This window comes from Sminthopsis crassicaudata, chromosome 3 (assembly GCF_048593235.1).
Source record: "Sminthopsis crassicaudata isolate SCR6 chromosome 3, ASM4859323v1, whole genome shotgun sequence".
NCBI lineage: Eukaryota > Metazoa > Chordata > Mammalia > Dasyuromorphia > Dasyuridae > Sminthopsis > Sminthopsis crassicaudata.
Genome location: NC_133619.1, coordinates 2,908,782 through 2,977,126, shown reverse-complemented (window position 1 = coordinate 2,977,126; position 68,345 = coordinate 2,908,782). Strand labels below are relative to the sequence as shown.

Below are 68,345 nucleotides of genomic sequence, written 5' to 3'. Positions count from 1 at the left end.
ATCAGCGATAACATGAGAGAGAGTTTCAGAGAAAGGGGACAGCCAGTGGAAATGTCTGGAGTAGCGAGGAATGAGTGGGGAATAGTAAGGAAGCCAGATGCTCCACAGTACATTTGTACTTTCAAAGGGCAGAAGATTTAAATTGGGTCCTGAGCCATCGGATGTAGCGAGCTGTCGTCTCCAGAAGCTGCTGGATCGCTCTCTGGGAAGAGATCTGCTGTGTCTTCTACTCAAATCTCTCGGACAGATTCTTCTTCCTGTAACGAACCGTTGTCTCCAGGCAGTTGCTGTTAACTCTTGTCCAGAGAAGTGACTTCCCTTCCTGCAGAGAGCCCCGTCACGCCTGATGTAATGCAGAGACTTCTCCTCTTCCTGCAGTGCTATCCTCCCCCAGTCCAATCTGCTCTCCAGGCCCAATGTTGCCTCTTTTATCCTCCCAGAGAATGGGCGTGGGATAATGCAAGGGCTTCTGGGAAGAACCACTCCAGCCAATGAGCTTGCTCCTTCTAGGATTCCTAAGGTGTAAACTCCCTTTACAGGTCTGAGCCAGAGAACTGTCAAGTCAACCTGAGTTCTCACCTTGTAATTGTCCAGACAACCTGAATTCTCACCTTGTCACTGTCCAGACAACCTGAGTTCTCACCTGGTAATCCTAACAATCGGAGAGTCGGAAGGGAGCACGTCACTCAGCAGAAGAAGGGATCCAGGAGAAAGGGGGATCACCAGTATCCGGCTGCAGAAAGGTCAAGAAAGCTAAAGACAAAGCAAAGTCATTGGATCTGGCCGTTAATGATGAACAACGAGATCCCAAGACGACTGTAAAGAGTCAAGAAGAGTGAGAAGAGAACACGCAGAGCCACTAGAAGGCCAGAGAGCCGTGGGGCAGTAGCTAGCAGGGAAGTCTTTTGAGGATGATGGAGAAGGGGGCATTTTCACAGGCAATGGGGAAGCAGCCAGGAAGCAGACACTGATGATTGGTAAGAGAGCGGCCGGTCTGCTAGAGAAGACAGCATGAAACGGGATCCCTCGTACCCACGCAGGCATTTGCTTTGGCAAGGAGAAAGGAGGCAGAAGTGAAGGAGATTGGGCAGAAAGCACCAGGTGATGGGAAATGAGGAACGGGGAGAAGAGGGAGCTTCCCGGTCTCACTTGCTTTCAGGGAGACGGGAGACAAGGCTCTCAGGCAAGGAAAAACCAAGGGAAGTTCGAGAAGACATGAAAAGTCACATGACGAATGTGACTGGGAGTCAGTGATGGGAAGTTTGAGAAAAGGTGAAAAGCTCTGGAAGAGCCCCTGGGATACAGGTGATAGGGAGGCCATGAGAGAGATGAAAAGATCTGCAGGAGAAGCCATGAAGAATGGGGTAGGGAATCAGTGAGGGAGCTGTGAAAGGCTGGCTTTGCTACAGTCAGGGAGGGCCCAGCCAATACTACGTAATATCAGTTAGCAGCAGATGCGTCCACATTGGTTCATGAGGATTCTCTCACCTCCTTCCACAAAACACAGTTAGGAGTGGGGCAGCAGAAAAGGGTTTGGAGCGCCCAGTTAGAGAGAGAGCTGAGCTGACAACAGATTCTGATAAAGGAATTTCAAAATTCATGACCATGGCAATGGCACGTCTGTGGGTGTTGGGCTCTCAAATGTCCGTGTAGCTGAAGTGGAATGGGAAAGTGGAAAAGAAAATGAAAAAATAAGTAAATGGAAGAACTTGGAGGTAAGAGTGTGGGGAGGAGCATCAATGTGAATGTTGAAGCCCTCTGGCACCCAGCCCTATATGGGGTCTGGTAACTCACCGGGGGGGTCATGAAATGATGATTTATTATCAGTGTACGTTTGATTCGTGTACCTATTTTATACACTTATATGCCCAGGGTCGCTTTAAAATGTCTCAGCAAAAAGGCGTTGCAAGAGAAAAGGTTTAAGAAGCCCTGTGTCTGGTATGAGGGTGGGATTTGTCCGAGCTAGGCCACGAGTCAGGCTCTGAATTCAGTGAGGAGGGAAGGAGAATGTCCTGGGAGTGGGTAGCTAACAGCTACCAGAGTCTGGGCTGGTTCATCAAGATGAATTAAATGAACCTTTTGAGTTAAATAAGTCTACTTAGGGATAGGGTAGAAAATGAATCCTCAAGTACAAATGGGAAGAAAGGAACATTGGCAATGCAGAATTGTAAAGAGCAGGGGAGGGGGGGCCATCTAGGAGGAACCAGTCTCAGTGAATCCAAAAAGATGGAAGGAGTGAGAAAAGTAAGGGTTTAACATGACCCTGCCGCCCACGTCCCGCCTGGTGGTAATGTTGGGATCTGAGAAATCTGGAGGCCTACTTCACCAGGCCAATGCAGAAGGCACAATCTCAAGGCCCAGTGAAGTAGGTCCTTTAAAAAGGAAACCTCCACAAAAAGAGAAACATCCTGCTCTCCTGACTCTCTCATGGCTCAGGATCCAATTTAAATCTCCTGTCCTTCAAAAGCACAAACACACTGGGGAACACAAATTTTAGGAGGGCTTGAAACCATACCAGAATGTAGGTTTCTCTCCACTCCACCCCCCATTCAGCCCCAATTCCTCCCAATGGGACAGGAATCCAAAATTCTGGGTTTGCACAAATCAGAAGAGTTTTTCTGTCCAATCATGGGCTAGGATGAGACATTTTGGGCGGGGACCTGAGGCAAATTGCCAGATCCCCCACCTAAAACTTCTCCCTGGGAACTTCAGCTCTTAGTTTGCCTCCAGGTCTATAATAAAGAGCCAAAAGTTATTAGATTTTATGTAGGCACCCAGGCTAATAAAACAGCAAATATAAAACAAAACAACCCTCTCAAAAGTCCAGAACGGAAGCTCTCATCCTAAACCCAAGACTGGGCAGAAAAACTCTTCTTCCTGAAACTCTGGGCCTGACCTCCGGCTTTCACCTTCTGCAGAACCAAGTGTTTGCTCTAAGCCCTGCTGTCCTTGGAAGGGTCTTTCTTCCTCCTCCAGTAAACAGAGCAGGAAGCATTTGCATTGAGATCCCCACACATCACTTATCTAGAAAAAAAGGGGCCAGTTAAAGAAAGGTATCACACCCATTCCAATCATTTTTCCATCAGTTGTTTTAGTTTGCATTTCTTTAATCAGTAGTGATTTAGAGCATTTTTTTTTTCAGGTGACTATAAATAGCTTTCATTTCTCCTTTTGAAATGTTCATATTCTTTGACCATTTTTCCATTGGGGACTCTCCTTTTTAATCAAGTTTGGCTTGATTCCCTCTACATTTCAAAAATTGGGCCCTTTTCATAGAAACTTGTAGTAGATCTCTTCCTCCCTCCAGTTTCCTATTTTCTTTCCAACTACTTACTTATGGCTACATAAGTTTTACATTGAGCCTCTTGTTTTCTTCTTTGGTCACAAACTCCTCCCTAACCTATTGATAGGACATTTTTCCATTTTCCTATAATTGACTTATGATATCACCCTTTAAAACGAAATCACTTGTCCATTTGGACCTTAGGGTATAAGATATCGATCTATGCCTAGTTTCTGCCTGACTACTCCCCAGTTTTCCAGTCAATTTCCAGTCAGTTTTTTCCCCCAAAGTTTGGATCTTTGGGTTTATCAAATACTAGATTACTATGATCATTCACTACTGTGTTTTATCTACTAAATCTATGCTGCTGATTCGCTCACTTTTGGCCAGTATCAGGTTGTTTGAAGATTACCACTTTGTCAAATACTTTGAAAGCTGGAATTACTCATTTGCCTGCTTGTTGTTTTTTTTTTCATTGATTCCCTTCATGTTCTTGATGTTTTGTTCTCCCAATTAATGTTATAATTATTACATTTTTTTCTAGCTCAATAAAAACATTCTTTGGTAGTTTGATATGGCACTGAACAGTAAAATTAACTTAGACAGAATTGTCATTTTTATTATGTGTCCTCAGCCTACCTAGCCATGAGCAATTAATGTTTATTTCTCCAGTTGTTCCTATCAGATATATTTGTGTGAAAAGGTTTTTTGTTGTTTTGTTTTACGATTGTTTTTATATCATCTCTAGGTTTGTCTTGAAAGATATACTCCAAAATATTTTTATTGTCTGCAGTTAAAAGGTTTTCTTATCCTATGCTCCTTTTTCTGTAGTTATGTTCATACTGTTGACTTAGTGTGGATCACTGAGTCTATTCCATTTGAGCATCTGTGGAAGGAGCAGGAGGGTTTAAATTAGAAGAGAAGGTTCAACAAGCTGCCTTGTTGAGATGAGAGAAAGGCTCTCATGGGGAAAAGAAACTGGCAGTGAGCTGCCCCTCCTTCAGTCTCCCAGCAGAGGCTGGGCCAGTGCTTCTGCGGTAGCAGGGATCTGGTCTTAACGTTGTTTGAACAGGAGGCGCTGAAGGTCTTGTCTGAGATTCTATGATGGCAGTTTGAAGGATCACCAAGTAGTGGGGTGGAAGATGAGAGAGAGAGAGAGACAGAGACAGAGAGAGAAAGAAGGAGGAGGAAGAGGAGGAGGAGGAGGAGAGGGATGGAAAGGGAAGGAGGAGGGAAGGAAAGAGGGAGAGAAAATCTTTCTGCTTCTGGAATAAAAGAGTAGAGGAAGAAACATTGGTCCAGCAGGTTGAGGAAGGAAAAAAAAAAAAAAAAAAGATTTGGAAGTCATTGAGAAAAGTGGCTTCGAAAGTTAATGAAAGGAAAATAAAAATTTTGCCAGATAGAAAGAGGAGCCCAGTTGAACGAAGTCTAGGAGGACAGCCAGGTGGTCATGGAGCTCACCGCACTGTTTCTCCCTTATTCAGATTGACAAATTTAACTAAAAAATAAAGTAACTTAAGGGTCTGAATAGATTTTGAAAACAGTTTGATATCTCTAGTGATTACTGAATGGGAACAGAAAAAAAAAATATATTTCCCAGGCATATAATTTATGAATTTGGCCGTGTGCTAGGGCATAAAAGTCTCAAACAAATAATCATCCATTTTAAATGCATCTTTTACTGACCACAAGGCAATAAAAATTCTAATCAATAAAGGGCATTTGAAAAAAGGCTTCAAATTTAACTGATGACAGCAATTTAATTCTAAAGAATGAATGAGTCAATCACTCATTCAATCATCATGAGCATTTATCCACAGTCCCAGGTACTGGGTCTTAGGAGGTGGTGGTTCAAAAGCAAAACACTCCCTGCCCTCAGAGAATATATATTCTTTCTTGTAATGTTCTGTTGTCTCTAAATTGCGGTTGTTCTCTGGGAGATCTCTTGGGGAGCTTCTGGGGAGGCAGCCTTAGTTTTAGTTCCAGTACCAGTAATCCCCAAAAGGCAGCCAGGAGTTAAAGTCCTTTACTGTCTCTTTCCAAATCTTATCTCCAGATCCTTTATTTTGTCCTTCAAAGTCTTGAATCTTTTCCTGGGGCCCAGTTAGCTTTAGTCTCTAGTTCCCCCAGCCAGCAGGAAGGTAGTTGTGGGAATGACTCAGACTCCGCCTCTGAGAATGGGATTGTGGGCTTCTGTATCTTTGGCCCAGAGAGTTTCTTGCTTATATGGTGCACACTGAGTATACGCCAATCATTTCATCACTAGGAAACCATTATTTGTTGTGACAATGCTAAATCAGACTTAATCATTGTCTCCTCAGTTCCACTCAGTACCTTGTTCCAAGTTCTGGCCCATAACATCTTGTAGGATCAAATCAATTGTCTCTATTCATTCCAGTGACTTAGCACCTTGTAAAAATCCTAACACTTTCTGAAGAAACATGTTCATCTGTGTAGAAAACAAACAGTAGTTGGCCATTTATTAAGAGATTGAGAAAGACTTCGTGATTTTTAAGCCTTACTTTTTAAATAATTCATGTTCACGATGGCTCTTGAGCTGAGCTGGAGGGAACCTAGGAATTCTAAAAGACAGAGCTGAGAAAGTATATTCCAGGATTTGGAAAAATTAAAAAAAAGAAGATAGCAGGACAGGCTAGAAAGGCAAAGGTAAAGGAGTAAGGCCATTCCTTGTTCCAAGTCTCAAACTACGCCAGTGAAGCACTGAAGCATATTTTTAAAAGGAGAGTAAAGTCCTATTTGTGGATAGAAAAAAAATCTCATGTAATTACATGTAATTACTACATTTAAGATATTATCTGGTTACTACCAACTATAAGCTATCACCTGAATTTTCAGATGACAAAATAAGGTTAAAAAGCAAATTCCAGAAGCATTCGACAGATTTTTTTAAGACAAAAGAGAACAATAAGACAATACTCAAAAACTGAGCAGTTCTTAGGCCTTTTCTGAAGTTCTTCCAAAATATCTTCTGCTGGAAAGTTGTTAGATTGCAGATATTTGTGAATTCTGTCCCTTCAAAAGCCGCTCAGAGGCCTGATGGTGTTGACCCTGGAACAGCTCAGATGACGACCTTTCCCTTTGCTGCCATTTTGGCTCCCCCTGTTTAAGTAATCTCTACCTGGATTAATGAGTGCATCCTAGGCAATCCCTGCAGGCCACTCCCCTTCTTTTCTTCCTTGTCGAAACTTTGTCTTCAAAATTTCCTCCCCCGGGAGGAAGGAATTTGTGACCAAAGAACTAGAGATCATTATTGATCACAGAAGAGATAATTTTTATTATATTAAGTTAAAAAGGTTTTATACGAACAAAACTAATCCAGACAAGATTAGAAGGGAAGGAATAAACTGGGAAAACGTTTTTACATTCAAAGGTTCTGATAAAAGGCCTCATTTCCAAGTTATATAGAAAATTGACTCACATTTATAAGAAATCAAGCCATTCTCCAATTGATAACTGGTCAAAGGATGTGAACGGGCAATTCTCAGAGGAAGAAATTGAAACTATTTCCACTCATATGAAAAGGTGCTCCAAGTCATTATTAATCAGAGAAATGCAAATTAAGACAACTCTGAGATCCCACTACACACCTGTCAGATTGGCTAAGACGACAGGAACAAATAATGATGAATGTTGGAGGGGATGTGGGAAAACTGGGACACTGATGCATTGTTGGTGGAGTTGTGAAAGAATCCAACCATTCTGGAGAGCAATTTGGAACTATGCGCAAAAAGTGATCAAACTGTGCATACCCTTTGACCCAGCATTGCTGTTATTGGGCTTATATCCCAAAGAAATACTGAGGAGGGGAAAGGGACCTGTATGTGCCAAAATGTTTGTAGCAGCTCTTTTCGTAGTGGCCAGAAACTGGAAGATGAATGGATGTCCATCCATTGGAGAATGGTTGGGTAAATTGTGGTATATGAAGGTTGTGGAATATTATTGCTCTGTAAGAAATGACCAGCAGGAGGAATACAGAGAGATGGGAGAGACTGACAGGAACTGAGTGAACCGAGCAGGACCAGGAGATCATTATACCAGATAACGTAACTTTACGTGAAGATAAATTCTGACAGACGGGGCTCTTCTCACCAATGAGATGATGGAGAGGGCCTGGGGGCGGGGTGTGGAGCGCAGCTCCGCCTTCTCACTCGCTCTGCGGTGGTTTATTTGCACTTCGTTTTCTTTCTTGTTTTTTTTCTTTCTTGATCTGATTTTTCTTGTGCATAGACATGTATACACATATTGGAGTTAACAAATATTTTACCCTATTTAACATGTATCCGTCTCCCTGCTATCTACAGGAGGGGGTGGAGGGAAGGAGGGAAAAAGTTGGCACAGCCGCAAGGGTCAGTGTCGAAAAATTACCCTGCGTATGATCTGTCCATGAACAGCTTTAATAAAAAAAAATTTAAAAAGCGACTTCAAAGCGGGTGAGCAGCCCTGTTGACAAGGGTTCAGCAAGCCCTTACACTAGAGGTATGATTAAATAAGTACAACTTATTATTAAAAAAACGGTTCTTCCCCCCCCCCCCCCCCCCCGTCCTAAGGATGAATGAACAAACTTGTTCAACTTAGGAACAGCTTCATCCTCCCCTCCAACTAATTTGTGCATTTGTTTTACTGCCCAAGAAAATCGGGTCAAAAGGAAGAGAGAAAAATAAAATGCGAACAAACAGCCGAAAGAGTGAGAATGCCGGGCTGGGGACGCTCGGCCCCACGGCCCCCGGGAGCAGCCGCTCCCTTCCTCACCGAACACCTGGAACTGGTCTGACTCACCTCCTTGCGGAGGGGGCCACAGCCGTCAGGATTCACCACTGTAGTCTTGGCGTTGCCACGGACAACGATCTCCCGGTCCCGCCCCCTCCCTCAGCACCGTCCCTCTCCAGGCCTCCCCGAGCATCCTGCTGGTACAGAACAAGAACATTCCAGAACATTCCGTACCACAGTCTATTCGGCCCTTCTCCGCTGAGGGGCGGCCGCTCAGTCTCCAGTTTCTGCCACAAACATTCTTGCACATGTGGGTCTCTTTTCCTCCTTTAAGATCTCCCTGGGATACAGGCCCAGGAGACCCTGCTGGGTCGAGGGCATGGTTCCAGATTGTTCTCAGGTGCGGTTGGATCAGTTCACAACTCTACCAACAATGCATCCTGTCCCGGTTTTCCCGCCTTCCTCCATTATCTTTCCTGATCTCAGCCGTCACACAGCGCGCGGCGCTCAGCTCCTTTTTAAGAAATGATCATTTGTCGGGGCTCGGACCCGACCAATGTCCAGCTCTAAGCATGCTCGGCGCGGGGCGTTTTCTGAGCCCGTCTCACTGACGGCGGCGGCGTCCAGAGCGGAAGGTCAATGATCTCGGTCCCATCCGCCCGCAGAGCCCCGGCGGACACGTGCCCCGCACCACAGCTCGGGGGCGCCCCCGAGGGGCCGGCCGGAGAACGCGCGGCCTGGGAGACCGCGAGGGGCTCTCCCGCCTCCCGAGGCCCAGGAAAGCGGCCCTCTCGCGGCCGGCGCTTCCTCAGCGCTGTGGTGGGCCAGAGTCCGGATGGAGTCAGATACACGCATGCGTGAAGGAGAGTGTGTTTCCGTTGTTTATATTTGCCGCCGCCCGTGCTCGGTGGTGCTGCCGTCCCCATGGGGAGGAAGGAAAGGGAGGGGGGGATTGGAGCTGAAACTACAGATTAAAAAACTAAAAATCGTTTGTGTGCGAGCGCGCACCGCCGTGGAGTGTATTGTGCACTTACGCATATGTGCAAGTATATGTATTTGCGGCTTGTAGATGAAAACACATCGTACATAAAAAGTGTGGACATGTTTCCAAAAGGACACAGGGTATCCTTCCGCCCCTAGAGGGCCTGCGCTAGCGCTCAGATTCAGAAGTGTGCGCATGTCCTTCCGTGGCCGAGCCCCACCCCTGCGCCCAGCGGCCGAGTGCGCACGCGCGTCTGGCGGCGGCTGCTCGGTGGCTTGCTCTCCTGAGGGCGCATGCGCTCAGCGGCCCGCCCGGAACGTTTGTATCTCTGGCCCCGGCGCCCGCGGGGACGCTTTTTTCCGCGCCGGACGCGCTACGGAAGCCGGCCGGGCCCCCGGAAGCGGAGGCCGCAAGCCGAGCCGCGGCCGCCGCCGGATGCCCTTGCCGTCACTGCGCGCTCCTCCCTTGGCCTGGGCCGGCCGCCGCTGAAGCCCGCGGAGGAGGAAGAGCGGGAGGAGCCGGAGGCCGCGGAGGAGGAGAGCAGGCCCGAGACCGCTACCGGAGGCGGCATGTGGCGGGCGCGCCGAGCCACCGAGGCCTGGTGAGAGCCGGGGGAGGGGAGGCGGCGCCCGGAGCCCGGGACCCAGTGACCCCCCCAGCGCCCGGGCCGCGCGCGCCTGACCCGGCAGCGGCCCCCGCCTCCGGCCGCCCGGAAACCCGCGGGCGTCAGGGGGCAGGGAGGCAGCTGGCGGCCGGCTCCTCTTCCTCCCTCTTCCCTTGTTTCCCTCCTCCCGCTTCTCCTTCCCGGTCTCCCTCCTCCTCCCTCCTCTTCTCCTATTCCCTCCCCCTCCCCCTCCCCTTTCTCCTCCCCTAACCCCACCTCCTTTCTCTCCCCTGTCTTCCCCTCCCTCCCTCAGCCCCCCCCCCCCACTGTGCTGTGCCAGGCCCAGCCCCCGGGGGGGGGGCGGGGAGGGGGGAGGGAGCCGCCCCTTGCCCTCCTCCCGGTCCGCGCCGCTTAGTCAGGAGTTCCTCAGTCCCGGGTCTGCTTCTGGGGGAGCCCGGGGCGGCGCAGCCCGAGGACCCGCTTCTGAGCCCTCGGGTGCCTCGAGCGCTGCGGGCCCAGGGGCTTCCCTCCTTCCGTTCCCCCTAGTGCAGCCCGGCATGCAGCTGGTGCTTAATGAGTGCCCTCTGCCACTGGGCCCCGGCCTGCGGTGCAGACGCTCTGGGGGAGGGGCCGATCTCCCGGGAAGTGGCTGAAGTTCCGGCCCCAGGTGGGCGCAAAGCTGCGGGACAGTGCCCCGCTCCGGGGGCTCCTCCAGGGGCGGCTCCCCTGTCCGGGAGTCTCCTTGGGGGCCCCGGGCCGGTTTCCCCTTTCCCCCATTTTGGTTGGTTTGGCGGCTCCTGCGCAGAGGAGTCAGCGTCTCTCCGGAGGCCTCTGGTCTTCCGCTTTGTGGGGGGAGGGGGCGGCTGTGCTGGCCGGTGGTGGTGCTCCCACTCTCGGGAGCCTGGAGCACTCCCTGCACAGCTCGGGGACCAGGCCGTGAGCCCAGAGCAGTCAGCCCCGCCCCCGAGCACTGAGCACAGTCAGTCCCGCACCAGGAGCACAGAGCACAGTCAGCCCCACACTGAGGAGCACAGTCAGGCCCACACTGGGAGCACGGAACAGTCAGCCCCACACTGGGAGCACTGAGGACAGTCAGGCCCACATTGGGAGCACAGTCAGGCCCACATTGGGAGCACAGTCAGGCCCCACACTGGGAGCACAGAGCACAGTCAGCCCCGCACCGGGAGCACAGAGCACAGTCAGGCCCACACTGGGAGCACGGAACAGTCAGCCCCACACTGGGAGCACTGAGGACAGTCAGGCCCACATTGGGAGCACAGTCAGGCCTGCACAGCATCTCCGCTGGAAGGAACGTTCTCCGTGGGCGGGGGAGAGGCGTAGATTCTGCTCCCGCTGTGGGGAGGCAGTGAGATAACCAGGGAGCTGGGGGGGGGGCCGGGTTCGGGTGCTCCCCTCCCTCTGCAGACTCAGCAGAGCCTGAGGCTCCCACTGTGGGCGCTGCTCGGGCGAGATGGTGAGGAGGCCGGGCGGGGAGGTCCCCCAGAGGGATGGGGGCGGGGCAGGGACAGGGGAACTGGCCCAAGCGCCCCGTCTCACATTAAGGTTAGAAGCATGGAGGTCGCCCCCGGGAGGAAGTTTGTGGGGAGGCCGAGCGGGGGGAGGACGGCTCTGCGGCCCGGGTCAGGCCTCTTGCCGTCGCTGGCCACCTCCCGCCGTGGGTCTCGGCGGGGCCCCGTGTAACCCCTTTCTCCCCTTGCTTTCAGCGAGGCCTGTCGGAGCCTGGTCGTGCGAGGCGCGCTGTCCCTGCCGAGGCCGCGCCCCGCGTCCCGAAGCCTCCAGCACGCGCGCCCCCCCGCGGCGCGGCCCCCGTTCCAGGGCTCCTGCCAGCCGTTCTCCTCCCTGAGCCGCCCCCCGCCGCGCAGATGGAAGCTGTCTCCGGCCAGGCCCGGCTTCCAGCCGCGGAGGCACTTCTGGCCGGCCCGCCTGGCGGCCCGGCTCCTGCGGCTGCGCTACCTGCTCCTGGGGTCGGCCGTGGGCGGCGGCTACACGGCCAAGAAGGTGAGGGGGGCGCCGCCCCGCCCTCAGCCCCGAGCTTGCTTTCTCCTCCGTCCCGGGGAAGGGAGCCACAGCCGAGGGGCCGACGGGGACCGAACTCGGATCTCTGGGGATGGAGGCCCCGCCCCGGGAGGACTCGGGAGGCCTGGTTCGCTCCCCGGTCTCACCGAGGGGCCTGTTGTCTTCCAGACCTTCGACCAGTGGAAGGACATGATGCCCGACCTCAGCGACTACAAGTGGATCGTGCCGGACTTCGTGTGGCAGCTGGACGAGTACATCGACCTGGGTGGGTGCCCCGCCCCGCCCCCACTCAGAGCCGGGCCGGCTGAGGGGCCGAGGCTTGGGCTTCACCTGGCTCGGGAGCCATGTAGATGGGGGGCCGGGAGTGGCCGCTCCTTCCTGTGACCGACGACACCGGGAGGATGCTCTTGGGGCGCCCGCTCTGTGTGAATGCTTCCGGTGTCGGCCTGCACGTGCCCCTCCCCCCCAGGCCCGGGTGCAGGGACACGAGCCGTGGCTCCCGAGGGCCCAGCAAGCCCCGCTCCCAGAATCCTCTCTGTCTCCCACACACACTGGGAAGGCCCGTGGGGTCGCAGGGATTCCGCAGCGGGCGGCGACGTTTAAATCTCGGGTGCGATTCCTCCGGCGAGTCTGGTTCTGATTCCGAGCAGTCCCCGCCGCCGCTGCTCCAGAAAAGCATCCGTTCCTGCCTGCCTTTTCCGTTACCTCCTCTCATTCTCTACTCTCTCCCTCCTCCGGTCGTACCACGTTTTATGAAGCGTCCCTTGGAAAGTCTCTAACATTAAGAGCATAGATAAACTTCTGGGTTATTGTCGTGTTTGTCACTCCGGCACAGCCCCGGGTGAACAGCGCGGCGCTCAAGCCCTGGTTGTTCTTGATTTCTTCAAGGAGACCTGGGTAATTGAACCTCCCCACGTGACCCCAGCTTCTTCATGCTTCCATAGTGATTTGGAGCATTGTCACCGCTTAGCTTTTCTGTCACACAGACTCGCTGCTGGGTCTTGTGGATTGCATTTCTAGCAATGGTAGAATTGACCACAAAAAAGAAACTACAAAAGTGTGGATACTGGGGGGGAGACCGGGTTCCCAGTCAGCAAATGGAAAGAAATATTAAGTGGAAAATTCCCCATCAGCTCCACAAATCCCCGGCAGACTAGGACAGCCAAAAACTTGTTTTCTAAAACACGAGGAGGAAGCGCACGACTTTACAGAGAAGTTGTGTCTGCTGGGGCACCTGCTCGTGCCCGGCTCCCGGGTCCGGCTCCTGCCTTTGCTGGGGGGGGGGGGGAAGTGGGGGGGAACTCCCGGGTCCGGCTCCTGCCTTTGCTGGGGGGTGGGGGGAGCTCCCGGGTCCGGCTCCTGCCTTTGCTGGGGGGGGGGAGCTCCCGGGTCCGGCTCCTGCCTTTGCTGGGGGGGGGGAGCTCCCGGGTCCGGCTCCTGCCTTTGCTGGGGCGGGGGGGGGGGGGGAGGGCAGCCGTGGCCCCGGTCGGAGCGAGCGCTTTCTCCGGGCCGGCCCTGACAGGCTTCCTCTTTCCACTTCTCCAGAGAAGCTCAGCAAGGCCCTTCCGGACTCGGAGGCCTTGGCGAAGCTGGTTCCAGACCTGGACAAGCTGGCGGGAAGCTTCAGCCTGCTCAAGGACTTCTTCTCCACAGGTGAGGCCTTCACGTCCCCAGGGTCACACCGGAGAGCAGCGGGAATGGACTCCGGGCCAGTCACTGCTCCAAAGGGGGCCTTCTCCCCAGGTTAACGCCCCCTGAGCTTTGAGAAGAATCAGAGCTAGGCAGGCGGGGTTAGAATGTGCTCTCGAGGTTTTTCCTTTGTCTTTAGTTGGTGATTTAAAATGTAGGGATTAGAACTGTCCCACTACAGTAACAGAGACTGAGACAGCGCTGAGCAGACGCACTTTATCAAAGGGTCCGACCCCCTCTAGTGAAGGGAACCTCCACTCTTCCTCACGATCCTCCTCCTTCCCGAGCCCTGTGCATCCCAGAGCAGACGCACCAAGTGCAGTCATGTGATACACAAGTTAAAGTAAGCACGGTCACATGAGGGACACGGGAATATCCACACAACCCCCTCTCCCCCCCTCAGGTTGGGCAGGGCTCACAGTCAGGGGCCTGCGTGGTCCCAAGCTGGTCACCTGCACCTTTAGAACAAGGGGTCGGTCCGGAGGAACAGAGCTATTTTGGGGGATTTTCTTGTGATCTCTGCCCCGCTGGGCTTGGGCACCACGACAAAGCGAGCAAGGTGGAGGGAGGGCCGGTGGTTAACTCGTTACAGTTACTGAGAACCTGCAGCTCCCGGCTCTGGCTCCTATGTACAGAACGTGGGTGTGATCCGATCAAATTGATTAATACTGATTGGAATAAACGAGGGCTCTCACATTTTCCCTCTTCGATCCCGTGAAAGACCCCAGCCTTTCTGTGGATCATTACAATCTAAATGCTCGGAGGGCGGTCCTCCGTGGGTAAGGTACTGAGAGGTACAAGGGGGACGTTAGAGAAAAGGGGCATGGACACAGCTTACGACAACCTGATGGTGTTTCCTTGGATCCAGTGTTAGCTCAGTGTATCCTAAATACACAGTGAATGTCGGGGTGACTCTAACCCACGAGAGAGGAGAGAGGGGCCCCTGGTCAAACGGGCCCGTGGGGTACGGAAATTGGGGTCCTAGGGCGTTTGTCTAGCCCAGCAACGCAGGCATCGTCTGTCCTGTGTGCGAGTTCTGGAACTCTTGGGAGCTTGTGGAAAAGACAAAGAGCTGCTCTGCTACGTGTTGCAAGGCCTCGAATGCAGTCCTCGGGGCCTCTGGAGATCTCAGGAACTCTGGAAGACCTGGGGCTTCAGAGGAGCCTCCAGCGGGTTTGCTTTTCCAGTTCAGATCACTTGCAGAGGCCTCTTCTCTGTTAAAAATCTCTGACAAAATAGATCTTACCTTAATTTTAGGAAGGAGCAAAATTTTCGACGAATTTTAAACTAAATTTAGACTGGCTCAGACCTCATACCCGTATCTTGTAACAGCCTAGATACCTCCAGTTTGAACCTTTGAAATAAACCTTCCATGGTTATAGCAATTGTTTCATAGAAACAAAATAGGGACATTTTACATTAGGAGAAAAATAACTTCATGTCAGTTCCAGGCTAGAACCAGAAGCAGTTGGTGGTTGTTTTTTTTGTTTTTTTTTTTTTTTGTTTGTTTGTTTCTTTTTTCGAGATTTTTACAATAACATTTAATAAGCCATTATGCTTGATGTGTCCTTTAAAGTGTGGGAAATTTAAGGACTTTTGGTTATTTTTACAGCTCTCATAATTCATTTACTATTTTACATCTGATGGGGACTGTGAGCTCTCTCTCTCTTGGAGCACTTTGGGATTCATCTTCAGTGAGAGTCCCATATCAGGACTTGCGCCGTGTCCTCAGGTTGCTTGTTTAAAAGCAGCAAACAACTGGTTAAATGAACTGCACTCCTAACCACACTTAACTCTTTGCCGAAGAGCTTCTAAAACTTGCCTTCTACTGATAAATTTTCCTTCCTGCAACAAACTTATCCCAACTTTAAGTACAGCTTTTAGGCACACCTTTATTCTACATTAAAATTAAAATCAGTTTCTCATATGGATCCCCCAGAACTTCAGGCTTCAGAGATTTGGTAGCTGGCACTTCTCTAGACTTAGCAAAGGTGCTTTCTTTTTAAGTTCTGAGTTGCAGAACTATTTGAGCTCACACATTTTAATCTAATCTCTCCTATAATCTTTCCAAGGTTTTCTTATTTTAATGCTTCTGTGAATTTGTATTTCACTAAATCCCTATGACTGATGAAACAGTTCTTCAAATGCAGACTTTAGCTTTAAAACATTCCCTAATCATTTAAAAGGTCCCATTAAACAATAACTGATCTGTGATTTTTTTGTTATTGTTGTTTTCGTTAAATCTGTAGTACCCCATAAACTCATCAAAGTACTTTGTAAAGCTATCCCAACTATAATCTAGAAATGGAAGAAAATTTGATTATTCTGTGTTTGGTTTCCCACAAAATTTGGTTTCTACTCTCTTTGGGGATATCTTAGTTTTCATTTAATTTCTGTATCTGTCTTCTCATTGATTTCCAACAAAAACGGAGAAAAAAATTGGATATTTGTTGTCTTTTAAGCCTTTTTTGCAAGTTAGTTATTTTTATAGCCTGTTTCTTTTGGTTGATTATGCCAAAAGAAAAGGCTTAAGTGAAGACCTGTTAGCAATGATTTAGCACAGAGATGGATAAATCAGACAGATTTTTCCTGTTCTCTTAAAAGATTTTCCTGATTATATAAGGTCCATTTCTGTCTGAAGTAAAGAACATAGAACTCATAAACTTTGAGTCATCATTTACAAAACAGACACACACCCCACAGAATCGGGCCTGAACTTCTCCTGAGTTTTTCTCTGGGAGATTTTGATCAAGATCTTACCAGTCTCATTTCTTTTAAGGGTACTTTGTATTTAGGCCCTAATATTTGTTCCTCGTAGAAGAGCTGGTTAAAGTTGCATTTCTCTAGACTGTTTTTTTTTTCCCCAAAAAAAAAATAAAATCACAGAAAGAAAACCTGAGAATGATAAAGAATTTGGCAGTATCTGTCGTTTGCTCTGAGCCAATTTGGGGAGATTGTTCGGTAAAATTCTGTAATTTTCCAAGTGATCAAAAATGCCGTGCGTTGACCAGAGCAATTTCTTAAATCCCTTGTACGAGTAAACTTTGCACAACTTACTAGCCCTTTGTTTAGTCATCCCCCCGAAGTGGAGTCCGACTCTCATGGCCTGGTTTTCCAGAAGCCTTCTACAGTAAAGTGGGCACTTGGCGGGGAGCTCTGAATTGTGGGAAGGAGCTGCTGTCCATTCACAGGGGAAAGCATTCAGCCTTTGGGAGATGGCCCAAGGCCAGAAGATGGGGGGGTCAGTGGCGTTGCTTTAACCCCTAGACATCATGTCACCGAGTGCCCAGCTCCCGATGCGCCCCTGGCCGTCCATCTGCACAATGGCATAGGCGTGGGCATCCTGTGCCTCAGTCTATTCTTTGATGATGGTCTCCCCGTCTGCTGTGACCTTCAGGGGTGGAGAAAATCTGGGATGTTTGGGTGAGCTCTGGAGTGCGCCCGGGCCAAGGCGCGATAGAGGCTGGGCTGTCAGACGTGGGAAGGAGACAGCCGGGCTCCAGCGTCTGGAGGGGAGCCCAGGCCTCTTGGTGTGGTGCTCTGGGCAGATCCTGTGGGCCTGGGAGCTCCGGGCCGCTGTCCCTACATCTGAGGGCTCACGGGAGAGGGCCCAGCCTTGCAGCCTCTTGGACTGCAGCCTTTGCTCCTTGGGAGCCCGGCCCGACTTGTCGACGCCTCGTTCCCCCCTTTGATTAGAAGTGTCTCTGAAGAAGGGGACGCGATACCATCCTCTTGGTGTTGCTGTGACGAGGGAAACAGCTTGTTATCTTCTTCTTGGGCACGGAAGCTTTGTGTCACCGAGTGGTGGCGAGTGGCTGAGGCCTAGGTGGGTTGGCTCTCCTCGAATGGCTCTGGACCCTTCGGGGGGAGCCCCCATTTGCTGCCCTTCGGGGGTCAGGCAGGCAGAGCCGGCAGCTCGGCTCCCTGTGTCCATGTTCATTTCACGTTATTTTTCGTTTCCCCTTTTGCTGACTTTTCACAGGTGACAAATGGGTTAGTGAAGTCGTAGGAGCTTCTGACCTCCTTCTGTTGTTAGGTGTGTACAAAGCGCTGTGCTGACCTTCGTGCCTCTCCGTGTTTCTGACCACTAATTACAAATCAGACTGGGAACCTGCTCTGATAATCCTTCCCGGTTGCGGAACCCAGAATTGTCTCCGGCAAACTTGGTGACGCGAAGTCGTTCCCTCAATCGTGTGCCTCCGTAGTAAACTATTTCCCCAATCGTTTGCTTGGCCCAGGCCTCCTCCACAGCTCTCTGGATCAGTGTGAAAAGTAATTGGGGGCGTCTCACCTGCTTTGTATGGCTGGCATTTTAAATTTGGCCTTTGCCCTCTGCCATTTTTTATGGCTGATATCTCTGCCCATATTACGAGCGGGAGCCTGACTCAAGGTTACTCGTTTATTCTCTGTTTTCTCAAAGTGCTGAGGTCACTTTGCATCTCTGAGTAATTGGCTGGGCGTTTTTCCTGAGAAAGCGGGATAATCTCGGGCAGGCCATCGGCTGCTTTTAGCCCGGATGATAAGTTGCTCTCAGACTAACTCCCAGACGAGGTCTGGGTTTGGGAGTGGGTCGTGGAGGGGTCACAGTGTACGTGTTTGTCTTCCAGGGACCTCGGGAGAGACAGCGTTCCGAGCCACCGACGCGTCCGAGAGCGACAGGCAGTTTAAAAAGGTAAGAAGGAAAGGAAAGCCTGCCCGTGCGGCTGCTTGGGAGCGCTGGGGGGGCACAGGAAGGACCCCCAGGCTGCCCTCTGAGCCATCCTCCTGGAGGATTAGCGCCAGGATCCTGTCTCAGAGGTGTCCTTTGTGTTTTGGAAATTCTTGATGGGGAAATGCCTCCGCTTGTTTCGGTTGGCATCCATTAAACTGAGAAGCCCAGAGCCCTCGGGGAGAGGCCCAGCGCCCTCGGGGAGAGGCCCAGCGCCTGCCTGCCCTGCCTCTTGTGAGCTCATAGGTAGATCCTAAAGCTACGGACATTTTCTTTTGGGGGCAAAATGCTCACGTTGAAGATTTCTATGAAAGACATTTTTTGGAAATAGGTTTTGAATGGATAGATTTTTATTTTATTTTATTTTAATTTTTTAATTTATTTCCCCCCTGAGGCTGGGGTTAAGTGACTCGCCCAGGGTCACCCAGCCAGGAAGTGTTCAGTGTCTGAGACCAGGTTTGAACTCGGGTCCTCCTGAATTCAGAGCCGGTGCTCTCTCCACGGCGCCCCCTAGCGGCCCCTAGCTTTTTATTTTAAAATTAGATACTTGTTTTTTTCTTTTTGCAGAAATATTTCAGTGCAGCACTTTTGACAGGTTCCTGGTATTAATCACGGGGGAGGGAGAGCGGGATCCCCGTGTGATGGCGAAGCCCGCGGTTTGGGAAAGCGGGAGCTCGGCGGAGAGGTTCTCGTTCCTCCTCGTCTTTCACTCCCTTTCAGTCTGGTTTCAGACAGCACTGAGGGGCACGCGTGGAGGAGGGAAATGGCGATCGGACCGGTGGCGCTGTAAGGCTCTGGGAAGGGCGTCCCGGGGAGCCGAGGCCCGAGATTTCAGGGGTCGTGCTGGGCCGTGCAGGCAGCGGCTGCCCGCCATCTTTGATTTGCATCCCTTTCCCTGGGAACCTCAAGGACATCTTGCCCAGAATCCTTGTACCTCCGTTCCCTCAGGTCTAGAATTAGGTAGATGAGTTGCCATCCTGTTTGGGGGCTGAAGTTGGTGGCAAACGCTTGGCATGGCTTGGGTAGAGGTCTGTTCATTCTCTCTGGGCTCAGCGAGACGCTCTGGGAGGAGGGAGCATAGAAGAGGGATGGCAGCCCAGCTCAGAGGCAAGGAGGGGGTGGGGGGATGTTTGTTGCTTCATTGACATGTGGTATTTTGCCCTCTTGCTTATTTCAAATTAATTTCTTATTAAAATGACATTTTGTTGGCATAAAATCTTTATTTAATTATTACATGTCCACAAAATGCTTCAAGAATTTTCCCATCTTTTTATGACAAAGTTAGTCTTAGACCTGCTTCGTTGCAGGTTACCCCGTGTGACGGTGACTCATGTTTGGGCACAAAGTCTCTGTTGACCAGAGCTTTCCAGGCCCCGCCAGGCGTCCTCATTATTGAGGTAGTTCTGTGTGTGGCACAGAGAGCCCTGGGCAGCCCCCCGGAGGGTTGTGTATGGGCGTCTGTGATTGTAAGAGTGAGGTGTGAGGGGCTCTCACCGGTCTGAAACAGCCCGCCAAACGGGACTGGGCAGGGCGGCCAGCCGGGGAGTGAGCTCTGGCGGCCGTCGGGCTTCGCCCACGTGTCTGACCCGGGCCCGGTGTCCTCTCGCACCCATGGGGCCTCGGCCGGAAGCAGAGAGTCTGCAAGAAGGAATGGCCGGGAAGGAAGGCAAGCCCCAGGGAGGACGGCCAGCGTCTGCTAAAAGAGTCCTCGAACCCTCCCGCATCAGAGGCTCCTCGAGGGCTCGTCAGAGCGCAGATGTCAGCAGAACTATGAGCGAGCCTGCTGGGATCCCGACCAGAAGCCCTGGGCAGAGTGCACAGTCGTTGGAGGAGGCCCTGGAGCCCTGCCAGGGGCCGCTGTCTCTGGCATTCAGTGCCCGTGTTCTGTGGGTGCAGGACCTCCATCACAGAGCCAAAGAGGCTGAGGTTTGTAGGGCCGGGGCCCTTCCTCGGATCATTCTGCAGGGTCAGGGCTCAGCGCTGTCTTGGGTGCAAAGGAAACACCTGAGGAAGAGGAGCGAAGCTTCCTTCCCACCCAGAGGGGCAGCCACGGTGCCCCGAGCCACAGCCAGCGAGCTGCTGCCCGTCTGCCCACTCTCCCCCATGCTCCCGGATGGGCTCTGGGGGAGTGCGGCCGGCAGCATCCAGCTCGGGCAGGAGAGGCCAAGCACTGGTATTGCTAGGCCCGAGGGCCCGTCTGGTTTTGTGTGATCGTGTGCCCCACCCGCCGGGCGTGGAGTCTGAGAGGAAGATGGAGATGGGAAGGAGAATGTCCTCCCCGGGGCAAATCTCGTGGTCCAGTGGATTGGAGCAGTTCCTGCCTGACAGAAGTGACCCTTCATCTCCCTTATTCAGCTGATCGTTTATTGGTCAAAAGAGACAATTTGTATTAAGTCCGGGCCAGCCCACGGGGGCCCTGCAGAAAGTGCTTCTTCCCTCCTGCTGGGTAGGCCCCCGGAGACCCCACGGGCCACTGGACACCAGAACGCCGCTTCCCTTGATGCTGTTCCTCCTGCTGTGTACTCTGCTGAGTGAAAATGGGACCCCAAAGTCGCGATTCTAAGCCAGATCCCGGCCCCATCCGTGCAGGAGAGGAATTTGGCTCGGGATGTGCCCCCCAGGTGTGGTCTCGCCTCTGCTTGGAGACTTCGGGCTTCTCGCAAGGAGCCTGTCCTCCTCTGGCCGCTTTCTTGCTCAAGCTTTTCCTAGCCCTCCTCCCGGCTGGGCCGAGCTCCTCTGTTCCCCATGGACGCGGCCTTTGGCACCCCGTAGTCTAGGGCTCTCATTCCCCAAGCTTCTCTGGACTAAGCATCCCACAGACACCTTAAGTCACGGAGGCAGCAGCCTCTTCGCTCTCGGCTGCCTTCTGGACCCTGAACATTGTCCGCTGAGCCCAGAGTGGGAAGGCCAGAAGAGGGACCGGTGTGGGGAAGGCCCCCAATGCGAGGGCCAAAAATCAGTCCCAGGGGAGAAGCTGGTGGAGCAGCCGCAGAGTGGCGTGGACAGGAAGCAGCCACCAACCTCGTGGAGGTCTGCGTTGGCTAGCCTGCTTGTCTACGATTGTGACCTCCGTGAGATTTGTCAGAGCTTTGTCCTGTGAGAAGAGGATGGCCGGAAAGAAGGGCTTTGGGCCCATCTGCGAGCAGCCTTCTGACCGGCTGATGCCCCGGGAAGTCCATTGTGACCCCAGACGTGTAAAGGGGATCCTTGCATTGTCAACGCTCCGCCTGCTTTCAGAGTCCTCCTCCGGTTGTCTGGCAGCTGAGGCCGTAGCAGAGCCCCTGGGCGAGGGGTCGGGGGCACGGGATTCATTTTAGCCAGGCCCGAACATCACTCAGCGCCCCTGTCCCGGCAGAGGGCTGCCCGAGGAAGCCTTCGCAGAGCCGCGAGCTTGTCCCACTGGGGATGTGGCCCAGGGATGTTAATGTGCTCAGTTGTAGCAGGAGGGCAGGAGGGCTCCGGCAAGTTTGGCCGGCCCAGGAGCTCCCTGGGGCATTGGAAAGGCTGCTTTGTCTGCGGCACCGAGCCTGGAGGAGAGGGGCAGAGGACTGAGGCCGGGCCCTGCTGTCCGGGACCCTGGTCACTCTTGTGGGGGCCTCACTGACCAGCTGCAGCACACCCAGAAGGCAGCGGGCAGCTGGGATGGAGCAGGGCCTCCTGGTCATGGTCCATGAGTACCGGTCGCAGGGATTGGGAGAGGAGAGCCCGGGGCACGGGAGCAATGTCCTTGGGGCTCAGGGGAGATGGATTCGGTTCCCTCTGTTTGGCACAGGTAGCAAAGATGGCTGAAGTCAGGAGAGAGGCAAAGGGAGGACCTAAGGACAATTTTGTCACGCTGCAGACGGTCCCCAAGTTGAGTGGGAGCCGCGCAAGGGCGTGGGCCCCCTCCGCTTTGTGAGAGAAGCTGCTCCCTCTGCGGGGGCCTTGGGGGAGAGTCCAGCAGATAGTCCTTAAATGCAGTTCCAGAGATTCAGGGGACTTTTCAGTTTGGCGTTTCAGTCTCTGAGGCTGTGGCCTGTTTTGTTGTCTGGAGGAAGGAGAAAGTGGTCAGAAGGCCTGGCCCTCTTCAGTGACAGCCTCTGGGGACAGCAGTCCTGGAAGTCTTGTCAGAGTGGTTAGGGAGGGGGGTTTCTTGGGTACTGTTTATCCTCAATGCCTTGCCTTGAATTATTTATTTATTTGCTTTGGGGGAAAAAAAATTATTCCTGGAATTAATCAGTACTTTGTGGGAAATCACATTTCTTCACCCTTTGTAATCATCTTTTTAATCAAAATCTTGCTTGGGTTTGATTTGGGGGCTTTGGGGATCACCAGAAGCCGCTGGCAAATCATTTTGTAATTTAGAGTAGAATTTGATCTACTAAAGTGGAGAAATTTCCTTAAAGGTAAAAATAACGCATGTGCTGAACAAAAACAGAATTAGATGAATCGCACCGCTGCACGAGCCAGTTTTAATTAATTAATTGATCGGTTATCTTAGTGTGGGGTGAAATGGGCAAAGGGAAAGCTTACAGGGTGATTCCTGAAGTGCCTTGATGTAAAATAAAAGTAATTATTAATAGCATGATTATGATAAGTATGTAGATGTACTTGTTTTAAAGAATACTTAGACGAAAACAAAATAGTGTAGGCCTTTTGTTTTGTACCTAATTCTTATTTTCTTTCCAACTTTTTAGGAAGTAGGACTATTTATTTCAGCTTTCTCCATTGCCAGCCTTGGAAGGAAAAGAGAAGCTCTAGGAGGAGGACGAGAGTTCTCTGGGGCCTTGTTCTTTCACTGCTTCACACCCTTGGGTTGGGGAGCTTCCTTAGAAGCCCAGAAGCACGTAATGCAGCCCATGGCAGGAGATTAGAAAGGTGCTTTCCCAGGCGTAGACAGATGCTTGTGCGTTGTCGGAAGCACCGATGGCGTGTCACGGCCCCCGACAAAGTCGGTGAGGCCCCAAATTGAACAGTCTGTTATGTTTGGGGGCAGACAGTGGTATGAAGGAGCCAGCACTCAGGGCAGGTAAGGAGAGAGGGAGAGAGGGCCAGTGAATCAGCAGTAGCCTTTGTCCTGGAGGCCCTGTCCTCCACCACTGAGTTTCCAAGGTATGTTGTTAAACTCACAATGATTAGTTGATAATAGTGAAATACGTGGTTTTGAAATCGGAAATAAGTGGCTCCTAAAAATAGTTATCTACAAATGGAGCCTGACAGTCATTTCCACAAATTATAATTTGGAGGTTAAAAAGTCCTTCAGGTGGCTGCTGCTTCCTATATTTAAAATACTTAGTTAAAAAAGCAAAACTGGTTCCTCTTAGAGAATAATCGAGCTTTGTTTTCATTTTTGTAGGAGGTTTTGTTTTTATTTTTATTTTAGTTGCCTATAAGTTAAGGTAAGTCATGGTGAAGCTTTTGAGCAAGCGTCAGGAGGTATTTAGTGGGTTTTATCATTGCTTTGAAATGCTTGTTACACATTTTCTTTTCAGAGTTTTTAAAGCTCCTTATAATTGTATGGGGCTACTATAGAAGACCAAGTGTATGTGAAGGCTTTACATTATTCAGAAGGCAAAGACATTTCTTCAAATTCTCAGTCGAATTTAAACGATTCTCATAATTGTCGACATGCACGCTGACGGGCGTTTAAATGAACACCGAGTACATTGTGCTCCTCGTTCTGGGGAAACAATCCCCTTAGTCATCAAGATTCTGCTAGATTTGAATTCTAAGTGGTGACGTGGGCCCAGGCTGATTTCCACTTAGTGTCCATTTTGATTTTCTCCCCATTTCCTCCAAAGCGTGGTCCTTGGACTTGTTGACTCATTAAGAAAAGAGCATTTCACAAGCAGGACCGGCATCTGTTCTTTTTTTGTTTAATGTTTAGCCAAATTTAACTTCAAATGCATATTTATTAATGTCTAAATAAATATGCACTTGAAGTTAAATGTGGTGGTCCTTCTCCCCCCACATGTGCTTTGGAAACTGACTAGGGCTTTCATAGAGTCTCAGAAAGCTAGTCAAATGTCCAGTGAGACCAGTCACTTTGTATAGCAAGAACAAAGAAGCTTGTCCAATTTTAAAATACTAAATTCAGAATAATTGTTTTATGTATAGACGTTTTGGCTCGATTTCCCTCTTTTGGATCTGGATTTCTGAAGGGAATTCCTAGCGTGGAAGTTCCCTCCACCGATACCGCTCATTAATCTCCTCTCACCTTTGCTGTTAGCGTTAATTTGCTGAGTGAGCGGAGAGGTCAAGCCCTGGCCCCCTCATCTGGTGTGGCAGAAGCGAGGCCTGAACCCAGGATTCTACCACACAGAACTTCCCTTCCTCCTTTCTTTTGTCCCTGCCTCCTTCCCGCCCTTTCTCATTCTTCCTCCTTTGTTCCCTTGTTCTTCCCCCCCCTCATCCCTCTTCTTTCCCTCCCCTCTCCCTTCTCTTTTTCCCTTCCTATCCTTTGTCCTCTCTTCCCTTCCTCATCCCTCTCTCTTCCCCTTTTCTTTCCCCTTTCTTCCCCGTTCCCCTCCCCCTTCTCTGTCTTCCCTCATTACTCATATATCTCTGCCAAGCTGGCTGTCTTTTAACTGATTATTAGCAGAATCTCAAACAGAAATTTGACCTAAACACTTTTGTGCAGAAAAAAATGGTTGAAATGGGAAAACCCGTTCTGCAGATTTATAGAAAGCCCACGATTGTCAGAAGCACATAAACCTGACCCTTCCTCCCCCTCCCCCCGGTGTCATTCTTCTGGCGATGAGATGGGTGCTGACCGGTGGCCGGGCCGGGGCCTCACGCCGAGTTGTCGGAGACGCCTTGCCTGGTCCTCCTCCTGTAGACCGGGAGCCTGAGGGCGCGCCCTCCCGGGAGGTTCCCCCATGTGGGGATGATAGAGAAGGTCCCGATGGGAATGTTCGGGATGAGTCAAACATCGCCTCGTTCCCATTTTGTTTACACCTAACCCCTTTCATCCATTCATTTTCTCCATTGTCGCAGGGGAGAGATGGAGCTGCACCCCCGCCTCCCCTGGGCAGGGCCCCGGTCGGTGTCTGGTTTGCTCCATTCCTTCCTCTCTCATCTGTCTGTGTTGTGCCCTTTGGTTTAACGTTGTTCTCCTCCCCGATTTTCCCCTTCTCATTGTAAACGTGTGGCAGGGTCTGCTTGGTGAGCTCATTATCTTACAGCAGCAAATCCAAGAGCATGAAGAGGAAGCCCGCAGAGCAGCTGGCCAGTTTAACACAGGCTATTCCCAGCAGAAGCGCAAGGTGATGGTCTCAGGGGCTCCGTGCTGTGTTCCTACTAATCGGGCAGTCCCCCCCCGGGCCCACGTTAGCAGAAGGGGGTACCCCGTGGTGGAAGGTGGCGGAGACCGGGGCTGGCCGTACCGGGCCAGGCGGCTCCTTTGGGTTTGCACGTAGGGCCCGGCGGGCGCCCCAGCGTGACGCGGCCCTGCTGCGGGTCCCTCCCCCGGACTCTGGGGCAGATTCCTCTTCTGGAAGATGGACTTTGGGATTTCACTTGGGCCACGTGGCAGAATTATCAGTGTCTGAGCAGGCTGTTTTTCCTGTCACAAATAAAAGGCCCAGGGGAACCCAGGGCCTCACAGAAGTGGGGTTTCCTTCAGAGTTCCCGCATCCAGCAAAACGAGTCTCCCCTCGCTTCTAGCTTTGGGAGATGAAACCGTGGCTGTCGGCTGTCCCGGGTGCTTGGAAGTGTCCTCTTGTTGGATTTCCTCCAAGTCCCCGACTTTTCTCAGTTCAAAGGCTGTGGAATCAGTTCTAGAAATGCAGGCTCAGTTGGGGTGGATGCAAAATGGAGAAATGTGGCCAAAAGACAGGCCGGCGCCACGTCCTTTTAGTTCTCTGCTCACGAACAGGCTCTAGCTTTTTCTGTAGGTCCAGAGAAAGGGCCCCTTTTAAGTAGGTGGCTGCCAGGTGTCGCAGGTGCCCCTGGGCCATGGACACATGGATCACAGACTCAAAGGGGCAGCTGCTGGGAGCCAGCAAGGAAGGAAAGCCCAGGGGTTAGTGCATTTGTACAGGACGGGGGGCCCGACTAGCTCTCTACCTCCAAATGGTTTTTGCTGCTGCTGTTACTGGTTTTTTGTTTTGTTTTGACTTTTTCTTATGGTGTGGCCAGTCTTGCCTCTGAATGGAGAGAGGATGTTTCCTCCTATAAGAAGGTAAAACTACCCCAGCGTTGAGGGGGTGTGCAGTGATACCATTAGATTTTGGTGATTCTTAGGGATACTGGGAGTAAAAAGCCTTTTTTCCCATCTCATACAGCGGCAGCCTCGTGGCCGAGTCTCTAAGTGTGAGGCGGCTCCTAACCTCGTCTCACTGTCTAGAACTCTAAGATGAGACTTAATCCTGGCCTGGACATCGGGGGCCCGTCCTGGGCATCCTGCACAGGAGGCAGGAACGGGTAGCTCTTAGTGAAAGGAGTGGGCCGGGCTGGGGGCCCTTTGGGCTCGGTGCTGAATGCAGCCCCAACCAGAGAGGGCACAGGGGTGAGGAGCCCCCTGATTCTGGGGGTGAAGAGACTCCTTTTGCTTTGAGGGGATGGTCAGGCTGTGACAGGAGGAAGTACCGGGCACAGGGACCTTCGGGGAGGGCCCAGGGAAGCTCCCTCTCAGCATTAGCCACGATCTCCACAGCCTCGGGAGCCCTCGGGCATCCAGGCCAGCCCAGGGTTGGTTTGTCACCTGGAAGGGTATTTTTGGCCTTGGGATGGCAGGTTTGCCACCTCCCTGCCATGTGCCAGCCCAGACCTGCCATTTTACCCAAGAGGAAGCCCCTCCCCTTTTGGCGGATGGCCTTTGGCTTTATGAAGCCCTTGCTCACCTGGGAAGGACCCTTAGTTTACAAAGTGAGCCGTGGAGTGACTTTAGGCAACAGGACCACCTCCTGTGGGTGCCTCGTTTCCCCCCAGAGGGCAGCTGAGGTGGCCCAGAGTTAGGGAGTCACGTTCTGGAGGCCCTTACAGGGCTCTGCCTGTAACACAAGCCCCGTGGGTGCCCCTGGACTGCAGCCTTCTGTGGGCATTTGTCCTTTCAGAGAGCTCAGGCCCCCGGCCGGGGTTCCACTGCCAGGAAGAGGAAGGGGTCCTAGACTGGCCACTGTATACCATGTTGCCTCTGGGAGGAGGGCTAGAGAGTGCCTGTGACCCCCTGGAGAGGCCTAGAGTTGTAAGAGAGCTCGGACCTCACCAGGGGCCCTCCACTGGTGAGGGACAGGCAGGAAGTCCGCTCAGCGTAGCAGGCTCACCCCCAGGACAGCCGTTAGCAGGGCTCGTTAAATCAGGTCCTCACGAGCACATTGAGACAGCGGCAGGGTAGTTCGTGGCCCCCCCAGGCTGTCTGTGATCTTCGCCAGACTTCTTTGCTCCCTGTCTGTTTCTAACCCTTTCCTATATCCCGCCCATCCTGTGTCTACAGATGTCACCCCACTAACATGCCTTTGGAAATGGGGAGAAACCTCGGGAACCTTTGTAACCTCCTGGTTAGGGAGAGGAGAGACCCGGAGGGCACCGGGCCCCAGGGCAGAGGACCCAGAGGGACTTGGGGGTGGGTTCCTTAGGACAGGTAAGGAGGCACCCCGGGCCGGGGCCAGGCAGGCCAGGCAAGGGGCATCCTGGGCAGGGTTCCATGGCGTCCACACTGCAGACGGGACATCGTCTTGTCACTTTGGAGGCTCTCAGGCTGTCTGACGCTGGTCATCCTTGTTCCAGAGAGCTTTGAGGACACGGGGAGGTGTGGAGGACCGGGGCTCTCCCTCTGTTTTGGCATTGCATGCCCCTTGATCTCCGCAAGGGGCACCCTGCCAGGATGTACACTTCATATTTCAGTCCCTCCCCACTGGGTCATCTGGCTAATGCTTGGAAGACCTGACCTCCTTCTGCTCTGGGGCGTCCCCAAGGCCTCAGCCGGGGAAGTCTCATGGCTATTGATGTGATTTTAGGTGACCGACAAGGAGAAGGTGGAGCAGCTTCAAGAAGAACTCCTGCGAACTCAGGTGAGCTGTGCCCCCCGGCCCCGGGGTCATCCCGTGGTCCCGCTGACCAGCAGGGACACTGGGGGTAGGCTGGACAGAACCTGGGGGAGGGGAAGCTGGGTACCTGTTCTGCCCCCCCACACTGCAAGGCAATTGAGCTCCAGAAGCCCACTGGAAGCCAGTCTAAAGAAGATGGGGGAAGGAATTAAGCCATAGGGCCTGGTTGGGAAGGGCCTCGTGTGTGCACATCAGCAGCAGAGCCTAGAAAACGAGCCTGAAGCTTGAATTCCCAGCGCCGCGGGCTCTGGGGAAAGCCCGAGGTGCTCATAGCCTTCCCCTTTGGCAGTGTTGCTTGACTGGAGAATGGAGTTGTTTTTGCACAGCTGCTCCGCCCAGGAAAAAGCCTCCAGCCCGACCAGAATCCCGCTTCTTTCCATTCGCATCTTTTTGAATAGCTCCCTACTAGCACGAGTGGTCCGAGGCCCGGGACCCGAGCCTTGCCAACATTTACTGCGTGAGCAGGTGGGAGAGGCCGAGGACCCTCCCACAGACCACGAGAGGCGGGCCGACATTGCTTCCTTGCTGACTCTGGGGCAGTCCCTGTGCCAAGCTGCAGGAGGGGTCAGTGCAGCTGCATGGTCTCCGCAGAATGGTGCAATTCCGTCTTCCTGGGCCGGAGGCCCTTTTTATTTGATTATTTTATTGTTTTTGTAAAGGGCTGAAACTCTGAGCTGATGCACTGGAATCAGACAACCAAGCACTTAAGGCTAATTACTGATTGGCCAATACTCTATTAGCATTTGCTTAGAAAATGGCCCTTCCCACTGTTCTGTGCTGGCTCCAACCTTTGGTGTACACAGAGAATCGTGGGGATTAGGGGGTGAAGTAAGACAAGCCAGGGTCACTTTGGCTGTGGCCAAGGAGGAGAAAGGAGGTTGTGGAGAACTCGTGGAGTTTTTGTCCATCTCCTTTACTTCTCCCCCTAAAGACCAAGGACTTTTGCTGATCCTGAGGAGCTAACTCGGACTTCACATGCTTTGTCATTTGTTATATTTTATTATGGCTTATTCCATCGGATTTTTTTTCTCAAAGCATTTCTCAACTTGGAGTACCAGGTGATGTGCTGGGCTTTTCTGGGTTTGCCGTGACCTTTGCAACCTTAACGTCTAGGAGAACTCTTCCCCAAAGCATATTCATTATTTACTTCAAAACAGCCCCCTGAAGAAGGAAGACTTCATCCGGGGGCAGGTTGGTCACACTCACTCAATACTGCCGTTCGTCGTCTTTATCGATGTCTCTTATTTTCTCGCAGCTGAAATATCAGAGAATCCTGGAGCGTTTAGAGAAAGAGAACAAAGAACTGAGAAAATTAGTGTTGCAAAGAGATGACAAAGGGATCCATCACAGAAACCTGAAGGTACCGTCAGCCCCTGGTTCTTGGGCTCCTCGGCCTCCACACGGGCCGGCGGGCGGGGCGCTCTGCTCGGTGGGTTTGCCTTGGGCACCCAAGGAAAGCATTTGTTATGTCATTATAGTTCATCCTTCAGAGCGTTGAACGGGAAAACTGGGGAGCTCTGGCTGGGTTGGGGTCAGCAGTGTGTGGGACCCCCCGTGCTTTGCTGGGCGGCTCTTTGCCATTTTGTTCACAAACTCCTTGGTGTTTTATGGGATGGAAGCCGGATGTGGTTAGTAATCGTCACTGACCATAGCGTTTGTTTTTAAAGAAATCTCTCATAGACATGTATTCTGAAGTCCTGGACGTTCTTTCGGACTACGATGCCAGTTACAACACCCAAGATCACCTGCCCCGGGTGAGTAAAGGCAGAGGCGGTTGGCACCTTAGCTAAAACGCACAGAGCTCTTTGTTCGATGGCTAGATTTGATCGACTTATTGGCGATTCCTGCTCGAGATCTTCCAAAAAAGTAAATGCACCGTAAAACCCCCCCCGCCCAACGGGCCTGTTAGGGAAAGGATTCCTCAGCTCCAGCGTCTGTCCCTCTTCAGTGGAAGAAGAATGTCCGTCTTGACACAGCGCCGACAAGGCCTGGTTTTGCCCAGTTTGGTGAATGGATCGTGCGGCTGCCGCAGAATCAGCTCTTTCAGTCTTTGGTCTGTGGGCCCCTCGTTATCGGGAGGACATTTAGGTGGTAGCTTGAGCTACTGAGCTGTGGGCCAGAGCTGGCAAGAAAGGGCTCTGTGAGCCAGGTGCAAACACTGAGGACCCACGGGCTTTTTCTGTAGCGTCTGTCCCGCCTGGAGCTGCTTCTGGCCTGGTTTGAGACAGCGTATGATTGTAAGGCCCGGAGGATGGGCAGGGGGTGTGCTGTAGAGGCCGACCCCTGGATAGCAGCAAAAAGGGACGGTGGGTCTAGTGGCCAAGGAGACAGAAAAGCTAGAAACACCCCCCCCCCCAGATTTTTCTGCCTGGCAGTGCTGGGCCCCGTCCCTCTGGGGCTGAGAGGCGCTCGCCTCGTTCCCTGAGGAGCTGGATGCTAAATGATGCTCGCTGATCTGAGTGGGCAGGTGTTCCAGGTGCATTGTAGGGGGATTTATTTCCAAAAATGGGACATGGAAAGAGTTTCTGAAGCTTCAGGTCTCGGAAAATCCATTTGCGTCTGAGCCGCTATCCCAGGGGATGAGGGCCGTCCTCCGGCCATTCACATCATCAGCCCTTGGTGGTACGGCTACGTGCACAGGCAGATGTCGGTCGGGTTGAACAGACAGACTCCTTGTTTTGAGGGGTCTGGAGCAGCCTCGACCTGGTGACTTGGGATTGGGCAGAGTCTGAAAGACTCCCAGATCTGGATGAGAAGACGTTTTTCGGCATCCCTTGTCCTGCACTGTGCTTAAGGGCCAAGTCAAAACCTCATCGAGTAAAACGTAGCTTGATCATTGTGCCTCCTGTTCAGAACAAATTACATGCAGAGCAGGAAGTTCTCCCAAGTGATTGACAGAGACTGACTCGCCCTGTTTTAAGCTAACCTTTCTCGAAAGCTGCTGGCTTCCCAACCCCTCGGCCATCCCCTGGCCACCTGCCTTCTGGCTCTGAAGGTCCACACTCGGGGCGGGCTGGCCCTCCCTGGGACTCCTGGGAGCACTTCCCACGGAGCCGACCCCTGCTCTGTCCCCCCTCGGCGGAGAGTTCAGGGAAAGTCAGCGACAGTCGTGGCTCCTATTCCTGGGGGCAGAAACCCCCCCTAGCGCACGTCAGGGCTCCAAAGTGACCTGTTCCTCCGCCATACCTCAGAGTTTGAGAGCAAACTTTGGGATCTCAGGTCCAGTTAGGGAGAAGAGAGTCATGGGGGGTTTGATCCTGTGCCAGGTTGTCGTGGTGGGGGATCAGAGCGCCGGGAAGACCAGCGTCCTGGAGATGATCGCCCAAGCGCGGATATTCCCTCGTGGCTCCGGCGAGATGATGACCCGCTCCCCCGTGAAGGTAGGGCCCGCTCTTGGGCAGTCACATCTGATTCGAGCCTGGGCGCCGTACAGAGGAACCGTGGAGGTTCCAGCCACGCCGGGCCCGTCCCCTCCTCCTGGCTCGGCCCCTCTGGCAGGTCCCCGTGGCCTCCGAGAGAAGCTTCAGTGGCCTTTCTGTGTCTCCCCCCCGCCTCGTACCTCTTCCATGTGGCTGCCCTGGGACGCTTTGAGGTCTCGCTGCTCCCCTCCCACCTCTGCCTCCTGGGGGCCCTTCCCCCTCTGGGTCACCCCAGGTGTGTCTTGTCCACGGCCACCTCCTTGGTCCAGGAGCTGAGTCATCGTGGCTGGGGCTTCATAAATGACCGAGGGCCTCATTGGCCTAAATGACCATTGCACGAAGCTGACTGTGGTCAGTCCCTTAGCTACTGAATGGCCCAGTGTGGTGACACCCCTCCCCCAAATCGTACCAGGGGCCCCATGCACATCCTCTTCCCCAAGTAAATGCGCGCCTGTCCTTGTGAAGTGGGAGTAAAGCCTGGGGAGGAGCTCCGTGGGGCTGCTGGGACAGAGGGGCGTGGACTTGACCCTGGTGACCTTTCAGGTGACGCTCAGTGAAGGTCCTCACCACGTGGCCCTGTTTAAGGACAGCTCTCGGGAATTTGACCTGACCAAAGAGGAAGATGTAAGTGGGAAATCGAGACGCCGTCCTCAGCTTGTAGCAGGTCGCTCAGTACAGCCCGTGAGCCGGGCTTTTGGGTGGGACGGGGGTGCCCGAGACCACGGGGAGGGCCACGGGACCACGGGGGGACCGTCTCACTCTGGTTGGGTTCTCGGCCCGACAGCTCGCAGCCCTAAGACGAGAGATCGAGCTCCGCATGAGGAAAAACGTGAAGGAAGGCTACACCGTGAGCCCCGAGGTAAGGGGGTGCGGGGATGCCGGGCGTGGCCGCTCCTGGTCGGCAGCGGCTCAGGAAAGTGACTGATTCTGGTGTCCTTGTGCAGACCATCTCTCTGAACGTCAAAGGGCCCGGCCTGCAGAGGATGGTCCTGGTGGACCTGCCTGGGGTCATTAACGTGAGTAGGCTCTGGCTCGGGGAAGGAGGTTCTGGTCCTGGTTTGGAAAAGGCGGCTCACCTGCAGCTTTCTTGCAGACGGTGACGTCGGGCATGGCTCCGGACACCAAGGAGACCATCTTCAGCATCAGCAAAGCCTACATGCAGAACCCCAACGCCATCATCCTCTGCATTCAGGGTAAAGCCAGGGGCTCCCGGGTCCGCCCCCCCCCCCCGCCCCGGGCCTTGCCCCGGGCCCTGGCTGACCTCGCCTTCGAGGGGACTCGACAAGAGGCTGAGCCCAGCATCCTCACTGCAGCCTTGGGCTCAGACGATGGCTCCGTCCCTAGTGCCAGGAAACGGGGGGAGATTGGCTGGCCTGGCCCGGGGCATGTGGAGCCAGGGGGAGGGGGCTGCCTGGAGCGGGGAGGGGGGTTACGTGGCCTAGGGGTGTATGGAGCGGGGGCCTGACGAGCTTCCCTTGGCCCTTCTTTGTTGCAGACGGGTCGGTGGATGCCGAGCGCAGCATCGTTACGGACCTGGTCAGTCAGATGGACCCTCACGGCAGGAGGACGATATTTGTGCTGACCAAAGTCGACCTGGCCGAGAAGAACGTGGCCAGCCCCAGCAGGGTGAGGACCGGCCGGCGGGGGAAGGGAGAGGGAGGGCCCGGCCGGCGGGGGAAGGGAGAGGGAGGGCCCGGCCGGCGGGGGAAGGGAGAAGGAGGGCCCGGCCAGCGGGGAAAGGGAGCTCGCGGATGTGGGCGCCTGCTGCTGGGCTCCGGGGCACTGAGTTGTGCTGGCACACGTAGGTCGTGGGGACGTGAGGTCCTGACTCTGCTCCCTGCCCAGCCCCCCGGGGCCTCCCCGACCGGTCCTGGAGGACTCCTGGGCACCCAGACCGGCCGCCCTGGCAGCGAAGGGGCCGAGGTCCGGGGGTCTCCCTGGTTCCACGTCCCACCGGCCTCGCCCACAGCCCCGTCAGGTGCCTGGAGACTTATTCCCATTGTGCAGCTGCACGCGGGGGCTGACCTCATTCCAAACCCACACCCTTCCAGTTGCTCCCGGAGCAGAAGGCATTGACTAAGCACCTGCTGTGTTCCTGTAGTTTGCTCACCTTGTCTTTGTGTGTTTGTTTTAATAGATTCAGCAAATCATCGAAGGAAAACTTTTCCCAATGAAGGCCCTGGGCTACTTTGCTGTCGTCACAGGAAAAGGTACGCGGGGGCCCAGACTTGGCGGCTGTTGCTTCTGGCTGGTCCTTAACCATGGGCTCCCCGCCCTCGCTGGCCATTAATGGAGGTCTCCCCGCCCTCACTGGCCATTAATGGAGGTCTCCCCGCCCTCGCTGGCCATTAATGGAGGTCTCTCCGCCCTCGCTGGCCATTAATGGAGGTCTCCCCGCCCTCACTGGCCATTAATGGAGGTCTCCCGCCCTCGCTGGCCATTAATGGAGGTCTCCCGCCCTCGCTGGCCATTAATGGAGGTCTCCCGCCCTTGCTGGCCATTAATGGAGGTCTCACGCCCTCGCTGGCCATTAATGGAGGTCTCCCGCCCTCGCTGGCCATTAATGGAGGTCTCCCGCCCTCGCTGGCCATTAATGGAGGTCTCCCGCCCTCGCTGGCCATTAATGGAGGTCTCCCGCCCTCGCTGGCCATTAATGGAGGTCTCCCGCCCTCGCTGGCCATTAATGGAGGTCTCACTGGCCATTAATGGAGGTCTCCCCGCCCTCGCTGGCCATTAATGGAGGTCTCCCCACCCTCGCTGGCCATTAAAGGAGGTCTCCCCGCCCTCGCTGGCCATTAATGGAGGTCTCCCCGCCCTCACTGGCCATTAATGGAGGTCTCCCGCCCTCGCTGGCCATTAATGGAGGTCTCCCGCCCTCGCTGGCCATTAATGGAGGTCTCCCGCCCTCGCTGGCCATTAATGGAGGTCTCCCGCCCTTGCTGGCCATTAATGGAGGTCTCACTGGCCATTAATGGAGGTCTCCCGCCCTCGCTGGCCATTAATGGAGGTCTCCCGCCCTCGCTGGCCATTAATGGAGGTCTCCCCGCCCTTGCTGGCCATTAATGGAGGTCTCACTGGCCATTAATGGAGGTCTCCCGCCCTCGCTGGCCATTAATGGAAGTCTCCCGCCCTCGCTGGCCATTAATGGAGGTCTCCCGCCCTCGCTGGCCATTAATGGAGGTCTCCCGCCCTCGCTGGCCATTAATGGAGGTCTCCCGCCCTCGCTGGCCATTAATGGAAGTCTCCTGCCCTCGCTGGCCATTAATGGAGGTCTCCCGCCCTCGCTGGCCATTAATGGAGGTCTCCCGCCCTCGCTGGCCATTGACGGAGGTCTCCCGCCCTCGCTGGCCATTAATGGAGGTCTCCCCGCCCTCGCTGGCCATTAATGGAGGTCTCCCGCCCTCGCTGGCCATTAATGGAGGTCTCCCGCCCTCGCTGGCCATTGACGGAGGTCTCCCCGTCCTCGCTGGCCATTAATGGAGGTCTCCCCACCCTCGCTGGCCATTAATGGAGGTCTCCCCACCCTCGCTGGCCATTAATGGAGGTCTCCCCACCCTCGCTGGCCATTAATGGAGGTCTCCCCGCCCTCGCTGGCCATTAATGGAGGTCTCCCCACCCTCGCTGGCCATTAAAGGAGGTCTCCCCGCCCTCGCTGGCCATTAATGGAGGTCTCCCCGCCCTCACTGGCCATTAATGGAGGTCTCCCGCCCTCGCTGGCCATTAATGGAGGTCTCCCGCCCTCGCTGGCCATTAATGGAGGTCTCCCGCCCTCGCTGGCCATTAATGGAGGTCTCCCGCCCTTGCTGGCCATTAATGGAGGTCTCACTGGCCATTAATGGAGGTCTCCCGCCCTCGCTGGCCATTAATGGAGGTCTCCCGCCCTCGCTGGCCATTAATGGAGGTCTCCCCGCCCTTGCTGGCCATTAATGGAGGTCTCACTGGCCATTAATGGAGGTCTCCCGCCCTCGCTGGCCATTAATGGAAGTCTCCCGCCCTCGCTGGCCATTAATGGAGGTCTCCCGCCCTCGCTGGCCATTAATGGAGGTCTCCCGCCCTCGCTGGCCATTAATGGAGGTCTCCCGCCCTCGCTGGCCATTAATGGAAGTCTCCTGCCCTCGCTGGCCATTAATGGAGGTCTCCCGCCCTCGCTGGCCATTAATGGAGGTCTCCCGCCCTCGCTGGCCATTGACGGAGGTCTCCCGCCCTCGCTGGCCATTAATGGAGGTCTCCCCGCCCTCGCTGGCCATTAATGGAGGTCTCCCGCCCTCGCTGGCCATTAATGGAGGTCTCCCGCCCTCGCTGGCCATTGACGGAGGTCTCCCCGCCCTTGTCTCTAGGAAACAGCTCCGAGAGCATCGAAGCCATCCGGGACTACGAAGAGGAATTCTTCCAGAACTCCAAGCTCCTAAAGTAGGTGCCTGCTTGGGCACGGCCCCCTCACTCTGTCTGACGGGCGGGGGAAGACTCGGCGGCCCTCGGGGAGAAAAAGTGGGGTTGGCGCGAGGGGCGAGCGCTGCTGGCACAAGACCCAGGCTGCCCGGGGCGGCGTGAGAGAAGAGGCCTTTGCCCCTCCATTGGTGGGCGCAGCCAAGGGTGCCTGTCAGGGAGAGCCCCAGGAGGACAGGGCTGAGACGGCGGGGCGGGGCTCCCTTCTGGGGGGCCTTGAGCTCCCCAAGCCCACGTGTCCTTTGGATCTAAGGCGGGAGAGGACAGGGCTGAGGATGGACCCCCAAGGGGTTCTTGACTGTCCTCGGGGCTAGGCCCTCTACTAGGGCAGTGCAAGCCCCCCCCCCGGCTAAGGCCTCGCTGAGTCTAGGCTCCGGGGTCCTGGGGCTGCGGGGGGTCTTGATGTGGGGGGGAGGGGGGTCCTGGCACTGTCCACTTGCAGGAGAGGAGGGGGTCAGGGAGGACTGGGAGTCAGGTCCACCTTTTTGAGTCTGGGGCAGGGGCTTGGGTAACTGATCCCAGAGACCTCCGGGGCAGGAGGGGTGAGGTCTCCTGTTGTGGATGTGCCCCCCCCCCATTGGTGATTCCCTGAGCGCCCCTTCTTGTTTTTAAGTATGAAGTCCATTCTCATGTAGTTACTCGGGGTCGGGCCCGGTCCGGTGAGCGCGCGCCCCGTGAGGAGGCCGGCACCGGAGGGCGAGCCCCGGCTCTGTGCTTCTCCCGCAGGACGAGCATGCTCAAGGCGCACCAGGTGACCACGAGGAACCTCAGCCTGGCCGTGTCCGACTGCTTTTGGAAGATGGTGCGCGAGTCCGTGGAGCAGCAGGCCGACTCGTTTAAAGGTCAGCCCCTCGGGGAGCGGGGCCGCGCCTGCCACAGCCACCGTGTGCCAGAGCGGCTGCGCGTCATGGGATTGTGCTGATGGGAAAAGTCATCTAGCCCGGCGTCGAATACAGGGCTCCAGGGCACGCCTGTGCTAGTGTGCTCGCCCGCCTCTGTGGTCCCCCGTCTCTCTCTGTCTCCCCGTCTCTCTCTCTCTCTGTCTCTGCCTCTCTCTCTGTCTCTGTCTCTGTCTCTCTCTCTCTGTCTCTGTCTCTCTCTCTCTGTCTCTGTCTCTGTCTCTCTCTCTCTGTCTCTGTCTCTCTCACTGTCTCTGTCTCTGTCTCGTGTGTGAGAGAGCCTGTAGCAACACGGGCAGAAGGGAGTGAAGAGCACCCGGAGCCGCTGGCGCTGGGAGGGGCCTTTCCGGACCGTCTCTCAGCACATGGAGATGGGTTCTTGGTGCTTCAGCGTGCGTGGAACAGCAGTGGGGGCAGAAAGGGGAGGGCGGCACAGGGGGAGGCTCCTCAGTGCGAGGAGCACGCGCCAGGAGGAGGACGGGGCCAGTGTTCTGAAGGGAAGAAGGGGCAGGTGGGGGCCGAGTAGCGGGAGGAAGTAGAGGGAGACCCTCCTCTTCTCCCCCAAAACCCCCTCCCAGCAGATCGAGAAAAGGCCCCGGGCCGGGGCCTAAGCAGAAAATCCGAGAGAAATCATGGCGGGTCAGGTTTTGGGGCGGGGCTGGCAGACGCGGTCTGAGGCCACCGAGAAAGAGGTCTGGTCGGGAGAGGCCGCGCCCCCCCCCCCCCCCTCACCCCTGAGGGCCCGGCCTCGTTCTGTGTGCCCCAGGGCCCAGTCCGGCCTCCGGCTGCCCGCAGCAGCCTGCGCCCCGCCCCCTGGAGCTTCCCAGGCGGCGGCGGGAGCTGGGTTGGGAGCACTCGCGGGGTGGATCCCAGCCGGGCAGGCCGCTTCAGAACGGGAAGAGTGCGGGTGAGGAGCGCCTCCATCGGGCCGCCCGGAGCTCTCTGAGACCCCGGAATCACCCCCCCTCACTGGGGCGCAGCAATAGGACTGCGGCAGAACTCCCCCCGGGGCACCCAAGGCAGCCAGAAAAGAGGTGGGAATTACTGCCGTACTGCGGCAGGCGCACACGGGGCACACGCCGGGGGAAGGAAATGACTGAAACAACCCGAGGAAAGCCCCAGGAACAGCAGCTGGGGTCCGAGTTCTGCCAGGATTTCAGGAAGAGCTAAAGCGGAGTCGGGGGAAAGTCTTAAATGTTTTTGAAGTTAAAGGAAAACATGGGAAAAGAAACGAGTTCCAGAGGAAGGAAGCAGAGCAGAAGTAGCAGCTCGGCCCGCGGAGCCTCACGTACCCGGCAGACTTTGTACGGGACGTGCCCCCGAGACTGCGGGAAGGCAGACGTCGGGAAGGCACGAGATAGTTTCTGGGAATGGAAAACCGCCGAGGCGTCTGGTGAAAGCGGATCAGCGGGAAGTAATCGAAGGCTCACCGGACCGTCGAACGCCGCCACAAAAAGTAGACTGCGGGCTTTGAGGAATAAAAGGCGGCGGCTGGAGCCATGGGACCCGCGGGCAGAAGCAGAATCTCTTGGTGCTGCCTCAAGGACGTCCCCGGACAAAAGCTCCCAGAAACGTCACAGCCAAATTTCCGAAGTTCCGATCCAAAGGACGTGGCGCCGCAGCGGGCGCTGAGGAGCCGCGCTCCGGGTCTGGCCGCGGGCACCGGGAAGGAGCGCGGAGCTTGGGACGCGCCGTTTCTTGTGTAGCGCTCCGGAATGTGGCCTGCCCAGCCACGCCGAGCGGGGCCCCACGGGGATAATAGGAGGGAGCCAGGCGGAAAAGTCAGCGCCTCTGAGGAGCACGCGGGCCTCAAGGGTGGCTCCGTGTGGGGGGTGGTCTTCAAAGGAGCCTGGGGAGGGAGGGGAGAGGAGCACCTGATGGGGGGGGGGGGAGGAGGGCCAGGGGGTGGCCAAAGCAGGGACGACCGCACAAACCCAAACACGGAAACTGAGGAGCAGGGGGGAGTTGGGGAGCACTCGGCACAACAGCTCTAAGGCTGGGCAGAGACTGCGGCGACCCTCTGGGCATGATGGACGCCGAAAGCCGGGGGGTGCCGGGGAGCGGGGGAGGATGGGGCAGTGAGAGGAACCGGGGAGTGAGCCTAAGGGAAGCAGCCGTGCAGACAGGTGCCTTCCAGGACCCCGGGGACCAAGGCCGCTGCCCGCCCCCTGCAGAGGGCCGGGGCAGAACCCGCGGTGCTCCCTCGTTCCCGTCTGTAATGGCACGTGAGGCTGGGCAGGGGAGCTTCGGGTGCAGAAAAGGGGGACTTTGGACAAATTTTTGAAGAAGACAAGAAATATGTGTGGGTGAGAAGGCCACGACTGCAAGACTTTGGGGAGAGGCAGCAAGTCCCAGCACTGGCCGCGGCCCGTCCGGACGAGGCGCGGGGGGGACGGGCTGGCGTGGTGGCGGTGGAGAGCTCCGATTGTCCGGCCACCGGAGCAGCACAAGGACAGGGCCGGCCGGGGAAGTCGGAGACGGCCCGGAGCCAGGAGGGGCCCCACCCAGTCTGGCCAGGCTGCGATGCCGCCATGTTTCAGAGCTGTAGAACCGGAGGCGCAGTCTCGTGGATCCGGTTCTCACCCACCGGGAGGTCGGACTGGCAGGATGGGGGAGAGGTGTGGGGGTGAGCTCCCCGACCGTCTCTGTCAGAGACCAGGAGGGTCCATCCATCTGGCAGCCCTCGGCCTCTGGGCCCTCGACGTCCTCGCTCTCAGTCTCAGCCCTTGGACCCCGGAGCCCTTTTCTGTCCGGGACAGTCGGGCCGTCCGTCCGGAGGCCGAGAGGAGAGCCGGGGCTCAGACGGGGGGCGGTCGGAGGGGCCGGGGATGGACAGAGTCCCGGGCTGCAGGGGAGGGAGCCCGCCCCGCGCCCATTGTACACCGGAGGCCCTCTCTTCAGAGCGCTTGGGTCAGACGGGGCTGATGGATGTTTTTCCTTCCTCAGCAACGCGTTTTAACCTCGAGACCGAGTGGAAGAATAACTTTCCCCGACTGCGAGAACTTGACCGGGTAACGCTCCTTCCCCTGCTGGCCTGGGCCCTCGGCCCTCTCACCAAACCCAAACTTGCAGTCGTCGATCCCGGGGCGGGGTTTGGGGTCCGCCAGGAGAGAGGGGCCCCTTTCAATCAGCCTCCCCCCTCGCCCTGAAGCGAGCCTGGACCCTGAGGACCCGCTCCCTGCCCCAAATTAGAGAGCCTTCCGTTCCCCAGGACCTTGGGCCACGTGCAGTCAGCGGCCGCCCACAGAGCGGGCAGTGCCCGTGGGCCGGAGGGAGGCGGGTATTGGCGCTGACGGCCCACCGCTCCCGGCCTTCCTCCGCTGCCCAGGACGCAGCCCCTTCCCTGAGCGCTCTGACTCCTCGTCTCCACGGGGACCTTGGCCATAGGGAGCAGACTCAGGAAGGAGGCAGTGCCAGCGGGCCCCCCTTCTCCGGCCTCCCCCCAGGCCTCCCTCCGGGCTTTCTGCTGCTCCCTGCCCCTCTCCCGGGCCCCCCAGGCCGGGCGGTCTGAGTGAGTCCCCGCCTCGTTTCTCTCCCGCCCAGAATGAACTCTTTGAGAAAGCCAAGAACGAGATACTAGACGAGGTCATCAGCCTGAGCCAGGTGACGCCCAAGCACTGGTGAGTGGTCCCCCTCCCCCCGCGCGGCCGGCCCCCCTCCTCGGGGGTTTGCAGGCCCGCCAAGTGCGGGAGGGCCCTGACGGCCGGTCTCGCTGCAGGGAGGAGATTCTGCAGCAGATGCTGTGGGAGCGAGTGTCCACCCACGTGATCGAGAACATCTACCTTCCTGCCGCCCAGACCATGAACTCGGGCACTTTTAACACCACGGTGGACATCAAGCTGAAGCAGTGGACGGACAAGCAGCTGCCCACGAAGGCCGTCGAGGTGGGCCATCCCGGGGCTGGGGGGCCGTGGCAGGCTGGACTCCCCCTGAGGGGCGGCCCCCGGGGGCAGCGTCCCGGCCCCAGGGAGAGGGTCCCTCTTGAGGACGTGAAATCTGAGTGTAAACCGTGTTCAACTCCCTCTCCTGAGTAAACATGGGGGGCTTGCTCATCCAACTGACACCCAAATAATGGGGGGGTCACAGGCTGTGGGGGGCATTTGGGGTGTTGGCGAGCTCCCCCAGGAGGGGCTCGTCCCAGGGCAGCGGTCCGGGTGCTCCGGCCTCCCTCCTCTTGCCCTCTGACGACTCCCCTGGGGCCTCTCCACCCGTCTTCCCAGACATCGGCCCTGGCCTGGAAGGACCCGTGGGGCCATTTTTGGCCTCTTGATACCATGTAGGCCCCCAGCACAGTCAGCCCCGGGTCCCCCTTCTCTGCCTCCTTCTGGCTCTTGTCTCCCGCAAGAGGTGTCGGAAGAATGGGGGCGTCCCCTTGGGCCTCAGACCCTGTTTCGGGCCCAAGGGATTCCTCCCTTGTGTCCTCCCTCAGCCGCCCTCCTCCAGAGGGTTGGAAGCTCCCGGTGCTTTGAGTTGGGCCCGGCCCCAGGGGGAAGGGCCCGTCCCCGTCAGGGCTCCAGAGCCTTGAGCCGAGATCTCCCAGAGCCCCAGCTGGTCTTGTCTGAAGCTTGGGATCTTCCTCCATGTCCCCCCTTCCTGAGGCAGGTCCTGGACGGGCCCCTGGGGGTGGGCAGGGGTTGGGGCCCGGCCCCTTGGACGACGAGTCTCTCCTCCCACGGGCGCAGGTGGCCTGGGAGACCCTGCAGGAGGAGTTCGCGCGGTTCATGACCGAGCCCAAGGGCAAAGAGCACGACGACATCTTCGACAAGCTCAAGCAGGCCGTGAAGGAGGAGAGCATCAAGAGGCACAAGTGGAACGACTTTGCCGAAGACAGCCTGGTAGGTAGGGGCTGGGATCGCCTCCCTGGCGGAGAGCCACGCCCCTCAGAACCCATCCTTGTGCAGCGATCCCCGTCCTGCCGTCTCCCTCAGCACCAGCTCCTGTGAGTCTCCAGGCCTCCCTGAACTCCTCCCGCTGCTCGTTTCTTACAGAGCAACAATATTCCATGACCTTCATGTGCCACAGCCTACCCAGCCGCTTCCCACTGATGGCATCCGCTCCGTGTCCCTTTCCTTGCCCCTCCACAAAGGGCTGCCACAGACATCTGTGCCCATGTGGGTCCCCTCCTTTTCTCTGTTCTCTTTGTGAGATCACAGCAGCAGAGACGCTGCGGGGGCAAAGGGCATGCACAGCTTCAGAACCCTTTGGCCATAGTTCCAGATGGCTCCAGAATGGCCGATTCTTTCACAGCTCCCCCCACAATGCATCAGGTTTCCCCCAGCCCCTCCCACATCGCGCATTGCCGATCTGACCGGCGGGCAGTGGGACCTCAGGGCTGTCTTACTTTGCATTTCTCTGATCAGCGGCGATTGAGGGTGTTTTTTAACATGACAGAAATGGCTGTAATTTCTTCATCTAGAAAGGGTTCCTGGCCTTTGGCCTTTATTACTTGGCCAGTGGCTGAGCTTGCCTCAGATCTCGATGTGGTGCAGAAACGAGGCCTTTGCCAGACAGCGGGACCGTCAGGACGGCCCCACGCGCCTGTGCCGCCCTCCTTAGCCGCTTCCCAAGGAAGCACACGGCGGGTGCTCACAGAGGGGCTGCTGTAGAAGTCTCGGGCCGTCGGGAGCTTCCTCTGAAAGTCCCCGTCCTTCGTTGGGCCTTTTCACTTACCGGGCAGCCATTGCTAGTGTTAAGCACGGGAGGTGGGTCCTCCCCTGTGAGACCTTCATCAGAAACCTCCTTTCTGCAAGAACCCTTAGGTCCTACAGATTCTAGGTTTTCCACGTGACCTTTGCCGAGCCGTGGGTTCTTCCTTCCCCTCGAGACGGGAGAGGTGGCGTCCGAGTCCTTCCTCCATCTGGAGAGAGGAGATCGAGGGGGTTGGAGCAGGAGGGGTGAGAGCCACGAGTCAGCCACGCTGACCCCCCCCCCCCCCCGGGACTCGGACAGTCCCTGTCTCTGAGAACACGTCTCAGTGGGAGACACTTTCTGGTGTTGACCGGGGCCGGGAAGCCGGAGCCCCTCCGCGGCCTAGAGAGGCTTACCTGGGGGCCTCGTCTTGCTGACGGAAACGGGTCCGCGCCGAAGGGCGTCGCGAGCAGCTTATGGCCCCGGGCGTTTTACCCGGAAACTGGCCTGGACTCGTCTCAGTCGCTGTTTCCACGTTCCTCCTTTTCCGATGTCAGGGAATCGCTCCCCCCTCCCGGCTCGGAAAGTCCCTCCTCTTTCCTCCAGTTAGAAACCAGATTTCCTGATCTTGTGTCCTGGTTAATTCTGTAAATTAATCGGCCTCTTAATTATTTTTGGCACATAAAATTCTATCTCCTCGCCCTGTCTTTGGGATCCAGAGCGACACGGCGATCTGCTCAGAACCCCAGGCCTTGGACTCTTGTTTCCCCTTTCCCTGCCGCCACTCGGGGGCACCAGGATGTGTCGGCCCAGGAGGCCCCCACTTTGTCCACCAGCTTCGGTTTAGTGGTCGCTGCTTCCCCCAGACCCTAGTCAGCCCCTCCCTCAGAGTGCATTTCTAGAACCGGGCCCTGGCGCTCCCCTGCCGTCTGCCCTGTGGTTACCGTGGCCGGCCCCCCAGCACCTGAGCCCGTCATGGACGTCAGCCCCCTGCCGGTCATTCCCATCCCTCCTTCCCTGGGAGAGGAAGCTCGAGCAAACCACAGCTCGGCAGCTTCGCCTCCTGTCCCGGTCAGCCGTGGTCCCCCCGCCCCCGCTCTTTCCGAGGCCGTCCCGGCGTCGAGCTCGACCAGAGAGGGAGGAAGGAGCGAGCCCGGCGCGGCCTCTCTCAGCAGCTTTCAGCCCGTGTTCTCTCCTGCAGCTTCCAAATATCCGGGGCGACTCTCCCGGCAGAGAAAGGGGCTTGGTCAGGGCAGGCCCAGGGGTTCAGGCCGGGGCGCCCCCGATAGGCCCAGGGGGCTCAGACTAGAGGGCCGCCACCCCCCGTGCCCCGCGTCCGTGGGGCCGGTCAGTCGTGCTCAGGCGGCCGCGTGTTGGCCCCCTTGTGCTTTCAGAGAGTCATCCAGCACAACGCCCTGGAGGACCGCTCCATCACCGACAAGCAGCAGTGGGACGCCGCCATCTACTTCATGGAGGAAGCCCTGCGGGGACGGCTCAGGGACAGTGAGTAGAGTCGGGGATCCCGGGGCTGCCGGGCCGCTGCCGGGCCCATGCCAGGCCCTGGGCTGGGAAGGAGAGGCTCCCTTCTCATGGGCCGGACACGCGTGCAATCGCCTCGTGCTGCCCCACGTGCACGCGTAGGGCGACCTCCGAGGGGCGGCTTCTTTGGAAGGGAGCCTGGTGCTGTGGGGAGCTTCGGGGGAAGTGAGAAGCCCCATGTTGGCAGGGAGGGAACCATCTGAAGATATAAATGGGGAGCGGGCTCTGAGGGCCAGACTGAGGGTCAGGAGAGGCTCGAGGCAGGGAGCCCAGCCCGGAGGCCACTGCTCTGGTCACTCCAGCGCGGCCTGGGGGTAGTGGGGGTGCAGATGAGAGCCGCTGTGGACCTGGCAAGGGAGTGCCTGAGGTGGGAGAGGGGGCGAGGGTGCACGTGGAGGAAGGGCAGTGCCCTCACAGGGACGGGGGGAAGGGCGGCCATGAGGCTTCTGGGTCGGGTTGTCCAATCAGGCTGCTGGTCAGCAGAGACAGACTGGCCCTGCATCGGTAGGTTTGAGGGTCTTCCGACCCTGGGACAACCGGTGGGACACTGAGCAAGGTAGCCTTGAATAAGGAGGCCTCTGGACAGGGCCCTGGGAGTCCCCCAAGGTTGGGGGGCGGGGTGGGATCTAGGACATGGGCACAGCACCGGCCTGCCGGGCTGGACCAACCGTGAGGACAGGAGAAGCCGGAAAATGCCATTGAGTGTCGGGGAGGGGCGACGGGGGGCCGGGGAGACCGGAGGGTGCGAGTGGAGGCACAGCCTGGCCAAGAGAGTGGGTCACGCCCCGGGCCGCTCTAACCCGGGCATTGAAGGACCGCACGGTAACTGGCGAGCGGTCACTGATGGCTTGTCCGGCAGTCAGTGCCGTCTGTGGGCCGTTGAGCCTGCCTGCCGCCCGGCTGCTCAGGAGCCTCGGGCCACCCCGGGGTCGGAGTCTGAGCCAGTGGGGAGCGGGCGAGGGCCGCGGGCAGTGGCCGCGTGCTCGCCCCCGTCGTCCTGCACAAGGAGACTTGGGCTACTCGTCCTGACGCTCCGGACTTTCCTCATTCGAACCTCTCCTGTTCTAGCGGAAACTGTCCTTGAAAACATGGTGGGTCCAGATTGGAAGAAGAGGTGGATGCACTGGATGGGACGCACCCAGGAGCAGGTAGGGCCGCCCCCCGGCGTCCCCTGGCGCCCCCCCGTCTCGGCCTCCCTCTTGCCTTTCTCCCATTCAGTCGCCAAAATCATCTCCCAGAGTTTTTATCTTTGCAAAAGCCAGAAAGTTCGTTCACTGAAGTGGTCCTTGAAAAAGGAAGCGCTGGAGGGGGGTCCCGGAGGCTGGCGTCCCCTTGCTGGCCTCAGTCCTTGGGCTGCGCGTTTTAGTGCCGAGGAATGGGGAAGTTCCGGGTGTTTGGGGGGACGCAGGGACCCGGACACAGCGGTCCGGCGGCAGTGCGCCATTCCCCCTCTGCTTTCCCATCTGAGACGGCACATGAGGGGACCGCCCTGGGCATGCCGCCTGACCGAGCTCCCAGACCATGGGGCAGCCTCTTCCCAGGAGCGCGCTTTTCAGCGCACAAAGTGGGCTTTTACGTGTGTCTCCTCTTGCGCTAGTGTTCCCGCCCCTGCACGGGAAGGTCACTGATGGGGAACAAGACCCACGTTAGGCCCTCGTCCTGCCCTTCCCGCTGGTCCCTTTGCACGGCCGGGACACTGCACCGGGCAGTTCTAGCTCGTGTTGTCGGGCCTCTCGCCCCGCGCTGCCCGTCTCCTCCCCGGCGGGCTCCCCCTCGTTGCACTTGAAGCCCCCCGGCTCTGGTGGGAAGGAAGACCCCACGTGTCCTGCGTTGCCTTTTCCCCTTTCAGTCTGTTCACAACGAAACAAAAAACGAACTGGAGAAGATGTTGAAGTGCAACGAGGAGCATCCGGCCTACCTGGCCAGCGACGAGATCACCACCGTGCGCAAGAACCTGGAGTCGCGAGGAGTCGAGGTGGACCCGTCCCTGGTAATGGCCGAGGCTGAAGCCCCCCCCCCCCCCCCCCCCCCCGGGCTTCCCCTGCTGCGCTGCAGAAAGCGGAACCACTCAGCCGGACCTTGCCCCCTCGGGCCTGGGCCACGGGGGCCGAGCCGGGCCTTCCTTCTCTGGGGGCGGCTTCCTGTCGCATCAAAAACCTGTCCTACGGAGCCTGGGCCCGCGGCAGGCCGATGATGGGCGTTTGTACCCGAGGGGAGCAGGTCTGGGGGCATCTGCGGCCCCCACAGCTCCCCCTTCCAGGGCCCACCCCTGCTGCTCTTTTGGCTGTACTTAGCAGTGAGGCCACCAGGGGGCAGAAGAACCTCACCCAAAATGGTGGAGGGCAGTGGGGATTCTGGGAAACTCCTGGGCATGGGGGGGGTAGTTTAGAAGACAAATTTGCACCAGGAAAAGAAAGCTTGCTCCACCATCGGTGGGTTTCACGGGTCCTGGGGGTCACCGGGGGCGGGCGAGAGCTCGGACACCTCGGTCAGTGTGGGCATTTGAGCAAAAGAAGGCAAGTCTTTTGTATGGGGAAGCGTGACCCGGAAACCTCGGTGAAGGACTCGGCCCGGTGCCCGGCCCGCGCCGGGCTGTCTCCTCGCCCCTCCTGGCACTGCCCCCTCGCCCCGCCTGGCACTACCCCCTCGCCCCGCCTGGCACTCCCCCCTCGCCCCGCCTGGCACTGCCCCCTCGCCCCTCCTGGCACTGCCCCCTCGCCGTGCCTGGCACTGCCCCCTCGCCCCGCCTGGCACTGCCCCCTCACCCCGCCTGGCACTGCGCCCACCCTCCCTCCCACACAGGCCCAGATCCTGGGCAGGGTCTCAGGAGCAGGAGTGGGGTCCCGCCCAGATGCCTGCTCTCCCTGGGAACCCCCCACTCCCCCAAGATGCCCCGAGGGATGGGGCTCCTCCCTCCGTAGCCCCCAGATGTGCGCTCCCTCTGGAGACTGGGCCGGTCAGCCTGTGGCTTTGCACCGAGCCAGGTCCAGCTGAAGCTTCTGCTTCAGGACCGAGGCCCAGCCCTTCGGGGGCCCCACACCTCTCCCCCTCCTCACTTCCTCCCCGGACCAAGGGCGCAGGCGCCCCCAAGCGCGGCAGAAGCGCTGCCCCGAGACCTGGGCCTCGGCTTCAGAGGCGCTGCAGCTGCTTTGGCTCCAGGGGGCCGCTGGCCGACCACCAGGCTGACTGCCTGTCGCCCCTTCAGATTAAGGACACCTGGCACCAGGTCTACAGAAGACACTTCTTGAAAACGGCCCTGAGCCACTGCAACCTCTGTCGGCGCGGCTTCTACTACTACCAGAGGCACTTTGTGGACTCCGAGGTGAGGGTCGCGGCGCGGCCCCCGTGACACGGGCCCTTCCCCGAGAGGTTTGGGCTCTGGCGAGTCTGGCCCGGGGCTCTGCCCGCGGTCCTCTCACAGCCGGGAGACCCCCAGGCTTGGGTCAGGCGGGCCCCCTCCCCCCTGATCCCTCACCTCCTAAAAGAAATCGCGTAAGGTGTCTGAGCCCTTCCCGTCCTCTCCCCCCTTGCCGTGTCTTCCCAATGGAGCAAAGGCTTGTCCTGGGTCACGTGCCCCAGTGGGGGGTGCTCAACTCAAGGCCCTGGGCACCCTCCCCCAGGTGCCCCCCACTGCTGCCCCCCTCCCCCACTACAGCCCCTTACCCAATGACTTTGGGCCCTTGCAGTTGGAATGCAACGACGTGGTCCTCTTCTGGCGCATCCAGCGCATGCTCTCCATCACGGCCAACACCCTGCGGCAGCAGCTCACCAACACCGAAGGTGAGACCCCACCCCGCCTGCTCCTGCTGCCCTCCCCCGCCCGGCCCCCAGCCCCCTGGACCCCTCCCCCTTGCATGGCAGGAAGCCTCCTCAAGGGGGGCCTCTCCCTCACATTCGCCTTTGCCCCGAGCAGTCCGGAGGCTGGAGAAGAACGTCAAGGAGGTGCTGGAGGACTTTGCTGAAGACAGCGAGAAGAAGCTGAAGCTGCTTACGGGGAAGAGGGTCCAGCTGGCTGAAGACCTCAGTGAGTAGTCCCTGCGGGAGGCACCAAAGGGCGGGACCGCCGCTGAGACAGACCGTGGCGGAGGCCGGGGGAGCACGGGCAGGCCGAGGGTCTGCAGGCGATGCTCTCCGGTCAGTCCCTCGTGACAGCGTCAGGGCGGCTCGTCTCCCCGCGGGTCCCACGGCCAGCGAGCGTCACTGTGGGGGCGGATCGGACTCGGCCCTTCGGCCTCCTCGGCCTGTTGGCAGCGGCTTGGGCCCAAGCACCTGGTGGGGGCAACTTGCTGGGAGCCAGAGCCCGAGTCTTTTCTGTCTCTGCGCCACAGCTTGGGTTGTGAGGAGAGGGAGTTAATGGCTCTGAGGGCTCCGGGGGACAGGCCTCTCTGGCGTCCCCGCTGTGTCTTTCAGCCAGACACTGCCAGAGCCCCATCTTGCTCTGGCAGATCGGCCACATTGTAATTGGGAGAGTGGGCCGGTAGAATCTAGCCCCTCCCCCCAGGGAGTCAGCTCGGCTGGCACAGCTGGCCCTGAGCCTGGCCCTTCGAAGCATTAGCGGGTACAGCAACGTCAGGGCCGGCCTCTCACCGCCCATTGGGCCGGGAGCTCGGCCGGCCAGTTTTCCTTGAGCTGCCATCCGGCCCGTGACCGTGGTCGTCGCTTTCTTTCAGTTGATTCTTGGCACCCAGGAAAGGATGTTTGTGGGTTTTTCCTCCTAGTAAATTTACTTGTTTTTAATCCACATTGTTTTATGAATCATGTCGGGAGAGAAATCGAGAAAAGGGGAGAACCATGGGAGAGAAAAAAACAGAACAAAGAAGTGAACATCGCACATGTCGATTTACATTCAGGCTCCAGAGTTCTTTTCTGGATGCAGACGCGCTTTCTGCCCAGAGTCCATTGGGATTGCCTTGGAGCACTGAGTTACTGAGAAGCGAGCCTTCAGAGCCCATCATTCCGTGGCCTCACTGTGACTGCGCACAATGATCTCCTGCTTCTGCTCGTTTCTCTCCGCTTCACTTCTTTCTGAAATCAGCTTGTTCGTCTGCTGTTGTTCATCATTTTTTATAGAACAGTAATATTCCATTACCTTCGTGTAACGCAGCTTGTTCAGCCATTCCCCAGCTGATGGGCATCCACTCCCTTTCCCATCCCTCCTTTCCTTGGGATACAGACCCACGAGAGACACTGCTGGATCAAAGATACGCCCAGTTTGTGGCCCTTTGAGCATAGCACAGGCGTTCTCAACCTCTTGGAAGTCGTGGACCCCCTTGGCTGTCTGGGCTGACCTCTCTCTACAAAGGAGAGGCTGCTACCTTTGAGCCAAAGGGCGGTGAAATAGAAGATGTAACTTCTTTTCCTTCCAGCTCCAGAGAGCCTTGTCATCTCCACACCTGTTGCCGAAGAAGTTTCTGAATTCCGACTATTAGTGTGGGCTGCGTGTGAACCGATATTTAAAAGAATTTTTTAATTAAAGCTTTTTATTTTCAAAACATGCAGGGATAATTTTCACCATTCAGCCTTGCAAAATATTGCGTTCCATTTTTTTTATTCCTTCCTTCCCCCTACCCCTAGAGGCAATTAATCTGGTATATGTTAAGCATGGGCAATTCTTCTATAAATATTTTCAGAATTAACTGGAAAAGGCACAAGAAAAGTCAGATCAAAAAGGAAAAAAAAAGAGAAAGAAAACAAAATGCAAGCAAACAACAAGAGAAAAGTGAAAATGCCCTGTTGTGATCCACACTCAGTCCCCATACGCCCCACTCTGGGTGCAGGCGGCTCTCCCCATCCCAAGACCACTGGAACTGGCCTGAATCGTCTCCTTGTGGGAAAGAGCCCCGTCCGTCAGAACCGATCATCGTGTAATCTTGCTTGAACTGATACTTTAAAAGTCTGAAATGAAAACTTTACTAGCAGATACAGAAAACGCGATGTCCTTAACACCACGGCCTCGGGAGGCCAGCTTCATCCTGAGCAGCGCGGCTCCCCCGGCTCCAGGTTGTCCAGATGTGTCTCCGCTGCCACGTTGGACAGTTCTCTGGATTTCTACCCCCTCCTTTTTTGCAGTTTTGGCAAAGCTGAGGATTCGAGTTGGAAGAAGTGGAAACTGCCAGGGGCGAGGGGAATGGCCATCTGGCCTTAGTGGTGTTGAAGGAACGGGCAGTTTGCTGTTTGCTGTCTGACTTCTTAAATGGTTTTCTTAGGCCAGGTGCAGAAAAAGGAATTGATTTATTAAAAAAATGAAGAGAAAGTCAAGAGAGATGGTTCTGGACACGTTGGTCCCATGGACCCGCTCTCAGGTCTCTGTCTGTGGCACTTGGGAAGGCTGGCAACAAGGACTAGAACAAGGGCATGCTGAAGGCCTGGCTTCTCTGGGTGTCCCCCCACAGTCTGGTTTCACCTTGGACGTCACGACGCTCCTCAGAATCACCCAGGGCCTTGTGCCATCTCGCCATCGGCCGCGGCTTCCCTTACATGTCCACCTCATGAAGCCGTCCATTATCTTGTTGGCTTTGCCCACCAGTCCCCTGGGCAGGGCCCTGTGTCCCCACAGAAGCCTCCCCAAGCCCGTCCTGGGCAGCTGTGCCCCTTTCCCGCAGAGGCACATGAAGCAGGGCTTGGGAACCTGCCTGCCAGGTCACTTTATTCCTCCTGGCCTTTTTCATCCCCCCAGTCTCTTCCACAGCTGTGGCCAGGTCCTCTTTCTGGGGCCTGCAGCCCCTCGCTGGAGCCTCCAAGAAAAGCACCGCCCCGGGGCCTGGGCACGTCCATCATCTCCGCTCAGCCCTAAAAGGTGCTGGCACCCGGCAGGATCCCCAAAGCACCCGGACGACTTTTCCTTCCTCTTCAGAGGCTTGAGCCGAGACCGGAGACAGGGCATAACCACGTGCCGTGCCTCCAGGCATGGCTTTCATAGCTGATGAACTATTTGTCTTTCACAAAAGAGAATTCTTTTTTCAACAGTGGTTTGTAGGCCAATCAAAAAAAGTTGAAGTTAGAATTTATAAAGGATATGTTTTTTTCTGAACAGAAAAAGCAGTCTGAAAACCTTTCCAGTCAAGGATGACAATTTTGCCACCGTGTACGCCATTTCTTAAAAGAAGTAACTGCCTCTAAAACTCGAGAAAAAAAAATCTAAAGCAAAACATCCATTGGCAAAGAACACAGCCCAGGGACAGATTTCGGACCATTTATGTCAGAACTGTCATGGACTAAAAGCCAGGAATCGTGGCTTAGTGGGGTAACATCCTGTTTTTTATTTATTTAAAAAACTACTTGTCTGAGCAGGTAGGGGGCACAGCGAGTGGAGTGTAAGTAGAACATAAAACTTGCCTCTGTAAATAGAGAGATAAACTAGGAAGTCAGATGGGCCAGGCTGGGCCTCCTGAATTTGAGTCAGAGCCAGGCCTGTGGTACCTTTGCTTCTGAACCAAGCAACCTGACCTCTGTGGGCATAGGAAATGAGGGATCCCTTTGGGCTCTAGACCCTGGGACTATAAAGAGGCAATGAAGAACTATTAAATTTTATTGTGATCTGCAGGGCAAAAAATGCAAATTAAATAAGATATTTCTTTCTTTTTTTTGTCTTTCTAGAAAAAGTTAGAGAAATTCAAGAAAAACTGGATGCTTTCATTGAAGCTCTCCATCAAGAGAAATAAATGTGAGTAAAAGAGTTTATCTGAGCTGTTGCTACCCTTCCACTGGCTGGAAACGTGCTGGAATAGTGCTCTGTCCTCCGTCCTCCTAGCAGCTGCCTTTCAGCTCTGTGGCAGGCAGGATGGCTCGTGATGCTAAGAATGAGAGCCTTTGAATTGGAATCGAAATTCCCAAACCTGTAAGATGGCTTTGAGGGACCCGATGGCCTGCAGCTGAACTGAGCATGCTCCTCCAGATGTGAAGTCCCTCAGAGCTTCGAGGTTGACGGGAATTAAGGGGTGAAGACTGCAAATACAGGGACCACAGCTCATGGAGCTGGTTGTGTGAGCTTCCCCGGGGCCATGCGGGAATGAAGATGGCCCTGGAGCCTTTTACCCTGTTGTTAAAGTCCAGTTTGATTGATAGCTTTTGTTTTGAAGTTGTTTGCGCTGCTCCCTCCCTCCCCATAAGGAACCACTATCTCTATCCCCAAATAAAAGAGAAAGAAAGTAGTTCAGCAAAATGGATTGACCCCCACACACACATACACTTCAGCAACCTATGAGCAGTAGGAGCTGCCCCACTAAGGACCTAACCAGCCTGATCCATTTGGCTCCTTCCTCCTTCCCTTCCTAGATCCCTTTCTTAGGGACCATGCCTTGAACTCCGATCCCTGCCTCTCTTTTGATTGGCCAACGAGAAGTCCCAACCCGAGGCCCACTTTGTCGTTTGGGGGCCCCGCTTGGCCCAGAGTTAGTCGCATTTGCTTCTGTTTTGGCCAGAAACCCTGATTGTCTTCCCCTCCCAGAGTGATTTTTCTTTTTGATGAGATAAGGGGGCCCTCCTGTGCCTCATTTCTTACCCAGCCTTAAGCACTGAATGGTGTTGCCTCAGTCAGACTGAGGCCAGAGAGGGACCTGAGGTCTCCTGCCGCGTCCTGATCCGTGACTGCCGCTGGACCCGAGGCCGGTGACCTTGCTCGGCCCTCCCTCCCTCAGACCCACTTGGCCTGCGGGTCCTGGCGTCTCCTCCCTGTTGTCTCATCTTAGAGGCTGTAGGACAGACTGCAGTGCGCAGACTCCCGGCCTTGTTTTCTGCTGAGCTGGATTTGTTTGGGCTGTTTTTTGTAGCTGTTTTTCTAATGGAATGGTTGAGAATTTCACTTGATACCAGAATCAACTGTTAATTGTCTCTGCGAGGGAATCATGGTCAGGAAATCTTCGTGTTCTCACCAAAGCGCTTGGGAGAAGAGGAACTGTGGGGTGGGCCGGCTTCCAGTCAGCTTCTTTTCTTGGCTCTTGGTCGGCGTCTTTGCCAATAGGATTACTTTGCAAAGCAATGTCTTCCCAAAAGGCTGCCTCCGAGCCCACAGAATTACAAGGGAAGGAGATCGTGGATAGCTCAGGAATCGTCATCCAGCTTAACCTAGGGCTTGTGTGCGGGCGGGTGGGCATGTGTATGTGTGTGTTTGTAACTATGTATTTTAATATATCTAATAGTATGATTCTGAGACAGAATCAGTGGCCCTCCCCAGACAGCTGCCAACAGAGAGAAGCCCCTGCTTGACCCCCCCCCACTTTGGTCCTGGCATTGGGTAAATGAGCCCAGACACTCCACAGACCGCAAAGTGCGTTCTCGGAGAAGGAAGCACATAAAAACAAGCGTCCTTTCCAGAGCTAAATGCCAGCCACTTTTCATCTTATTCTCACAGTATCTGTGTGTATGTGTGTGTGTACACACATACACACAGGTCTTCCCTCTAACTCACAGTCATAAAAGAAGAGGCGTTGCTGATGGGCCAGCCCATCTCCCTCTGGAATTGCCCCATTGTCTTCTGCCTCCAGATCTGACCCTTGAAGTAAGCTGTGAAATTCAAACACAGTCACATTGCCGCAAAGGTGGAAGCCCAAGGCGATGCCGCCCAAGGGTTTCTTGGTCCCGGCTATAGCCAGTCTCCTGCACCCACTGGCCTCAGGTCCATCCCAGCAGTCTCCAAAAGGCACAGAGCATAGGAAGGCGGTCAGGGGAGCTTTTGCTGCTCAAGGAACTTTAAAGTTCTGCTCTCCAGGGGAGAAAGGGAAAGGAAGATGCTGACCACTGAACAAACGGGGACTCATGCAAAGTAGCCAGAGACTGGGGGTCCAAATGGGGTGTCCTCAAGAAATGAGAAATTGGACGCCTGGAGACTTGCACTCATCACTCGGGCTCTTCAGCCTCGATCTGCAGAAGGGAGCGCCCGCCTTAGCTGAGTCCCATTGTCACCTGTCGGTGACCTGGAGGCCGTCTTTTCTTGCTGGAGCATCCTTGTTTTCACATCCTAAGAGAAAAGTGAATTGTTGCGGGGTTTGGACATCTTTTTAACTTACATTTTGTGCTGGGGATGAGCAGGGCAGCGGCCAGGTGAGCAGCCACCACAGCGACACTGGCCAGTGCAAGGATCCCCAAGCAGTAGCTCTCGAGGTCATGGCATGATTTGGGGCCTGACCCTAATTTGTGTGTTTTTAGTAGTTGTTTAATAGTTTGTCAAAGATCAGAGCTGGAGGAAGAAGGCAATGGCAGCGTGCTGGGCCGGAAGCTGGGATTTGGGGCCTCCTGTTGGTAGCAGAGCTTTGTTCTCCAATGGCAGTGGGTGGTAGACTGGCCTGTGGGAAGCGGGCTGAGAGTAGCACCTTGGGGCATTCCCTCTTGCTTTTTTTCTAATACAGCTGATTGTTTCCAAGGATGCTCCTAATTTCCAGTGTTCTTCCTCTAACAGAATAGAATCCCTCCCAGCAACAGCTGCCTCTGAATACAGTGAACAAAGAAAAATGCTTCTTGGCCTTTCTCTTCGGAGAGTCCACACGTGGAAACATGCCTTGTCCAGAAAACAAATAATTTATTCTTGGTGGAGCCTCTGTAGTTACAACACCCCCTGTCTCTGCTGGTGTGGCTACATCATCACCCTCTGTTTGGAGTCCGATTGCCCAGGGCACAGGTTCTTGTGATATAGGGACTGGTTTTACATGGTCACCATCGCTTTTCCAGAAAGTATTGCTGAGTGTTTGAATAAAAACCTGGAGCAACACTGTCATTTGTATATAAAGTAATCCTATCCCCAAAAAGTCATCGTTTGGATTTGTGATGTCCTGTCAGAGGATCAGCGGATTGTCCCCATTCACTTTAAGCTTGCCATGTGAGAGGGAACAGTCTTTGGCAGGAAACTGGGAGCTGAACAATTCCTATGTCCTCGAAGTTTGGGGTTGTGATCATGTTAGCCGTAATCATGGCGTCTCCAGCCTGGGCCTTGGACTCAGTGTTTACTAGGCTTCTTTGTGTCCAAAGAGAGTGAAGGAAATAGTCCCGAGCAATCCACTGGCACTCGAGATCATCTGCAACCAAGGGATTTTTTCTTTTAAGAGGTGCACGAGAGCCCTTGATTGCTAGTATGAGCCTCTCCCCAGTCATATACACATGTGCATGCCCTCAAGCATGTGCAGCGATCATTTCAAAGCACAGTTTGGGGGCAGTCAGTGACAGGAACCAAGGACCCAGCCTCCGTCACCCACGCTGGTGGGCCTGACGTGTCCCACTGACGCGGGACCGCTCCCTTTGGAGCCACAGGGGCTTTTCCCTGTGACGTGTCACTTTCCTTGGCATTCAGCTTCTTTTTCCGGCTTCTAATAAAAACTCCCACCTCACGACAATCTGCTTCCTCCTGTCCACTTAGGGTTCCTTTGTCCAAAATTCAAGTTTTTATCACTAGCCTAGGAATTTCTCTTCAGTATTCCAAGCATTCCTGCCTGTATCATTTCTCGAGACTTGGCGCCTGACAAGGAAGCTGAAGGGGCTTCCTCCCCAGGCTCGTAGCATCATGGCACATTTTAAGTTTGTTACATTTTTGGATTCTGGTAAAGCAACCACCTCAAATGTGTTTTCTCTTTGTGTTGGTATGGAGGGACTCGTATTCCTGAAAGTTTCAGTCTTCAGAGAGGTCAGGACTGTAAAGCAAGGTCAGACCTTCTCTGGGTCAGGAGGAGGAAAGGCTCCCACCCCCGACCCTCTGGAAGGAAAGATTCCTTGTCATTAAGTGGATTTGGGGGCCCTCCTGGTGGCGTCTGCCTGGGTCACTTGTGGAGAAGCGTGTTAAGGAGAAATGCCCGCAGGGTTCAGTGTTCCCGTCTCGCCCTTCTCCGATTACCTCAGCCTCTCACCCGGTGCGTGAGTAAGCTGAAAGGCTTTCCACACAAACAACACCGGTTCATTTGCACATTAAGATGTTCCTTTATAACTGATCTCATGCTAAGCGTGATTTTTTTTTTTTTTTGAGGGAGGTGGGGGGTGGAAATTTAGGTATTTATTGAATGCAGATGTAATTGAAGGAAAAAATAAAATGCCTTTGGAACCCCTGAAGCCGGTGTGTTGTGTCTCTGGCCTAAAGAATCGGCATCTCTGATGCTTCCATCAATCTAGGTCCAATGTCGAGGATCCGAACACATTGGAATAGCTAAAGTATCTGAAGAGCAAAGATTTCATACGACAGAGTGGAGAGTGAAGCTGAAGAAGGCCTGGGAACTAAGCCGAGCCTCTGAAAGCTCCCTTGGGCTAAATGTTGGTTTTAAAAATCAGAATCCTCCAGCCAGACTCTGGAGGAAATGAGATCCTTCCTGTGGAATAAACTGTGCCTGGTGGGAGGCCCCAGGCCTCGGGAGCCGCCTTCTGCTTTGTCCTGGCGACACCCACCCAGCCGAGGAGTGCAACGTAGGAGCGATGATGGAGCGCTTAAAATCCGCCACTTCGCTCCTCGAGGCGTGGAGCCCTTGGGACTTGTACTTTAGGAGTCGGACCTTGAAGTTGAGGCTGGAGGAGCCACCTTTTCCGCGCACTGGTTTTAAATCGAAGCAGTGTTCTCTGGGATGGGAAACAGTATTTGGGAGGCTGAGTCGGATTCCATCCCCAGTGGCCGGGCATCTTTGATCCGCCCAGGCCGCTGTCTGCCATGGAGAAGAAGGGTCACAAATTCAGACTGCACGTGCTTGTTTTGGCAAATGTCAGATCTTTGAGTGGCCTGTTATGAAGGCATTGGTGGCCTGGCTGGCCCAAGGACGAGGGCTCTCGGTGCTCGGTCCACCCAGGCGGCCTCACAGCCTGGCCCCACGCAGCCAAGTGGCAGGCTCGAGCAAGCGTGTGGGAGGGCCGGGGCTCCGGGGCCGCGGCAAAGGCCCGACGCTGAGACCACCAGGGCTCCACCTCTGGAGAAGGGCCAGAAGCAGAGCCGAGGCAAGTCGAGAAAAGGAAGACTGGCGACCAATCTGAGACTCGGGGCAGTCTTTTTTACCGAGACCGTGTCCGACCCCGGGGACACTTCGAGGCGCTTGCACTCCGCCGGAAGAGACGGAGACAGACATTTATTCCCAAGTGGCACACGAGACAACTTCTGGGGGGAGAGTGCTGGGGTGGGGGGAGCACAGGGGGTGTGGGCTTGGGGTGGGGGTCAAGAAAATCTTCCTATACAAATCTAAAGTGGAATCCTAAGCCTTTGGGTTGAGAATATTGACCTTTGGTCACTATTGATTCGGACACCATACCGGGCCCCTGTCCAGAGAGAGCTCCAGGACATATTGCGGACCTTCGGGATGTCAAGCTTTGAGCTGGGGCTGCTGGGATGATGGCCTGGGATCATCGGGGTCAGTCCCCAGGCTGACCTCACACTGTAATGCTGAGGGAATCATCTGTCTGTACATTTTGTTTCTGGCTTAAAGTTACACTATTTAATAAAAGAAGACGTTTCATTGCTCTCTTGAAGAAAAGTCCCATTTTTTCCCCTATTAACCTGGGGTGGCGGGGGGGAGTGGTCAAGGGAAGGAATGATTGGGAAGTTTGTGTAAGGGAGCCTGGTGCCCTTGTTCCTGCTCCTGCTCCCTCCGGGACAGTTCTTGAGCTAGAAAAGTTGGTGGAAAGCTGCCTTAGGTGGGGAGGAGTGAGGTAAGGAGCTACGGGCCACAACTGCCGGCGTCGTTGATCCGAAAGGCTAGAAAAGAACCCATCAGGGGCAGACATTTGTGTTGGGAGCTAGGGTGCAGATGGAAAAGAATTCCCTCCTATCTGGTTCCCTAGAGTGAGGATACAGAAAGTGGCACCCCAAATCCCCAGACTTTGTGACCCAACTTGTTGAGGAGTAGTCTGCTGAGTGGATTAATTGGGGGGGGGGGGGAGTAAATCTTTGGGCCTCCACAAAGAAGAAAAGGGAGCTGTGGCTTTAATTAGGTCTCACAAGGCCTGTAGGCAAACTGGAGAAGGTTCAAGTCCAGCCTCAGTACAACAGCTGGGCGGCCCTGAGCCAGTGACTTGGCTCTGCCTCAGTTTGCTTATCTGTAAAATGAGCTGAGGAAGGAAATAGTAAACCCTTCCAGCATCTTTGCCATGAAGACATTCAGTGGGTCACAGAGTCCCCTGAACAGCTGAGAGCTCAAAGGCGCTTAAGAGACCCTCGAGTCCCCACCTTCATTTTGCAAATGAGGAGATTGAGTCAGAGGAAGGTTAGGCGAAGCTGCTCGGGATTACCCAGGTCGTGTTGGAGGAGGAATTTGAACCCAGAACCTCCTGACCCAACCCACTGCCAAACTTGTGGCAGCTTTGACACCCTCTTTTGGTGTTACCCTTGCCTTCCAGATCTAGGTGGTCGGCCCTAACCTCTCCCTGGATTACAGCTGTGCCCTCCTGAATGGTCTTCTCCCTCTCCCCCCCTCCAGTTCACCGTCCGTGTTGTCACTAAAGCCATTGCCCTCCTGTGCCCAGCCCCGGAAGTTCCCGGCCTCCGGGGTGACGGCTAAAGCTCTCCCCTCCCAGCCCAGTAAGGGGCCCTGTCCGGTCCAGCCTCCCGGCTTGGCTGTTTCTCCTACACCAAGATGGTGCCGGCTCCGGTTTGTGCCAGGGCGGGGAAGGCAGAAGGCCTTGAAGCTAGAGAAGACAAGAGCTGCTGCCCAGCAGGGGGAGGCCGGGCTCCAGAGGGCAAAGCTAGCCATTTCCCGGGGAAAAGCTCCCAGGGGCTCCAGGGGCAGCGTCCTCCCGCTCACTAGGAGCCTTTAGCAGCGGGTGGATGACCGCGGGTCAGCCACGTCCTGTCCGGGCTGCCCCAGACCAGGGACCCGACAGGGAATCTGCCACTCTGGGATGCCCAAAGATTCCCAAGCAGCAGTTCTGGAGGGCGGAGGTACCAGGTTCTGGTTCCAACCCAGCAGCCGATCCCCGGGGTTTCAGTCCTGCTCATCCCTGGGAGACCCTCTCCCCTATCACGTGGTGCTCTGTGGGTCTCCCCCAGGGAACTGTGAACTCCTTGGGCCCACGGACTCTCCTCTCCTCTCCTCTCCTCTCCTCTCCTCTCCTCTCCTCTCCTCTCCTCTCCTCTCCTCTCTCTGGTAACTTCTTTATTTGGTTTGGGTCTTCCCCCCCCCCACTTTTACGGCAGCGCCAGGCAAGCGGGAGCGCCCGTCACGATCCCCCCGTTTTGCAGCGCACCAGCCCCGTGAGCGTTTCCCTCCCGCGGTCCCCAAAGGTGCCGCTCTCCCGCCACGCACAGAACGCCCGCCGGCTTTTGAGGTGCGGCCCGGAGCCTCCTCCGCCCGGTCTGGTTCCGGGAAGATCGGCCCTGGTTCGCCTCCGCCCACAGGACGCTACACTGCCCTTAGCATCTGCAAAGGGGCGCTGGGGGGAGCGCCCCGCCTCGGCTGCTCAGATCGCGGCGGCCCAAAGCAGGCGGGGCGGCCGCTGAGCGGGCGCTGAGGTAGGTAAATGAATGCAGGGCACGGTCGGCTCTGACCTCACCCGGTTCCATTTGTGCCCAGCCTTGTCGGGGGCAGGAGGACTCGGCCGCCTTTGTTTCCCGTCACTTTCCTGCAGGTTGCGGAGTTCATGGAGACTTTGTCCGGGGGCGGCCGAGCGGAAAGTACCCTGGGGCCGCTGTCGCGCCGGCCTCGGCGGTGCCGCCCCCAAAATGGGCGCAGGGAAGCCGGAGACCCTCGCGAGCTGGGGGCCTCCGCTGGCCCCCGCCCGGGATCCCGACACACCCGCGGGGGCCGCAGCCCCGCAGCCCCGCAGCCCCTCGCAGCCCCGCAGCCCCCGCAGCCCCGCAGCCCCACAGCCCCTCGCAGCCCCGCAGCCCCGCAGCCCCGCAGCCCCGCAGCCCCTCGCAGCCCCGCAGCCCCGCAGCCCCGCAGCCCCGCAGCCCCTCGCAGCCCCGCAGCCCCGCAGCCCCGCAGCCCCGCAGCCCCTCGCAGCCCCGCAGCCCCGCAGCCCCCGCAGCCCCTCGCAGCCCCGCAGCCCCGCAGCCCCGCAGCCCCGCAGCCCCGCAGCCCCTCGCAGCCCCGCAGCCCCGCAGCCCCTCGCAGCCCCCGCAGCCCCGCAGCCCCTCGCAGCCCCTCGCAGCCCCGCAGCCCCGCAGCCCCGCAGCCCCGCAGCCCCGCAGCCCCTCGCAGCCCCGCAGCCCCGCAGCCCCGCAGCCCCCGCAGCCCCGCAGCCCCGCAGCCCCTCGCAGCCCCGCAGCCCCGCAGCCCCGCAGCCCCTCGCAGCCCCGCAGCCCCGCAGCCTCGCAGCCCCGCAGCCCCGCAGCCCCTCGCAGCCCCGCAGCCCCCCGCAGCCCCTCGCAGCCCCGCAGCCCCGCAGCCCCTCGCAGCCCCGCAGCCCCGCAGCCCCGCAGCCCCTCGCAGCCCCTCGCAGCCCCGCAGCCCCGCAGCCCCGCAGCCCGCAGCCCCGCAGCCCCCGCAGCCCCCGCAGCCCCTCGCAGCCCCTCGCAGCCCCGCAGCCCCGCAGCCCCCGCAGCCCCTCGCAGCCCCGCAGCCCCTCGCAGCCCCGCAGCCCCTCGCAGCCCCTCGCAGCCCCGCAGCCCCGCAGCCCCGCAGCCCCTCGCAGCCCCCGCAGCCCCTCGCAGCCCCGCAGCCCCGCAGCCCCTCGCAGCCCCTCGCAGCCCCGCAGCCCCGCAGCCCCGCAGCCCCGCAGCCCCGCAGCCCCGCAGCTCCGCAGCCCCACAGCCCCGCAGCCCCGCAGCCCCTCGAGGCGCAGAAGCTCCTCGGAGGAAGGCCGTATTCCAGGACTACATGTCCCTCTTTCCCCTCACACCCGTCAGCCTCCGACCGGCCCAGCCCGAACCGGGGGTGGTGACCCCGCACGGACCGGGCCGAGGATGCGCCCGGCCTGGAGTCTGGCCGAGCAAGCCTGGCCCATCACCGCCTGAAAAAGAAAAAGCTACAAGGAGAGTCAGGCCCCTGCGGCAGCCGGCGGGACTTTCTCATGGGGAGTGACGCCCTGAAAATAAGTGATGGGGGAAGCTGGGTGGGGCCGGGGGCAGAGCGCCGTCCTGAAGTCAGGGGGCCTGGCCTCAGACACGGAACACCTCCCGGCTGTGCGACCCTGGGCAAGTCACTTAACCCCAGCCTCAGGGAGAGGGGGGGGGAGAGGGAGGGAAGGAGGAGGGAGGGAGAGGGAGGGAGAGACAGAGATAGAGACAGAGAGAGAGAGAGAGAGAGAGAGAGAGAGAGAGAGAGAGAGAGAGAGAGAGAGAGAGAGAGAGAGAGAGAGAGAGAGAGAGAGAGAGAGAGAGAGAGAGAGAGAGAGAGAGAGAGAGAGAGAGAGAGAGAGAGAAGAAAAGAGAAAGAAAGAAAGAAAGAAAGAAAGAAAGAAAGAAAGAAAGAAAGAAAGAAAGAAAGAAAGAAAGAAAGAAAGAAAGAAAGAAAGAAAGAAAGAAAGAAAGAAAGAAAGAAAGAAAGAAAGAAAAGAAAGAAATTACGTGATCATTTTCTGGTCCACCAAGAGCTGATTCCTGCCGGGCGTTTCTGCAAAATCCCCAAGATCCCAGCACCCCTCCTTCACCCCTGCCATTCCCACCCCCAGAGTGAGAGGGGGAGGGGGTCCCTGGCTCTCCACAGTCCCCAGGGGCTGGGATGGGGCCACATGAAGAGGCTGGGAAGGCTGACTGAGCCAGAGCTTCTCAACGAGCTGATGGCTGTCAGCGCCCGGACCAGGAGTTCCAAACCCAGGTTCAGGCCCCCCTCCGCTCCACACGGGCCCTTCTGCTGAGAGGTGCGATTTTCCTGGGCTGGAAAGGGAACTCACTTTATAAGCTGCACAACTCAAATGGGACCCTCGGCGCCCCGTCCCCAAGCGTGATCGGCCACAGAATGGGCTCAGGAAGCGGGGCAATGGGTGGATGGGGGAATGGGTGGGTGGGGGAATGGGGGGATGGGAATGGGGGATGGGGGATGGGGGAATGGGGGGATGGGGGAATGGGGGGATGGGGGAATGGGGGGATGGGGAGTGGGTGGATGGGGGAGTGGGTGGATGGGGGAATGGGGGGATGGGGGAGTGGGTGGATGGGCAGGTGGCTAAGTTGCTTCCGTGCTGGCTATGTGCCGTGTTCCCCGTAAGCACTGTAGACATAAATAAACAAAAGAAAGGCCCTGGCTGAGGAGCTTGCATTCTACTGGGGGAAAACCCTTACAGGGGTAGGAGGCAGACAAAGGGGAGGGGGAAGGAGGCGGCTGGGAAGGGGTGGCAGAAGGGGGGCAAGGAGGGTAAGAGCCCACAGGCAGGTGTCGGGGTCCCAGGGGCATGAGTCCTGGGTTAGCAGGGCAGGTGCCGGAAGCGGAGTACAGGGCATACACGGTGGGGGTCAGGAGCCCGCTCTTTGGTCCATGTAGTCTCTATGTAGGAATCCCAGTGGCTCGGGGGCGGGTCCAGAGTGGCCCACGGGGGGCAAGAACAGATCGGTAAGTGCCTAGCCCAGGGCCTGGGGCGGCGCAGGAGCTCTGTCGATGCTCATTCGCTTTTCCATTTAAAGCCCATCTTTCCAGCTCCTCCTTCGGACACTGCTCTAGCCAAGCCGGGCTTGGTGCTTTCTTATCGTTCACATTTTATGGATGAAGAATCGGAGGCAGGATGTGAAATGACCTGCCCAGGGTCACACGGCCAATGAGTGTCTGAGGCCAGATTTGAACTCGCCCTGGACCCCAGGGCACTCCTCGGTTCACTGAGCCTTCCGGCTGCTTTACCTGAGAGGCCTGCGGCAGGGGGCCGGGGGGGGGGGGGGGGGGGGGCGGCTTAGGGAATGTGAGCTGAGAGTAGGGTGGAGGCTGAGGAAGGAGAAGGGGGAGGGGGAGACACGTCAGGGCTGGCAGAGGGGAAGGTGAAGACCCCGGTGCCCAGGGGGTAAGCGGGGGCGATCGGAAGGATGGTGTGCCCTCCACAGGAAGCGAGGAGAGCTGGGCCAGGGGAGAGGCCGGATATACGGTTGTGTGTGTGTGTACAAGCCCTGTCCCCCCGAGTGCCAGCCCAGGAGCCGCGTCCACCCGGCACAAGTGAGTCCTTCCTCGCCCCTCGAGGGCAGCAGAGGTCTGTGAGATGGGAGTGCCAGCTCCCATGCCTGGCAAGGTTGGGTCATCGGGGCCAGGAGGAGGAGTGAGGGTAGAGCGGGGCTGGTTTTCTGGGGGTAGAGCTGGGGGGAAGGGGGAGAGTGTGGCCGGAGCCGGCGGGTGGTGACCTGAACTAGCATGGAGGGCCCAGTGAGGAGGTCCGAGGGGCTCTGGACAAGGGACTTCTGGGCTCTCCATCCCGGAAGACCCTCTCAGGGAGCGGGCATCAGGGTCAGGGCCATCCCTGGTGGCCTGTGGTGGGATGCAGGAGGCCGATCAGCCGTGGGTTCTGGGGGGGGCATGAGTCCAAGGAGCGGGTTCGGATCCTGCCCCTGGGACTTTCCACCGGCCATTTCACTTTTCTCATCTGTAAAGTGGGGGGCTGGACAGTGTTCTCTGAAGCCCTTTCCCCTCTCTGAGAGTCTGAAGATCAAGGCCATCGAAGCCTGGGGGCCGGGAAGGCCGGGGACTTCTGAAAAGAGGGCGGGGGGGAGGCAGGAGCCAGAGCAAGATGGCCGCCTTTGTCTGCAAAGGCCTCTCCGTGCTTCCTTCGGGCCCTCAGCCGTCGGGCGGCAGCAAGACCCCCCGGCGCCCGGCTCTGGTCAGCGCCCCCGTCCCGGACGGATGCTGGTCCCTCGGCCTGTCCTGAGCAGCAACGGGGACACTGGGAACGAGCCCAAGGACGAGATTCATGGGTGCGGAGGCGGGGGGGGGGGGGAGGGAAGAGGGGGAAGCCAGAAGGCAGCCCCTCCCCCCACCTCCCACCAGCTTTGAGTGGGGTCCAGATTTCTCCTGAAAAGGGCTGGCTCCCAAAGGATTGGGGGACTATTCATGGCTGCAAGTTCAGCAGGTGACACCTGAGGGCGCCCGCTCATCCCCAGGACAAACAAGCCCCCCCTGGGCTGGGGCCTTCCCCGCCGGCCCCTCCCCTCCCCAAGATCGCTCCGCCTGTCCCGAGCGGGGCCTTTCATTCCCAGGAGGCAGCGGGGCGGGAGGGGCGTGGGGGGGGAGCGGGCTGGAGTCTGGGGCATTACTTGACACACACAACGGTATCTTAGCATCGGAGACCCCCCTCAACAAGCCGAAGAAAGGCCTTTTCTCCGCCGCGGGGGGGATTTGTCCGGGGCGGGGGAGGGGCCGGGCTCGCCTCCTCCCTCTCGGAGGCCCCGAAGTGTCTGTGGGAGGAGGCTGGGGGCCCCGGGCCCGGGGGGGAGGAGCAAGGACGGCCGCTGGGTAAGAATAAGCTGCGGCGGGATGGGGAGAACCCAAGGCCATGGTGCGTGCCCTTCATGGGGGTCCTCGGCTGGGCGGTCACTGCCTGAGGGGCTCCGCTCCCCGCGCGGGCGCTGCCGGGGCCGCCCGGGTCTGACCAGGGACTGGGCTCCGGGAGCGGAGCGGAAGCAGCCTTCTGAAGCCCCTAAGCCCCTTGATCTCGTTGTTGTGCCAGCAAAATCTGTTTCCAAACACCCAAAGGGCGGCCAGACCCAGACTGGCGGTGCAGGCCGCGCGCCCCTCCCCGGCCCGGACCCCTCGGGAAGTCTATTGGGAGAGCGGCCGCCCCTCGTCCGTCCCTTACAGCTCCCGCCGGCCGGGAGCGCGGGCCCTCCCCAGCCGCTTTGGCCGGAGGTGGCCGGTGCTGAGGGCGGCGGGAAGCCCCCGCCCCCCCCCCCGGCCCTCGGGGGTCCGCCCGGGCCCAGCGCTCGGCAGCACCGGCCGCGCCATCCCGTTCCTCTCGTAATTGATGAAGTGAAGTCAACAGCGGGGCCGGGCGCTCAGCCCGGCAAATATGGAGCCGAGCCTTCGGGAGCGGCCCCCGCGCCCCTTGTCCCATGGAGAGCAGCTTGGCGGGGCCTGCCCCGGGCCCTCTGTACACAGAGGGAGGCCGCCATCGGCCGCCAGCTCACTCGGCCAATAGAAGCCGCCCCCCCCCCCCCCCCCCCCCCCCGTCCCGGTGCTCCCCCGCCCCGGCGCTCCCCCGCCTCGTGCTCCTCCGCCTCGTGCTCCCCTGCTTCGGTGCTCCCCCGCCTCGTGCTCCCCCGCCCCGGCGCTCCCCCGCTTCGTGCTCCCTCGCCTCGGTGCTCCCCTGCCCCGGTGCTCCTCCGCCTCGTGCTCCCCTGCTTCGGTGCTCCCCCCGCCTCGTGCTCCCTCGCCTTGGGTGCCCCGGTGCTCCCCCACCCCGGTGCTCCCTCCCCTCGGTGCTCCCCCGCCTCGGTGCTCCCCTGCCCCGGTGCTCCCCCGTCTCGTGCTCCCCCACCTCGTGCTCCCTCGCCTCGGTGCTCCCCCGCCCCGGTGCTCCCCCGCCTCGGTGCTCCCCCGCCCCGGCGCTCCCTCGCCTCTGTGCTCCCTCGCCTCTGTGCTCCCCCTCCCCGGTGCTCCCCCGCCCCGGTGCTCCCCCGCCTTGTGCTCCCCAGCCCCGGCGCTCCCTCGCCTCTGTGCTCCCCCGCCTCGGTGCTCCCCCGCCCCGGTGCTCCCCCGCCTCGGTGCTCCCCCGCCTCGTGCCCCCTGTGGCCACCGGCCAAGTCCCCGTCCCTCCTGGGCAGCATTCCGCTGGTGGGTTGGGGGTTGGGGGGAGTCGGTCCCAGATGTATTCATAGTGGGGAGCAGGGCCTGACCCCCAGGGAACTCCCTTCACCTGTCCGGGACCCCCCCTCCTCAGTCCTTGCAGGCGGGGCCGGAGCAGGTTTCTGGCCCCTGGCCGCTGCCGGCCCTACCATAACCAGGCAGATGGTCACAGAGTCTCCCAGGGTCCCCTCTCCAGCTGGAGACGGTCAGGGGCCCGGAGGCTGAGGCAGGAGGGGACAGCAGCTCCCCAGTGACCCACGAGGGAGAGCCTGGGCAAGGGGCCAACCAGCCAGGGAGGGCAGGGGCCGCACCCCCACGACTGAATTGGCCTTTAAAATATCCCACCAGAAACACCCCAGAATGTGCTGGTGCCCGGTCCCAGTGAGGCGGGGGAGGGTCTGCAGCCGGCGCCCAATGGGAGACTTGCCCGTTCAGCTGGCGCCCTCGCCAGGGTGAGGGGTGCTTGGTTTCCCGGCCCGCCTGACGGCCTCACGTGTAGGAGGTTCTTGTGCGCCACACCTCTGTTCCGGCCCAAGTGCAGATCCTTCCCTGGGGGACACCTCTGCCCTTTCTGGCGCTCAGGGCCCGCCAGCCTTGTGCCGGGCGTTTTACCCAAGTCCCTGCGCGCGGAGGCCGGCGAGCCAGGGCCGGAGGGCAGCGAGACGGGCCGCTGGGCAGGGTCCCCGGCCGCTGCTCTGTCTGCTGTCTGGCCCTCACCTGGACTCTGGCTTCTCCTGCTCAGGGTCATTTGCAAAAGCAAATGGATCAGATCAAGGTGTTTTTTTCCTTTTTTATGAAAGCTTTTTATTTTTCAAAACATGTGCCCGGAGAATTCTTCAACATTAACCCTGGCAAAACCTCGCGTTCCAACTTCCCCATCCCCCCCCATGGCAGGCAGTCCAATATATGTTAAACATCTTAAAATCTACGTTAAATCCAATAGGTGCACAGTGTTCATACAGCTATCTGGCTGCACAAGGAAGATCGGATCAAAAAGGGGGGAAAGAGAAAGAAAACAACAAAAAGAGCGCCAAGGCCCCTCTCGGGGGAGGATGGCCCCCTCCATCCCAAGCCCATTGGAGCTGCCCGAGAGACGGAGGTTTGGCTGCGCTTCGAGGTCTCAGGACATCTTTTTGTCATCCCGTCCTCCTGGGGGAGCGAGGACGGCAGATCCGGCCCTTCTCGTCCCATGTTTATTTTAGTACAAGGAAAGGAGGAAGCTGGGGGGTCCAGGAGAAGTATCTCTCAGCCCGCCTAGGATCTCCCACGAGCACCAGAGGCTTCTGGGTCCTGAGGCATCCTGGGACGGGGAAGGGCCCGGCTCTGCTGAGGTGTCCCAGGACCCTCCCCGTGCCTTCCCGAGGTGTCTGTGAGCTGCTCCTCCTCCAGAACCCCCAGTGGAGGGTCTGCTGTTTCTGAGCGGCCACTGCTGGAACGGGGCTCGGATCTAGAGAGGCTCCCTCCATGGGGAGGGACTTACTCAGCCCAAGGCCGCCGGCCCCCCTTGCTGGTCCCTGCCTCCCCGCTGTTGTGTGGGCCGGCCCCCCCCAGCCATTGATCATGCGGACAAAGTGGCCGGTGTCAGGCCGGCACTTTGGGGGACGGGGCCCTCATTGTCTGCCCGACTTCTATGACCACAAAGGCAGCTGCTGTCAGCTCTTTCCCCAGGAGCCGGCCGCGGCTGGAGCTTTCAGAGCAGAACAAGGGCCTGCCTGTACGCTCGGCTCGGCTGAAGCGTTCCCAGCCGGGGCAGCCCCATCCCCAACTCGGGCCGCCACAAAGACATGCCCCCCAGAGTCCGACCTTTCATTCCCGGGCATCTGGGAACAAAAATGGGCTGCGGAGGGAGGGGACGGGGTTCCAGCTGGCCCGGAAGCAAGGGCGCCTGCCCAGCCCCCACCTGGAGCCCCCCTCCTGAGGGGGGAGCCCCCAGAGCTCAGGAGACCCACTCTGCCCTCCCCCGCTTCTGCCGAAGTGAAAAGGGGGTGTAGAGGCCCTAACGCTCTTCCAGGGCCACGCAGGTAGAAGCGTCTGAAGCGGCATTGGAACCCAAGGCCTCCCGACGCCAACTCTATCCAGCACCCCAGGCTTCCCCTCTCGGGGACGTGGGGGCCGCCAGCCCCCAAGCTGCTCCTCCACGATGTGGGACCAGCCCTCAGAAGGCAAAAAGAGCCCAGAGAAACTTCTCACGGCTCCAGGTGATGACAGTGGGGAGACCCCCCCATGTGAAAACGGCGCCCCGGGGCCCTTTTCCCCCAGATAGTCCTCCAGAAATCCCCTGGGACGTGGGCTCAAATACCCGCAGAGCAAAGAACTAAATGAGGGTGAAGCGCTCAGAAATGGGCAAGGCTGGGGCCGGGGAGACCTGGCTGGGAGCCCATTGGTGTGTCATGTGCTCCCCGTCTGTGAAATGGGATGATCTGGTCCCCAGTTTCTCTCTACTGCCCAGGGTTATCAGGAGGCAAAACTCTTCAGGAGCCTCAGGATGCCCCCGGACCAAAGCCAAGGGTGGACGTCCCGACGGCCCATGTGGCCCGCTCCCTGAGCCCCTCTTCCTTCCCCGCCCTTCCTGTTCTTTCCCTCCCTCCCTCTCCTTCGGGACGCGTTAGGATGGGGTCTGCTTTCTAGCGTCTTTACTTTGAAAAGTTCTTCGGTGTTCATTGCGAACTTTAAAGGCAGAAGCGAGGCCAGGGGGGGGGGCTCCCCCCAGGTCTGTGCCTCCCTTTGTGGCCCCGGTAGAAAAAGGCCCCGTCCCATTTGTAAAAGCCTTGAATGCC

General features: G+C 57.2%; 1 protein-coding gene across 4 annotated transcripts; it reads left to right on the top strand.

Annotated features, from left to right (window-relative positions):
- Positions 1 to 9,337: 9,337 nt before the first annotated feature.
- Positions 9,338 to 56,017, top strand: OPA1 (OPA1 mitochondrial dynamin like GTPase). Of its 4 annotated transcripts, XM_074297825.1 has the most exons (31): positions 9,338 to 9,594; positions 11,322 to 11,616; positions 11,803 to 11,899; positions 13,180 to 13,287; positions 17,306 to 17,359; positions 17,931 to 17,995; positions 25,165 to 25,275; positions 27,970 to 28,023; positions 29,315 to 29,419; positions 29,727 to 29,813; positions 31,326 to 31,439; positions 32,022 to 32,102; positions 32,263 to 32,337; positions 32,423 to 32,494; positions 32,572 to 32,671; positions 32,974 to 33,104; positions 33,616 to 33,688; positions 35,816 to 35,888; positions 36,651 to 36,766; positions 39,770 to 39,834; positions 40,367 to 40,443; positions 40,542 to 40,707; positions 41,506 to 41,658; positions 43,846 to 43,954; positions 45,059 to 45,138; positions 45,840 to 45,980; positions 47,196 to 47,312; positions 47,677 to 47,770; positions 47,904 to 48,014; positions 51,587 to 51,653; positions 54,384 to 56,017. In XM_074297825.1, exons 1-30 carry the CDS (start codon positions 9,563 to 9,565, stop codon positions 51,649 to 51,651), a joined length of 3,021 nt encoding a protein of 1,006 aa, XP_074153926.1. In that variant the 5' UTR covers positions 9,338 to 9,562; the 3' UTR covers positions 51,652 to 51,653; positions 54,384 to 56,017. The 4 variants fall into 4 exon arrangements, with proteins under 4 accessions (XP_074153926.1, XP_074153928.1, XP_074153927.1 ...); XM_074297827.1 differs by lacking the exon at positions 25,165 to 25,275 and having other exon boundaries at positions 9,339 to 9,594; XM_074297826.1 differs by lacking the exon at positions 17,306 to 17,359 and having other exon boundaries at positions 9,340 to 9,594.
- The last annotated feature ends 12,328 nt before the right edge of the window (positions 56,018 to 68,345 follow it).

Excerpts from the sequence above, each read along its gene's own strand:
- OPA1 (XM_074297825.1), top strand. The coding sequence starts at position 9,563 with ATGTGGCGGGCGCGCCGAGCCACCGAGGCCTG. Across the intron at positions 13,288-17,305 it reads CAAGGACTTCTTCTCCACAG|GTGACAAATGGGTTAGTGAA; the intron begins GTGAGGCCTTCA and ends GACTTTTCACAG. Across the intron at positions 29,420-29,726 it reads TCCATCACAGAAACCTGAAG|AAATCTCTCATAGACATGTA; the intron begins GTACCGTCAGCC and ends TTGTTTTTAAAG.